Source organism: Balaenoptera physalus, assembly GCF_965194825.1.
Source record: "Balaenoptera physalus genome assembly, chromosome: 5".
Taxonomy (NCBI): domain Eukaryota; kingdom Metazoa; phylum Chordata; class Mammalia; order Artiodactyla; family Balaenopteridae; genus Balaenoptera; species Balaenoptera physalus.
The window spans coordinates 76,243,352-76,315,089 of NC_138884.1; the positions used below are offsets into that span (position 1 = coordinate 76,243,352).

Sequence of the window (71,738 nt, forward strand, 5' to 3'; positions counted from 1 at the left end):
AATCCAAGAACATGGTATAACTCTCCATCTCTCTGTATCATCTTTAATTTCTTTCATCAATGTCTTGTAGTTTTCAGCATACAGGTCTTTTGTCTCCTTAGGTAGGTTTATTCCTAGGTATTTTATTCTTTTTGTTGCAATGGTAAATGGGAGTGTTTCCTTAATTTCTCCTTCAGATTTTTCATCGTTAGTGTATAGGAATGCAAGAGATTTCTGTGCATTAATTTTGTATCCTGCTACTTTACCAAATTCATTGATTAGCTCTAGTAGTTTTCTGGTAGCATCTTTAGGATTCTCTATGTATAGTATCAGGTCATCTGCAAACAGTGACAGCTTTACTTCTTCTTTTCCGATTTGGATTCCTTTTATTTCTTTTTCTTCTCTGATTGCTGTGGCTAAAACTTCCAAAACTATGTTGAATAGTGGTGAGAGTGGGCAACCTTGTCTTGTTCCTGATCTTAGTGGAAATGGTTTCAGTTTTTCACCATTGAGGATGGTGTTGGCTGTGGGTTTCTCATATATGGCCTTTATTATGTTGAGGAAAGTTCCCTCTATGCCTACTTTCTGGAGGGTTTTTAGCATAAATGGGTGTTGAATTTTGTCAAAAGCTTTCTCTGTGTCTATTGAGATGATCATATGGTTTTTCTCCTTCAATTTGTTAATATGGTATATCACATTGATTGACTTGCGTATATTGAAGAATCCTTGCATTCCTGGGATAAACCCCACTTGTTCATGGTGTATGATCCTTTTAATGTGCTATTAGATTCTGTTTGCTAGTATTTTGTTGAGGATTTTTGCATCTGTGTTCATCAGTGATATTGGCCTGTGGTTTTCTTTCTTTGTGACATCTTTGTCTGGTTTTGGTATCAGGGTGATGGTGGCCTCGTAGAATGAGTTTGGGAGTGTTCCTCTGCTATATTTTGGAAGAGTTTGAGAAGGATAGGTGTTAGCTCTTCTCTAAATGTTTGATAGAATTCTCCTGGTCCTGGGCTTTTGTTTGTTGGAAGATTTTTAATCACAGTTTCAATTTCAGTGCTTGTGATTGCTCTGTTCATATTTTCTATTTCTTCCTGGTTCAGTCATGGAAGGTTGTGCATTTCTAAGAATGCGTCCATTTCTTCCAGGTTGTCCATTTTATTGGCATAGAGTTGCTTGTAGTAATCTCTCATGATCCTTTGTATTTCTGCAGTGTCAGTTGTTACTTCTTTTTCATTTCTGATTCTATTGATTTGAGTCTTCTCCTTTTTTTTCTTGATGAGTCTGGCTAATGGTTTATCAATTTTGTTTATCTTCTCAAACAACAAGCTCTTAGTTTTATTGATCTTTGCTATCGTTTCCTTCATTTCTTTTTCATTTATTTCTGATCTGATCTTTATGATTTCTTTCCTTCTGCTAACTTTGGGGGGTTTTTTGTTCTTCTTTCTCTAATTGCTTTAGGTGTAAGGTTAGTTTGTTTATTTGAGGTGTTTCTTGTTTCTTGAGGTAGGATTGTATTACTAAAAACTTCCCTCTTAGAACTGCTTTTGCTGCATCCCATAGGTTTGTGGTCGTCGTGTTTTCATTGTCATTTGTTTCTAGGTATTTTTTGATTTCCTCTTTGATTTCTTCAGTGATCTCTTGGTTATTAAGTAGTGTATTGTTTAGCCTCCATGTGTTTGTATTTTTTACAGATTTTTTCCTGTAATTGGTATCTAGTCTCATAGCGTTATGGTCAGAAAAGATACTTGATATGATTTCAATTTTCTTAAATTTTCCAAGGCTTGATTTGTGACCCAAGATATGATCTATCCTGGAGAATGTTCCATGAGCACTTGAGAAGAATGTGTATCCTGTTGTTTTTGGATGGAATGTCCTATAAATATCAATTAAGTCCATCTTGTTTAATGTGTCATTTAAAGCTTGTGTTTCCTTATTTATTTTCATTTTGGATGATCTGTCCATTGGTGAAAGTGGGGTGTTAAAGTCCCCTATTATGATTGTGTTACTGTCGATTTCCCCTTTTATGGCTGTTAGTATTTGCCTTATGTATTGAGGTGCTCTTATGTTGGGTGCATAAATATTTGCAATTGTTATATCTTCTTCTTGGATTGATCCCTTGATCATTATGTAGTGTCCGTCTTTGTCTCTTGTATTAGTCTTTGTTTTAAAGTCTATTTTATCTGATATGAGAATTGCTACTCCAGCTTTCTTTTGATTTCCATTTGCATGGAATATCTTTTTCCATCCCTTCACTTTCAGTTTGTATGTGTCCCTAGGTCTGAAGTGGGTCTCGTGGACAGCATATATATGGGTTTTGTTTTTGTATCCATTCAGCCAGTCTATGTCTCTTGGTTGGAGCATTAAATGCATTTACATTTAAGGTAATTATCGATATGTAAGTTCCTATTACCATTTTCTTAATTGTTTTGGGTTTGTTATTGTAGGTCTTTTTCTTCTCTTGTGTTTCCTGCCTAGAGAAGTTCCTTTAGCATTTGTTGTAAAGCTGGTTTGGTGGTGCTGAATTCTCTTCGCTTTTGCTTGTCTGTAAAGGTTTTAATTTCTCTGTCAAATCTGAATGAGATCCTTGCTGGGTAGAGTAATCTTGGTTGTAGGTTTTTCTCCTTCATCACTTTAAGTATATCCTGCCACTCCCTTCTGGCTTGCAGAGTTTCTGCTGAAAGATCAGCTGTTAACCTTATGGGGATTCCCTTGTGTGTTATTTGTTGTTTTTCCCTTGTATGTTATTTGCTGTTTTTCCCTTGTTGCTTGTAGTATTTTCGTGGAGCTGGGAGGTGTCTTGTGGACCAATGTCCTGAACTTGGCTCTCCCACCTCAGAGGCACAGGTCTGATGCCTGGCTGGAGCACCAAGGGCCTGTCATCCACATGGCTCAGAATAAAAGGGAGAAAAAAAAGAAGAAAAGGAAGAAGAAGATAAAATAAAATAAAATAAAGTTATTAAAATAAAAAATAATTATTAAAAAAAATTTTTTAAGTAATTATAAAAAAGAAAGAAAGAAGAGAGCAACCAAACCAAAAAACAAATCCACCCATGATAACAAGTGCTAAAAACTAGACTAAAACAAACAAACAAACAAAAAAAAACGGACAGACAGAACCTTAGGACAAATGGTAAAAGCAAAGCTATACAAAGTCACACACAGAAGCATACACATACACTCAAAAAAAGAGTAAAAGGGAAAAATATATATATATCGTTGCTCCCAAAGTCCACCTCCTCAATTTGGGATGATTTGTAGTCTATTCAGGTATTCAACAGATGCAGGCACATCAAGTTGTTTGTGGAGCTTTAATCCGCTGCTTCTGAGGCTGCTGGGAGAAATTTCCCTTTCTCTTCTTTGTTCGCACAGTTCCCGGGTTTCAGCTTTGGATTTGGACCCGCCTCTGCGTGTAGGTCGCCTGAGGGCGTCTGTTCTTCGCTCACACAGGACGGGCTTAAAGGAGCAGCTGCTTCGGGGGCTCTGGCTCACTCAGGCGGGGGGGAGGGAGGGGTACGGAGGAGGCGGGGTGAGCCTGCGGCGGCAGAGGCCGGCGTGACGTTGCACCAGCCCAAGGCGTGCCATGCGTTCTCCCGGGGAAGTTGTCCCTGGATCCCGGGACCCTGGCAGTGGCGGGCTGCACAGGCTCCCGGGAGGGGCGGTGTGGAGAGTGACCTGTGCTCGCACACAGGCTTCTTGGTGGCGGCAGCAGCAGCCTTAGCGTCTCACGCCCGTCTCTGGGGTCCGCGCTGATCGCCGCGGCTTGCGCCCATCTCTGGAGCTCGTTTAGGCGGCGCTCTGAATCCCCTCTCCTCGCGCACCGCGAAACAAAGAGGCAAGAAAAAGTCTCTCGCCTGTTCGGCAGCTCCAGACCTTTTCCCAGACTCCCTCCCAGCTAGCTGTGGTGTGCTAACCCTTTCAGGCTGTGTTCACGCCGCCAACCCCAGTCCTCTCCCTGCGATGCGACCAAAGCCCAAAGCCCGAGCCTCAGCTCCCAGCCCCCGCCCGCCCCGGCGGGTGAGCAGACAAGCCTCTCGGGCTGGTGAGCGCTGCTCGGCGCCGAGCCTCTGTGCGGGAATCTCTCCGCTTTGCCCTCCACACCCCTGTGGCTGCGCTCTCCTCCGTGGCTCCGAAGCTTCCCCCCTCCGCCACCCGCAGTCTCCGCCCGCGAAGGGGCTTCCTAGTGTGTGGAAACCTTTCCTCCTTCACAGCTCCCTCCCCCTGGTGCCGGTCCCGTCCCTATTCTTTTGTCTCTGTTTTTTCTTTTGCCCTACCCAGGTACGTGGGGAGTTTCTTGCCTTTTGGGAAGTCTGAGGTCTTCTGCCAGCATTCAGTAGGTGTTCTGTAAGAGTTGTTCCACATGTAGATGGATTTCTGATGTATTTGTGAGGAGGAAGATGATCTCCATGTCTTACTCCTCCGCCATCTTGAAGCTCCTCCCTCTATTTTATTTATTTTTGGCTGCGTTGGGCTTTTGTTGCTGTGCGCGGGCTTTCTCCAGTTGCAGTGAGCGGGGGCTACTCTTCGTTGTGGTGCACGGGGCTTCTCTTGTTGTGGAGCACAGGCTCTAGGCACGCAGGCTTCAGGAGTTGTGGCATACAGGCTCAGTAGCTGTGCTCACGGGCTCTAGAGCACAGGCTCAGTAGTTGTGGCTCATGGGTTTAGTTGCTCTGCGGCATGTGGGATCTTCCCAGACCAGGGCTCGAATCCGTGTCCCCTGCATTGGCAGGTGGATTCTTAACCACTGCGCCACCAGGGAAGTCCATGAAGTCATTTTAATAGCAAAGGATTGGAAACTATAAATCTATCTATAGGAATGAGATTGCATAAATTATGGTATATTTACACAATGGGATACTATGCAGCTGATAAAAAATGAGGAAGGTTTACCTATATATACTTGTGACAGAGATCTCTAAAATATAGCACTTAAAGAGAAAAAACACTGTGGACTCTGGTGATAATGATGTGTCAATGTAGATTCCTCAGTCTTAACAAAGGTACCACTCTGTGGGGGATGGTGATAATGGGAGAGGTGGTGCATGTATGGGGGCATATGAGGGAAATCTCTGTACCTTTGCTCGATTTTGCTATGAACTTAAAACTGCTTCAAAAAAATATTAAGTCTATTAAAAAGAAAGAACAAAGCACATTACAAAGCATTACATAAAGTACAATCCCATTTAGGTAAAATATAAAGCAAAGTAGAGATGTGTATATATGTATATAAGCAGATGAACAAAAAGGGGGCTGAAAGGATAAAAGAACACACAAAAAAGATGCAGTTCTTCCTCGGAAATGGGACAGGGACAGGGAAGAAGATATGGTGAAAAAAGACTTTAACCTTTTATTTTACGCACTTGAACAATGTTTGAACCGGGTCCAGAGTAAATGCAGTCTTGTATTCCTTGTGCAGGGGAAAATGCACAAAATGCTACTATAACAAACAATAGACAGGATTAAAGATGAGCTAGGTGCCAGTCATCTTTAAGTCAAATGCTGGTTCTGAGAACTAACGACCTCAAATAATGTTTGAAACTAGAATTTTCTATGGGTTTCATTAAAACCATAATACAGAGTCCTACTAGAATGTCACTAAAGTAAATTAAATAGGATTGGTTTAATTTATGGTTAAACTAAAGACAAAAATGCTAAAACCTTAGCATAATTTAAAATTATATATATATATCTCATTTATTGAAATATAAAGATCTTCATTTACACGTTTTAAAACAAAAACATGAATGGGGCAATTTGTAATACAATTGTATCGGTAGACTCTTCCTATCGAGTTAGTTCTCCAACATTCACCACACCACTGTTTTGGGAACATTTACGTATTTTTCTCTTTATTATTTCTAAAATATAAATTTTGGACATTCAAAAGTGCAACAGTTAATGTGCCTGTGGGGAATATCACAGTTAAAAAAATATAAACAAAGGCAGTGATACAGCTTGTCATAAATGTTTTGGCAGTATTCTCCAAGTCTATATAGAAATACATATATACATATTGATGTATAACATCATTTTATCTCACGTCCCTCTTCACAAAAATAGGACCATTTTGTACAGATTGGCAGACCACATTTTAAGGACAACATCAATCATTTAAAAAGTCACAAATTGTGTTTCTCAGGCCAACTTTGATTGTCTTCATAAAAATAGAAAGCAGGAAGAATTGACAAAATTTCATCTGGGGTCTTTGCAGGAGGCCAGAAAGGAAACAAATCTGTCATACACTGAAAACACTATTTAAGAGAGAGAAAAAAAAAAATGCAGCCACATACAAACTCAGGTGACAGCATTCGTCAGGACTAGATCCCGCTGGTCTGAGAATTTTCATCCAGCCTCATGATGTCATGCAAGACTCAAAGGGCATCAAAATGCAAAGCACCAACAAAAGGAGGCTGTACGAGGGACAGGGAGCGATAAACAGAGTGCTTGAGCTGTGATTCTAGAAACACAAATGTATTTCAAGTCTAATTGGCTCTACAGAACCTAGTCAGGTTTTCTTTTTTAATTGGCCAATCTGGCTCAGTCTTCACACTTACCATGAAAAAGGTGGGGCTTGCATTGAGATTACACCAGTAGGTAGTCAAGTACCTTGTTATTGCTTCTACATCTTCCAAAGCATCACCTGCCACGAGTACGCACAGTGATTGCAGTAATCACAGCCCATGTTTCATTCATATGGTGTCAGCAATTAAGTGGTATCGCACAGAATGCCAATGAACCCACAGCAACCGGTTTCACAATCTGGATGGATGTGACAATCTGTCCTCCCATCTAACCCCAAAATATCAGTAAAACTTAAAAATTTTTTTCATCAAAATAGTGACCTGGTCATACAGAGACTTGGTACACTGAATTGCATCATTTTTGTACATGCCTTTTGGCGGGAAACTGGTGGGGAGGGAGTTCAGTTCCCCATGCAGTGAGAAGATCTACCAAACCAAGATTTGGCTTGCTCAGTCTCAGCTAAGACTGTAAAATTAAATTAAGGGTAGCAATTGCCAGATATAAGGCATTAAATGTCACTGACCCAAAGCCAAAGATTTAAATAGCAGGCTTCCTACGTGGTTGATTTCTATTTCAAATTATTTTTTTCCCATGGCAACTTCCTGTCATCTACACCGGTGTTCCCCAAATCTGGCTGATCAGAACAGCCAGGATGTTTATAAAAATACAGGTCTCTGCTCCCCCAGACCTAATTAATTCAGACTCTCTCGGATGGGGACATAGAATCTCTTGATTCTGGTTGCCAGTTACATATGGGGACCAAGGATCCAGGCTAAGGCACACACAGCCTTCACTAAACAATGCCTTTATTGTCTCAGAGTTCCAAACTATTTCTCCTGGGGGTAAGAAATGAAGGAATGGGGCTCCTGTTCAGGGCATCCTTCTGACTTTTTCAGGGTTCGCAGAATTAAAAATATATATGTGTTGAGATCCACCAGAATTATCACCAGGCATGAAAAAAATCTCTGCAAATCCAGTCTTTTTGCTGACGATTACTTTTTCCATTGGGTAATAATATGAGAAGTCATGTTAGGCAGAGACTCATGCCTTAATATTGAGAACATTTAGGATTTAGGGGTTTTGTTTATTTATTCCAAATCGCATTACTTCAAAGGGCAGTTAATTGCTTTTAGTACGATGGATTAGGGAACTATTCAGTACATAGTTAAAAACTCTGACTTGCTGGAAGACACTACTCTTACTTTGTTCTCTATGTCCAACTAAATTTAATCCACTAAAGCTATAACCATATTTTATACAGAAACATGTTATTTAATATAAATGTCAAAACTGTCAAACTTGTCACCTACTTAGTAAGGATTTTTTTTAAATTGTGCTTTTTCTGTAGGGAAAACGTGTTACATATTACACATTTAGCATTACTGATAACAGTAGCATTATTATAAACGTAGATTACAATATGAAAATGAGTTGTTGGGCTTATAAATGACCCAAATCTAATAAACAAAGTTGGTTAATTATTATCTTTTATCTCCTCAACACTAAAAAAAAAAAAAAAGTAAAATGCTATAGTACCAGTACCTTTTAAGGTTCAAAAGTGGTTTTGCATGTACTTCATAAGAAAGTTCAACAGCAGCTGATACCAGGTTTCAAGCATGAAGTACATGGGTGGACTGAGTGGTCTCTCCAGAAGTCCAGGGAAGATAGTTAATACGAATCAAAACACATCCTTGGTTAGAGTTATTTACATAATTACAATGCTGGAGTTTTGTTGCAGTAAAAGTTGTGTACGTTGGAATCTCACCAATGCCCCTGAATCGCAAAGTTTGTTTTCTGTGGCCCGTTATTTCCTTGTCCATCTACCTCCAAACTTCACATGCCAATGAGATGCTACTGAAGCATTGCCAGAGGCCACAACAAAAAAGTTCATTTCAGAATATCCCATTCATTCGTATTTAGAAGGCTCCCTGAGGCCCTTGGCTGGGAACTTCTCTTTACACATCATCCAAGTTCTCCCCTCAAACTTTGCATTGCAGTAAAGTGGTTTTCTTAAAAGGATCCAAGTTGGTTCCAGGAGTGGAAGGTCCCCCCCGAATCTGCCAGTTACAGGAAGCTGTCTTCCACCAGGTCCGAGGAGTCTATGCCAATGTCGTCCATCATGTCGATGTCCTCGATGGTCTCATCCTCTCTCTTGATGAAGGTAGAACTGCTGGAACCTGTCTCAATGGCACTCTCTTCAGAGGTCTGCGAGCTGGAGAAGGGAAAGAAGAGGAAAGATCACAGTCAGACCAACTAGACCATGGGGGCATTTCCAAGGTGGCCCCCCAAAGGCAAAGGAGCTCTTCCTGCAACATCCTTTGGCATTCAAACCCAGGCTACCCAGCCGGGCAAGATTTTGCCACCAAGCCAGACGCAGCCTCCATCACACTGCAGTGGGCCACATGGAAAACCCAGATCCACAGGTCATCTCCACACTTCAGCTTCCCTTCTCTTCTGCCAGGTCTTCCACCAAAGTTGCTAACAAGCTGTGACAATTTCTATTTTCCCTACTCAACCCCAGTGAAAGAGAAAAGAAGCAATGTCCGATCAATAGGCCTGGGGAAGAAAAAGCAGAGGGATGAAACTGGGGCAAAGTGCAGCCGGGTCAGTCACTTGCTAGCCCTGAAAGCTCCTGAACGTCCAAACTGTGATCTCAGGATTTCACCCCACGCCCCAGGAATGCCCTCCTTCTCCTCCTCTTACATCCAATCCCCCCTTGAGTCCTAAAGGCCCAGGTGAAGGCTCTTTACTTAACTAGAGTAGCGTCTGAGAAGGGAGTTCTAGAGTCAAAAAGCCTTAGATCTGGAATGGTACACCACTTACCAGCTGTGGGACTTCACACAAGTCCCTTGACCTCCTGAACTTGTTCCCTTGCCTATAAAATGAGATGACAACAGTGCCTGACAATATTCCTGTTTGTTAGGGAGATTAAATACAGCAGTAAGGCAATAACCATACAGCACCGAGCAGAGTGCCTAGCACATAATAAGTGCTCGATAAATGTTATGATTATTGTTGCTGTTATCCAAGCTCTGAATTTGAATAGGGCCCAGATATTAGATGATATCAAGGAATAGTTGTCAATTTTCTCATGTGTGGTCATGTTATTATAGTTATATAGGAGAGTCTCCTTATTCTTAGGAGATGTGTGCTGGGATTTCAAATGATTTTTTTTCAAGTGACTTAGCAAGAAAAAAAAGTATGAGTGTATGTTTGTGATACACACAACACCTAACATATATATGTATATTATATATATATATAATATATAGGTAAAGCAAATGTGATACAGTGTTAACAACAGCTAAATCTAAGTGGTAGATATATTCTTACAATTTTTCTGGACCATATTTTTCTGGACCAAAAATTTTTCACAAAAATTTTTAGAAAATATTCTCTAGAGTCTCCAGACTGTCACTACTGCCTGTCTTCCCTTCTCTGAACTCTTACTGTCTTACTGTTATCCTGCCCTGTGTTGCTAAATTTTTATGTACCTCTTTTAGCTCCAAGCAGATTATCACCTGCTGATAGGCAGGACCATGGCTTCACCTCCTCGTGGCGAGGCTGCAGCACCGTGCTACACACACGGCATAGAAACCATACCATCAGCTGGGTGGCCACATGACGGAGTCTCACACGTGCATACCAAAAAAGAGGCTCTCAGCCCTTTCCTGCCTCTCTCCCCTCCTTTCCACATCAGTTTCCAAGCAGAGAACCAAGCCTGGCCAATAGAAGCCCACGGGAAGCAGTCTGCTACCCTCCACCGTGGGGCCCCTGTGGCCCAGAGAGCTCTTAGAACCTATGGGGCTACTGGACTGAGTTCCCCTTCATAACCCTCCAGATTGGGCCCTTCCTTAAGACTGAGCTTTTGCTCAGTTCCTAGTCTGTACCCCACCTTCCCTCCCCACTTATACCCTGGTCCTACAGCCTCCCTGTGAACCCTAGTCCACTTGGCTGGTCTTAATAACCATGTAGTCCTGGCAGCCTCTCACCCCAGGAGGCCAAACCCAGTTCCTGGGACCTTGGCCAATGGCTGGACTGTGGGCACAGAAGAAGCTAGCTTCCACCAAGACTCAGCACCACATCATCCTTGCTGCTCATCAGGCTTCACGGACGGTGGTTCCTAATGCCGATAACTGGGCTTATTTCTGGTTCCCAAGCCTCGGTGCTCATCCTGTAGCCCAGGACCCGACTCCTGATGGGCTCTGACCTAGCACCCCCAGGTCCTCTACAGCAAGGCCCTTTCTTCCTCAGGCCCACTCGCCTCCCAAGGCCAAGCATCCTGAGCCTGAGGAGGGTGTTCCACAAGACCACCATGCTCACTCCTGCCTGCCTATACCCAGAGCATCCCAGATCTGGGATACCCCATCTTTTATGGGCTGAATTGTATCCCACCAAATTCATATGTTGAAGCCCCAACCCCCAATGTGACAAATGTGGAGACAGGGCCTTTAAGGAGGTAATTAAGGTTAAATGAAGTCATAAGGATGGGGCCCTAGCCCAGTAGGATTGGTGTCCTTATAAGAAGAGACACCAGAGATGCACACACAGAAAAAGCCCATGTGAGGACACAGCAAGAAGGTGGCCATGTGCAAGCCAAGGAGAGAGGCCTCGGGAGAAACCAAACCTGCCAACACCTTGATCTTGAATTTCCAGCTTCCAGAACTGTGAGAAATTCCTGTTTTTCAAGCCCCTTAGTCTGTGGTACTGTGTTATGGCAGCACAAGCTAAGACACTCACCATCTCAGCCCACCTGTCAGGGCCACAGTCTCACTGACCTAGTGTAGTCATTTGGGACATACTTTGTGTGATTCAGAGAAGACCAAATGTTATCACCCTTACAGAAGTTCCAGTGTTCTAATACAACAACTACCTACCAACTAGAATTGCTCTCTCTGTGGAATACGTGTCAAATTCTGAAGTCCAGCCTTGTGTACCCCTAGAACAGTTCTTGGCACCTTTCTTATGTTATTTATCTGAAGTGATTTTCTAACTTTATTTAGAAGCAGAACCCTTTTTTACAGTTGAAATATTCAGGGCCCTCAAATACAAAGTAACCAAATGGATGACAGATCTGGGGTATAGCGCTCCAAGACCCACTGTTCAACCTTTTTCGCACCCCCAAGAAGTTCTACAAAAACTACCCAAAACTTGGAGAAACACTGTTTGCTAAAGGAACATAAACACATTTAAAAATTGTTCTGAGCAGAGGATAAACAGAAAGGTAAGTCAGACAGCCCACTTTTCCCCATCTCCAAATCTCATCACAAAAACAAACAAACAAAAACTATACTTTTAAAATTACCTGGTGCATACACATAAACAAGGGCTGTCTATATCTTATAACTAAATTGGTTGAGAGAGGTCACAGTTATAAGCCTCCAAAATAATAATGTCATGTGCTTCTGCCTAAATATTTATATGTATTCAACTGAATGAGAAAGAGACAGCAATATCCTGAATGAAGAGAGAGAGAGAGAAACTCATAAGCAACTTGGACCTTGAACCAGGGGCCACTATCACCACCTACCTTCTCCTGCCTCTGTCCAAGGGTTATGCAAAGAGAGCAAGGAAGTGGGGCATGGCCCCTCCACCTGGACCATACAAACCAATGGTTCTAGTTCTGGCTGTGCATTAGCATCACACTGGTAATAAATTAATGGGTCTAGGTATGACCACCAGTGGCTGCTATTGTCACAAAAAGAGACAACGGTACAGCATGTACCTCCTGTACACAGCATCATCTTTGAAGCACACTTACCAAAAATCTACTGAGTCAGATCAAGCCTCTAGACTAACTACCAATTTCCCACAAATATAGGAGACAGAAGCATATGATAAAACTCACAACAGTAATGCAAGCAGCAAAATTCCGAATGTGGGAACTCTACAGGCAAATGCTCTGGTTTTTACACAAACAATATGCAAGGGGGCTAAAAGAGGCAGAACGAACTTATAGAGCTCTATCAACCAAAGTCAATGTGTGACTCTTATTTGGGTCTTGAACAGAACAAACTAAATGTAAAATAATATTTATGAGAGAATCAAGGAAATTTGAACACTGACTGGATATCTGATGCTTTTAACTATTTATTGTCAATTTGGGGGGTGAAATAATGGTACCATAGTTATTTTTAATAACTATAGTTATTTTTTAAAATAGAGCCCTTATCTTTTTGAGATGTATGCTGAAATATTATGGATGAAATGATATGATGTCTAGGATCTGCTTCAAAATAATCCAGAGGGAAGTGGTAGAGGAGGAGTAGATATGGCTATGCAAGCAGACAGGTCATGGGTTCATCAACACTGAAGTTGAGTGGTGGGTACCTGACAGTTCACTATACTGTTTGAATTATGCACGTTAGAAACCTTCCATAATACAAAGTTAGAAAGAAAGAAAGAACAAATCAGCCGGAGAGTGCTTGAGTCTCACTCCCAGAGATTATCATTTGTTGGTCTGGGTGAGGCTTGTATAGCAGTAGTTACCAAATCTCCCCAGGTGGTTCCAACTTGCAGCTAGGGTTAAGAACCGCTGATGGGGACTTCCCTGGTGGTGCAGTGGTTAAGAATCCACCTGCCAATGCTGGGAACATGGGTTTGAGCCCTGGGCGGGGAAGATCCCACATGCCACGGAGCAACTAAGCCCGTGCGCCACAACTACTGAAGCCCGCATGCCTAGAGCCCGTGCTCCACAACAAGAGAAGCCACCGCAATGAGAAGCCCACGCACCACAATGAAGAGTAGCCCCTGCTCTCCACAATTAGAGAAATCCCAGGCGCAGCAACAAAGACCCAATGTAGCATGAATGAATGAATGAATGAATGAAACCGCTGATGTAGAGTCAAATAGCCCAGTACAGCCAGCCTCTCAACTTTCTCCTCGGTTTGAATTAAGAAACTAAATAAGAAAACAGCAAGAAGGATTTCTCTGGTAGTCCAGTGGTTAAGACTCCAAGCTTCCACTGCAGGGGATGTGGGTTAGATCCCTGGTCGGGGAACTAAGATCCCACAAGATCCCACCCACATGCTGCGGGGCCAAAAAAGAAAAGAAAACAGAAAAAAACCAGCAAGAGAGGCTTATATTATTTCAGTAACCATAGTTGCTGTATCAGTTTGATCAAATTACTTGAGGACTTTGGTCAAAGGTTCTCCATCAGGGACACATGTCCCTTCCTGCCCTAGACCTCCACCAGCTCCAGGGAGCAAATATAGGCAGTACACTCTTTGACATTGGTCTCACCAATATTTTTTTGGATCTGTCTCCTCAGCCAAGAGCAACAACAACAAAAATAAACAAATGGGACCTGATCAAGCCTTTTGCACAGCAAAGGAAACCAATAACAAAATGAAAAGGGAACCTACTGAATGAGAGAAGATATTTGCAAACAATATGTCTGATAAGGGATTAATAACCAAAATACATAAAGAACTCATACAACTCAATATCAAAAAACCCCAAACAATCCAATTAAAAATTGGGCAGAGGACCTGAACAGGCATTTTTCCAAAGAAGGCATACAGATGGTCAACAGGCACATGAAAAGACGCTCAACATCACTAATCATCAGGGAAATGCAAATCAAAACCACAATGAGATATCATCTCATGCCTGTCAGAATGGCTATCATCAAAAAGACAAGAAATAACAAGTGGTGGTGAGGATGTGGAAAAAAGAAAACCCTAGTACATTGTTAGTGGGAATGTAAATTGGTGCAACCACTATGGAAAACAATATGGAGGTTCCTCAAAAACTTAAAAATAGAACTACCATACGATGCAGCAATTCCACTTCTCGGTATTTATCCAAAGAAGATGAAAACACTAATTCGGAAAGATACATGCACCCCAGTGTTCTTAACAGCATTATTTACAATAGCCATGATACGGAAGCAACCTAAGTGCCCATCAACCGACGAATGGATAAGGAACCTAAGTGCCCATCAACCGACGAATGGACAATGAAATACTCAGCCATAAAAAAGAACGAAATCTTGCCATTTGCGACAACGTGAATGGACCTGGAGGGTCTTATACTTAGTGAAATGAGTCAGAGACAAATACTGTATGTTTTCACGTATATGTGGAATCTAAAAAAACAAAACAAATTAACAAACAAAACAGAAACAGACTCACAAGATACAGAGAACAAACTAGTGGTTACCAGAGGGGAGAGGGGCAAAGTAGGTGAATGGGATTAAAAGGTACAAACTACCAGTTATAAAATAAATAAATCACAAGGATGTAATATACAGCACATATAGGGAAATAATCTATAATTTATCATAACTTTATATGGTGTATAATCTATAAAAATATCAAATCACTATGTTGTACACTTGACACTAATATAATATTGTAAGCCAACTATATTTGAGTAAACTAAAAAAAAAAAAAAAAATTTAAAGAATCATCTGGGAAGCATTTTCAAAACTAAACAGACCCCTGGGGGTTCTGCCACTGGCTCCCCCAGGACAGATTCAGCACCAGGAGGGCCTCACAATGGGGCAATGTCTCCTCCCCTTCAGCTGCGCTGGGGGAGGGGAGGGGAGAGAGCTCGGCGGGAAGCTGAGGTCTCGTGTCTACCTGTGTCTGTTCCTTTTGCCCAGGTCTTCCTCCTCAGGAACAGGGTCGATGTCAGGCAGAGGGATGATGTAGCCACTGTCCGCGCTCAGCCTCTGCTCATCGAGGCCACCCTCCCAGTCCTTCAGCTTGTCCTCCTCGTTCTTGTAGGTGACGCCAATGTAGGCGTTGTCGGAGTCGACACGCATACGTGCCACGGCGGGATGGTCACTCTTCAGGAAGTCCAGGTGGATCTTTTCATAACTCTGCAAATGTTCATTTCACATAGTTATTCAAGGGTTACTGACAGAACTGCAAAAAAGGACACAGATGCTCAGAACTTACTATTTTTTAACTGTTGACAACTGAAGGAGAGTCAGGTGTTAACTGTTCCCCAGAGATGTGTAACATGAAGAGAGGGCCACCAGTGGCAGAGATCTCCTGCTGGTAGGTCTTGAGATACCAAGAACCCCTTCTCAGTCAGTAGCTACAACTGTGCCCCCATACGCACACACTCCCTTCTCTGGGACTAGCATGGACCCTTCTGGTCCCCATCACATAGTCTCTCCAGGGCTTGGATGGGTCCCAATAAGAGGTGAACAGGGATTCCACTGGGAGCACCATACCAGAAGTCTTCCTGATCCCCAAACACTGGAGAAATTTAATTCAAAACTTAGGGACCATTGATCTAAAAAAGACCCCATTTTCAACAATAGTTCCAGTCTGTTCCCATCAACACAATTTCACCAACCAGAGTGTCTCTGACTTTCCTATCATTAATTTCCTTCCTTCCTTCTGCCTCACTTATGGAAGTTGTAATGGGCAGTGAGATAATCGATAAACAAAAGTATTTAACTTCCAGTTCAGCTAACAACTGCTCTTCCTTGAGAAGAAGGAAGAGAAGCAATAAGTATGGAAAACCTACATGGTGACTGAATCTAGGAAACTGAGTTTATTATACCAGTGTGTCTGGGTTTCCTTCTCAGCATCTCAGCAAAAATTTGTTTCATTCATTACCGTATCCTGCTTGGTTCCATGAAATTACATTTGTTCCTCTGAACAATGCTTCCCATTCCACAAAAAACCAGCTGGAGCCACAGATAACAGCTGAGGTTGTTCCTTCCAGTCAGCTGGTAAAAGCCAATTTCGCACGGATTTAAGTGCATTCAAATTAGCGATTTAATGGCTGTGGATGCTCTGAGACTTCTAAGTGCACAGTGGCTTCAGATACTCAAACATCTGGAGAATGAAGTGCTTACAGGTGTTGCACACTTAGGATGAAAGGGAGCCGTGCAGGAAGAGGAGGGTTTCTACTCATCATTGCTACCAAGGGCCCGGGGAGCATTCCCTGAAGCCCCGGCCACTGGATCACACAATCTTTTTCCTCCTTTGAAAATATGCTCCTTTAAAATAGTGTTGAACAGTACTGCTCTCCTGTGTAATGACCAGCTGTTGTCTCCTCCCTTTGCCCATTCCTTTCCACTCACCCATCTTAAGAGGCTCAGACAAACCTTTTTATATTGTCCAGGCAGCAGATTCTCCACAATCTCACTCAGGTGGTAAAAGGAGGGTCTCTTCTCTGGCTCACTGTTCCAGCACTTCACCATGATCTCGTAGCTGGAGAAGCACAGGACTCACAGTGGGCACAGGGAGGAACGTCACGGCACCCCCTACCCCCATAGACCCACTACTGGGCATGAACACAGGCCCACGGGATAGCGAGGGGGCTCACACTTCACTGGTGGCGTGGTCAGGCTTGGCCATCCGGTACCCACTCTTGATCTTATTGTAGAAAGTAGAATCCACCATCATGCCAGGGTAGGGTGTGCCACCTGAGAACCCAAGAAGAAAATGACCAGGATTGACGAGTGTGTGGTACACTTTTGAAACACTTGGCACCTTTAGAAAATGTTTGGGGATCCCCGCCTTGAAGTATCGGTTCTTCCAAAGAAATTAAGTGTTATCATCTGCTTGATTTCACAGCCTTGCCCGAACCTTAAATTTAACCAGGACTTCTAGGTTGATCAAGTCCAGACACCCTAGGCAAAAATTCTCCATGTCTAGAAAAAGCGCAAAAGTGTTTTTCAATGTTTCTGACTACTGGATCTATGAATACAAAGCAAAATAGAAAAGCCAGAGAAATTCTGAATCACTGAGGCCAAAAAAGTCATTTTCATCAGAAATGTTCAAATAATTAAGGCAGAAGTCTTGAAATGTCTAGCTAATTCTCTGTTTGTAACCGAATACGAGACTCAGTTAAGCCACCCACTTGGATGATCCACAGTGACATCTATGGAGGGATGAACTAGGATCGAAAAAGGAGAACAGGCAGGGAAAGCCCTTTACTGTCACATCAGGACAATAGTGGATTCATGAAACATCTCACATTTTTGTGGCCAAGGCCAGGTCAAGTTTAGTTTCCTTCCAAAACTACTCCAGGACTCCTCTGTTCTCTGGGTTTCCATTACAAGTTTAAATCAGGACCACACAGCTTATCATTAAATGTGTAAGTTTTATCTCCCCAGGTGAACTGTCTGGAAGTCAGGGTCGTGAATCACCCCCTCGCAAGGCCCTCACCTGGTAGCTCGGGGCACCTGTGTTCTTCAGTAACCGGTGCCTGACTTACTGAATGACTAGAAGTTCTCTCTCCTCCAGAATGATGACCAGGAAGGGAGTCACTGTTCCCCTTCCCTCACTGCACTACTTTCACACTGAGTGTCCATCACCATGAGGTGAGGGAGGGCAAATCCCCACTGGTGAACCCACTTAACCCAAAGTCCAAGGTGAAGAAGCAGCGGGTGAGTGGATGTCGTCAGGAGCATTTCCAGTAGGAGACAGTCCCTCTGATGTAGCTCAAAGGAGAAGGGGGGCAAAGGCCAGGGGTGAGGGCACAGTTCCCCAGGACCCCTTCTCGGTCTGCTCGGACACACACTAGCCATCATAAGTGCACAACATGTGAATCGGCTGCAGTGCACTTGACCCACACTAGGTATCTTAACATTGTTTACATCCTGGAGCTTGGAAAACACAGCATCTCCCTTTCAGTGTTGTTCCAGAACAACCCCAAACAAGCAGAGATGTCAGGCCCATACCGAGGGAAAAGATCTCCCAGAGCAGAATGCCGTAAGACCAGACGTCGCTCAGTGTGGTGTAGAGGTTGTCGAAGATGCTCTCGGGAGCCATCCACTTCACCGGGAGAAAGGTCTGCAGGGAAGCGGGGAGGACGTTAAACCCAGCATATGCAGCTATGATCTACAGCAGCAGGAATAGAAAGGGGTTCTCTCTGGGCTAATAGCTTGCACTGGCACCGTGCACAGGAGTGTCTCTTTAGTTCACTTCTGTACTCTCGGCACTCAGAAGAGTGCCTGGCACCTAGTGGGTGCTCAATACGTATTTAATGAAAGACGGGTGGTCACTGCTGCCTCTTACACCCTTCCAAGGAAGAACATGCCAAGATATTTAATCCTGAATTTTTACCCCAAAAGCGTGAGCCCTGAATGGACCTGTCCTCTATTTTCAGGTCTTCCTAGGAACAAAATTAAGAACAGACCTAGTGACCTGAGAGCCAATTACATTTTTGAACTATAAGAAATAGTGGGGAGAAGGTTCAAGTGTAGGACAGAATGACTATCTTTAAGGAAACTGTGCCTCTAAGATGTATTAACTCAAATGGTTTTAACATTTTAGGGGTCATAGACACCATTTGAAAATTTGATAAAAGAGGTGCTCTCCTTGGAAATAAATGCACAACTTACGTATTATTAACTAACACTTACGGGCTGCTTTGTATGTGCCAGGCACCGTCCTAAGCATTTTACATGAATCCAGTGATCTAATACTCTGCGGCAACTCAGGAGATAGGTACTAATTTCACTTCCCTGATACAGATAGGGAAACCGAGGTACGGAATGGCCAAGGCCCCACACTAGTAGGTGCTGGAGATGGTGCTCACACCCAGGCAGTCTGTCTGTAGAGCCTGTGCTTTTCATACTGACCCCTGGAGCCCATTGATGAACGTCATGGACTCTGTGTTAAAAATCTGGGCACTGAATGGCTGGAAGCAACACCCGCTTTCAGAGATGCAAGTGAGGGAGGGCGAGCACGCCAAACAAGGTGAGAGCACGTACGCTGCCTTTTGACACGTAGTTCGAATCATGCATGATGTCTCTGGCCAGGCCAAAGTCACAGATCTTCACGATTTTCCCTTGCGCCAGGAGGACGTTGCGAGCGGCCAGGTCCCGGTGGACACACTGCGCAGAAAGGGAAGAAATGACGGGGGGTGTCAATCCACCTGCGCTAGACAGCATCACCCCTGCAAGACTGGCCACTTCATGGGGGCGCTTGGAGCTGCCTGGCACACAGCCTCAGGGAGGCTGTCCTGGCATAAAGAGCTCCCCTCTCGCAGGCTCTCATCCCAGTCCCTCCCGAGAGGGACAAAGCTCTGCAGAAAAGTAGACACCTGATCCTGCTGGATGCCCCGCTCTGCTTTGGGGATGAGGAAGAGAGAAGCAGCCGTTGCTACAGGCTTCTCCACGATCTCCCTTCCACGCTCACCTTGCTCAGATCTGTGGCCTGGGTCTAAAGAAGTCTCTGTCCCCTGAATACACTTACATTTTTCGAAGCCAAAAACTCCATTCCTCGGGCAACTTGATACGTAAAGCTCAACAAATCCAACAAAGTAAGGCCTTCTGAGTTATCATCTGAAAGGAGGTTTTTGACTTCTGAGTCTGCAGGAAAGGAATTAAGTGTGTTGGTGCTGGCGGACAGCATGAAACATTACCCACCTTGACACTCCCGCAGGGCTGGGCCACTCGGCAGACTGCGGAGGCTTGTCCAAAGAACACACTTAAGATCATTTTGTTATAGTTTCTGAACCTCACAGGTGGGTGTGTAAAATATGCAAACGTGCTCTCTTTAAAAAGAAATACATCTGTAGAAACATATACCTGGTTTAAATATATATATACGTATATATGATTCCATAAGGACCAGTATCATGCGTTCTCACACATATTTTGTTGTTTGCCTCCCAAATTTCTTTTTTCAATCTTCATTAGCAAATCACCTCAGCCACTTTAAACACACACACACACATACACACACAAATCTTCCGTGATGAATGTACATGAGGGCTCTTTGAAAAAGCAGCTTCTAGGAATTGCTTTTTTTTTTCTTTTTAAAGCCACCTTCATAGTACTTGGCTTACTTTGTGAATAAAATTAGCCACCAGTCCAACTAGAGGTAGCGATCTTAAAGGTCAGTGCCAAAGACTTTGCGCGTAGTTCCCTTTCTTTGTAATTTGTCCACTTTCCCCAGTTGGTCCCCTCTGGAAGGGTCCCAGGGTTTTCGAGGAAGGAGGCAATCTAGGCCAGCAGTTCTCAGCACTTTTTGAAAAAGTTCAGGCATGTGAAGAGTAGCTGCAGCCCTTCACATTTTTCCAGCCAGAAAGCAATGGTCTGCCTGCCAACTGGGCCTGGGTTGAGCATGAATCAGGTTCCCCTGACATCCAGAGCCACGTCCAGCCTGGGAAGCAACGTAAACTATTTTTAACAATACAGGAGGGAAGAGGAAGGACTGGTTCCGACAAGTCTCATTGGCTAATCTTTTAAAAGGTCTTGGAAGTTTACCCAGTTGGCAATGAGATGTGAATGGACCTTGGAGCTGCAGGAGTGGAAAATATTATTCTGTACTGCGCTTTGCAAAACAAGCACATTCTTTTTTTTAATGACTGTACCTTTCACTTAAGAACCCTGAAAGCATCCAGAGTACATTAATGATTTTCAAAACAATTTCCATGACAGCTCAACACCTTTTTGCAGGGACCAACGGGAGGTCTCAGACCCAATGATACAAGATTATGGAACAAGGCATCGTCAGATCTATCTAGCAGCCTCCTCCCCACTCCAAGCCTGTGATGAGAGTAGAAGCCTGGAAGGACCACCCCCCAGCAGATGTGGGGTGGTCCATCTGCTATGGGCATCAGCTAGGCTCCCTGGAGTTTACAGATCAATTCAACCCTGCCACATGCTCATCTGCTTTGAAAACAAACAGATCTTCCTTCAAACAACATTCAGTAGAAGCACCCAACACCCTTGTCAGAAAATATAACCTCAAATTGTCCACTTTCCAGTTTCTATCACAAACTGGATATTAGCAAAGCTAAAAACAAGGGCTATTGAACTCACAGATATTAGAGGTTTATATAATTAAATTAAAAAAAATAATATTAGGAACCAATGTAAGATTGCCAGCTTGTAATTTTTCCAAGTAAGGGTACTGAGAAGAAACATCAACTGCCACCATACTTTCATTTAAAGAAGAAAAAAAAAAGAAAGTCATGTTAACACCAAAAAATGAATACCATTATGAACAATTCTTTAAAATGACTACATTTTAAAATGTACATTACAGGGATATAATGTACAACATGATCAATATAATTAACACTGCTATATATTATATATGAAAGTTAAGTAAGTAAATACTAAGAATTCTCATCACAAGGAAAACAATTTTTTTCTTTTTCTTTTATTTTGCATCTGTGTGAGATAATGGGTGTTCACTACACTTACTGTGGTGATCATTTCATGATGTTTCAAATCATTACGCTGTGCAACTTAAACTTACACAGTCCTGTATATCAATTATATCTCAATAAAACTGGACAAAAAAATAAAATTAAACTAAATTAATAAAATAAAATAATTACATTTAAAGTCTGAAAAATTTATTACATTAGGTCTATCTTTATTCTTTTTCTTTTTTCAATTCACAGACCACAGACCTTCAAAAACACGTCATAGACTCAGTTGTGCAGATCTGCAGTTAGGGACCATGTGGCCCGGCGGTCCTACTTACCAGGCCTGCTCACCATCTTCTGAGTATTTTAGGTATCATATTAAACCACTGGAAGATCACAACACCCAAAGCATAAGCAAAGACACCTTTACCTAACATGGATTTCTTCTTATATGAGGCTGGGCGATCGTACAGCGCTCTCTGGATGTCTGAGTACTTAGAAACCTCTTTCCTTTCCAGCATGGGGACATACTGTGTAGTGTCAGCTTGCTTCATGTCCATGTAGTCACCGTTATTTTCAAAAGATAAAATAACGTAACTGTAAAAACAGAAAAAGAAACCTTAACCAGGGTGTCCTCTGGAGAGATCGTCCGACATTCAGTAGATGACAACTAGGTACCCACCACATGCGAGGCAGTGGTGGGCATGGGGGCGGCACGGGGAACAAAGGCGTAACCACCCATACCCTTCACCAGGGTGGTCTAGTCGGTCTAGTCGGGGAGATGAGCATCAGTCAATGATCACACAAACACATGGACCATCTCAACTCAGCTGTGTCCGTCTTTATTCTGTTTTCCAGTTCACGGGCCACAAACCTGTACCACGTGACCAAGTGGCTTGGGCAGACAAATCCTGCTACTCAATAAATTTAGCACCAATTTGGTGTCCGTTGAGTAAATTAATATGAAGTGAACTCACGTCCTTTCTGATCTTACAGAACTTCGTATCTACAGAGATCTTTTTAGCCACTTTAGACTTCTACAGTGGGGATCATCACTTCACTGGCTTGACTGATAGGCACAGGTTCAGCAAGGACCGGTATCTCAAACTTAGAAATCAGATAGTTTCTCACAAGATATGAGCACTGGGGCATCCCTGGCCAGAGATGCATTTAGAGGTCTTAAGTAGAACATACATAAACAGCAAACATAAACAGCAAACTGGTTCCCAGAACTATTCCAACTCTCACTCTCATTCAAACCTATCAGCAAACCTATCCCCAACATGATATCTTGGTTCAAAACACCTGCAGACATCAGGTATCTCTCAGCACCATGTTACAGGATGATGGAGCAGGGTAGTTGACTCTAAGTCTTGCTACCTCCTGGCACTGAATCTGCAGACATGGCCTCTATCAGGACATGGGTTCTCTCCACTGGTGAAGCTCATAAGACAACGATTCACAACGGCGTCTCTCTTTGCACCTACCTTCGTGTGCTTTCGTCAGCCGGGTTCAATCCAAAAATGTCCAGCTCTTTCTTTGGCTTCTCTGGGTGGCGGCTCAAGAAGCTGTCCCTATTCTTATGCAAATAGTTGACCAAATCCCCATAGAAGCAGTACTCAGTGATGATGTAAATGGGGCCTGTGGGGTCCAAAACCAGTTGGAGATAAGCATGAAAATGAAGAACAGAAGAGCCATGAATTACTGTGTCTACACTGGTAAGAGATGCTGCTCGAGAACAGTGAGCTTCCCTCAGTAGAATCCAGTCAACAACTCCATTCAAGGGACTTATATTTGCTGGCATGTTTGGGAATTAAAAAGCCTAGACAGTCTTCACAACCATAGTGTTCTATGAAAATCTTCACTCTCAGGTGAGCAAGCCTACCTGACTTGGTGCAGGCTCCCAGCAAGTTCACAATGTTTAAATGTGGCCCCAGGTGGGTCATTATCTTCAGTTCAGACATGAGAGCTTGTTTTTCACTGGATCTGGCTGTGGCTATTGAAGAAATAAATCACGTATCGGTTCAACTAAACTATTTACTACCCAGAAAAAGCCAAAAACATGGCTAATCCTATGATTGGACATCATTTTATTTAACAACAGTCTAAAAGAGAAACAGTGACTCAGTCTAGATGCTAATAACTAATCCCTAGTCTTCAGGGTAAAAAGAAGCCACTAAAAATAACTCTTGATTTTCCAACATATAGGCAACAAGAACAATCTAAATAAACCTAACTGACAGAAGAGTCGAAATACAAATAAAACCTAGAGTCAAAAGAACCAAGATCTAGTCCTAAATTTGGCATTTACTGGCTGTGTGATTTTGAGCAATTTACTTAATATCTCCATGTTCAAAAAAATCCCCAGAAAGGGGCACTTACGTTTTAGCATCTTCACTGCTACTTTCATGACAGGTTGGGACCGACTTAATCCATAGGCAGTTCCTTCAACCACTTTCCCAAATGCGCCAGAGCCCAGGATACGACCTGTGGGCAACCAGCACCATCAACACATGCAGAATCAGGCATCTCATCAGCTTCATTTACCACGGCCAGCGCTCATGGGTACACAGCTGGGTGGTGTTTCTCCCATATGGAGGAAGCATAATGATTCCTCCAAGTCATCACGTCAAAACCAGAAATGAGCCCACAGGGCAGGAAATTAGTATCACTGCTTTTGTCAAATAACATTTGCAAAGGAAAGGAAAGCACAGGCGGGAAGAAGGAGGGTGTAGCCCTCCCTGGTGTGAGTACTCTTGTCTACCAGCTGGAGAACCGGGCCAAATCGTGGGCTCTGCGGCACTTGCTTTCTGTGGCTCTGGCCCAAACCTCCTGGTTCTCTACCCTTCTGTTTTCCACACACAAACAGGGCCATCTTTTGCATCAATAAGCCTTTATCCACTGGAAATACTTCAGTATTCAAGACATCACGGATTCTAAGCAGTGATGAAGACAACTTCGGGCTGGCTCCCTTGCTGCCTGTTTGTTAGGAAGACTAGGAAGAGCAAAGGCTAAACATGCCCTAGGAGCACAACACTTTGCCACACGCTGGGAGATACAAAATGAAATGGAAGCTCTGGTCCCCACTCTTAAAGAGCTCAGTCTAAAACAGATGTTTCTGCCAAGCCAGGGAAAGACTCGGCTCATGAAAGGGCACTAACAGCCAGCACTGCCTGTGACTGCGTGTTTGCATGGCTGGAAACTGTTCCTGGAAAGGTACTGCTTCCCTAGCAACTTGACAATACACAGAAGCAGAGAGACACAGGGATGCTTCTTGGTACGTTAGGGATGTTGCCCTTTTTCTCCATATTTTATTACTTTTTAACTTCCTTAAGCTCCTCATCCATTTTTGTAAAACAAGGGAGAAAATATAATAAAGAAAGCTTAGTTCCCAGGTATAGGTCTGTGAATAGGGTGTCTTGTTTGATTTCAGTTTAAGTAACTCTCTAAGAAGACCTAACTTGGCTGTATTTTGGAATGAGACAAGTGGATAATTTTAAAATGCCTTTGGCATCCTCTGAAGTACATACTGTTAGAATAGTCATGATGACACAACCTCTAGCTCTAACTTTCATTTGTCTTTGTCCTGTTTTCGTTCATTCAGAATGTGATTTTAAAAAAACAAACAAAAAAATCCCTTGGACTAAAGCTTCATGTTCTTGGTCTCAGCCCAAGATTGAAATATTTGAAAAGTTTGTGAGAAGCTGGCTTGATGATTTTTTTCATGTTCGTTTTAAAAGCAACCTATATTTTTATATTCTATATTTTAAAGAAGTATCTAATAATCCTCAGAATGTACTGAGTCAAAATATATTTTCCGATTGTCCTCATTCATTTCTCATCTGTTCCTTTTTAGTCGTAGAAATTCGTCTCATTTTCAATTGGTGTCATTTCCAAAGCAAAGCCACTTTGATGGGTATCTTTGGCAGGCCTCCTCATATTCTCTTCTCCCTTTGTAAAATTTTCTTTAACTGTAATTTGCTAGGGAAGGAGGTAAAAACAAATCATTGCCGTGATTCAATTAACTCATTTTCAAGAGAGAAAAATATTTCTGAAAGCCAATTTCTAATGCTTAGCTTTTACTAAGCACAAGCTCAGATCCTTGATTCCTCCACAGGCCTGTAAAGAGTAAAGTTGCGTACAAATCAAAGGGAGTCTTGGGAGATCACCCCAGTAGGAGCTTACCAAGCACTAGTCCATCTCTTGGAAACTCCCATCTCGAGTCATAAGGCAGTTGCATCGGGTCCACATAAATATATTCATGTCCATCGGGGCTGATTGATTCAATGACCCTCCAACGAATTTCATACCTTGGTTTCTATAAATGACCAGGACAGGTAACTGGTGAATTACCAACGTCCGAATGTACCAAAGCTTAACCGCAGCAGCAAAATGACTGGACACAGTAGGATTCAACAACGTTCACTCATCATGTTGTTACTGAGCTCCTTCTTTGTGCCAAGCCCTGAATTAGGTTGCTCTTCTTCTTGTTCTTATTGGTTTCAAATATTTTTAGTTCTTTAAAAGAAATATCTACCTGTTTCCAAATGACAACCAGGACAATGAGTGAGATGATCACGATCACCAGCAACACCAAGACTGCGGCCGCCACCGTGAGTTCAGAACGCAGAGCTAGAGGACGAGAGAGAGAGACAGAGAGAGAGAGGCACGGTGGAGAATTTGCACAAACACACAGGAGGGCAGGAAGGCAGGGTGGCTGTTTCTGGGCCAGAAATCTTTCACTACTGGTGGAGAAGCATGAGAGCTGCCAGTCTTATCTGGGGGATGGGCAAGACCATCTCTCAGTTATCTACATGCATGAAACTACTCCAGCTCTTCCGTTAGAAGGGAAAGGGACAAAATTCAGCTGGGAACAAAATACTTTCTCCAAAGGTGCTCCAACATTAACCTTCTGGACAAAATATGAATTGGCATATAAATATTAATAAGTGAGATTGAGAGCTACCATTAGTAGCATAAGTTTAGAACATAAGTTCAGAAAATTAAGTTCAGTTATTTTGAAAGGTTGCAGTTTACTTATATTGCTTTTGGCTTCATTGATTTTTCTTTTTAAAGAATTCAACCTGTCTCAACTGTTACAAAGAGCAACAAGGCGGAAGATCCTTCTTCCCCATCCTCCATCCCCACACGCTCAGACCAAAGAGACTGGGTAGCGATACGGTTAGACAAGCAAAATGCCGAGGGGCCTCTGCACAATGCGGTTTGGGATTTGAATCTGAAAGAAAGGGCTCCCACACAGATGCCCAGAGAAGGCCCGTTAACAGCATCCAGAGCTGCATTTCCACCGAGGGACCTGCATTCCTACAGGACCCCATCTGGGATTCAAAGTTCTGCTTGAGAGAGGAAGGGCTCGGCTGCTGACTCAGCGTTGTCCTGAGCCACGAGCTACTCACTGGGAGCCACCAACTTCAGCTCTCGGCTCTCCACCCCGAGGAGATTCTTAGCCAGGCATCGGACTGCAATGGTCTCCTCCACTTTGGCGAATGTCACTTGGCCCTCCACCATGCTCCTGTCTCGGGGGTGGACCTCCGTGATGATGTTTGAGACATTGTTGGCCAAAATCGTCCATGAAGTTTCGTTATTACATCTGGAGACGGAGAAAAAGGGTATAGGTATAGAGCCAATTACGGGGAGTCGTGGGGGTGGGTGGAGCAGTGAGAATCATCTAAGACGGCAAGCAGCCCTGACTTTGTCTGCATTTGGGGGGGCTACAGGTCGATTTTCTTATTTTATGTGCAGATTGACATTCAACACCTTGCTCTCCAAGAGAGAATAAGCTACATGTGGGTATTTAAAAGTTAACTGGTTATGAAGACAAGGCAGAGATAAACAAGTTCAATCCAATAGAACTACCCATCCCAAGCCTTGAACCCATGAGCAACCTGGACTTCAAGAATGTTTAACTATCCCAACGTCCCACCCCTCCGAAGAGGCCTGCTGCCCTCCCTTCTCTCCACCCACACCGTGAGGACCCCCTCAGGTGTCACTAGGGTTAGACCTCGATTCCAGCTCCAGTCCGGATCCAAGTCTGCTGCCTTGTGGCCTGGGTGGGGGGGGTAGGGGGGGCGTGGGTCTAGGAGTCTCCGTCTCCAGGAGAAGCAATGAGGCTTCTGAGCACAGCAGTCACTACAGGTGGGAGTGCAAATGTGCTGCTCACGTGCCCGCCGGGGAAGGGTGAGGGATGGGGGCTGAAGGAGGGACGGGTACCTTAACTCCCGCCACACAGCAGGGAGTGAGAAGACACCTGGGCAGTACCTTCATTTATTTTCACATGCCAGTCTAGCCACCAAATAACATTCACCACAGATGAAACGTGAGGTGAAACTGTGGGCCAGGGTAGTAAAAATCCTCTTACAGCAGTTCTTTAGATTCATGCTCTCTTCAGATTAGAGACCCTTTGAGAATCTGCTGAAAGATGTCGACCTTCTTATAGCTACTCAGGAACACAGAAGTGCACCTGGGCGCCTGCACACACACACACGAGGTCCATGTTCGGAACCCTATCTTGTAGTTCATGAGACTTAGGCCAAATAAGAATCACAAACACAAAACAAAGGGCCAGCGAAAGAAGTAAAATGCACTTGAATGTCCTTTGTCCCGAGGAAGAAACATTTTGACCACAAATGGAAAAGGAATGTGTGATTTCCATACTTCTTAATATCTTTGCAAATCATCCACTCAATATCAGGAAGAGGGGTTCCTTCAGCTGTGCATCTCACTGTCTGGCCCCCATTAGAGCCATGGTGGTCGTCGACCAAGTCCAGAATGGATGACGGAACTGCAAGAGGTGAAAAGAAATCAGAATTGAATGGTTCGTGTCCCAGAAGTTCTGGGAATTACGAAGTGGAATTCCACGAGTTCAGAACTTGTCCGCGTGACATTCAAACCTACAAATCAAGCAGCCACTGAGTCATGCGCACAGTAACACTCCAGTTTGGACAGACCCACTTGGGTAAGAGCATGGTCACATTTTCAGTGATTTGGCATTTGTGCCCTGTGGTGTTTTAAATCTGCAGTGAAGAAAGCAAAAAGCCCCTGTGGTTATTTGGCTTGAAAGGCAAGAAGGCTCTTAAAATTATATTATAGCTTGGGAATCATCTAATGGATTCATCTAAATGGTATAATCTAAAGCAGCATTTACCAAAGTGCATCTATGGGATATTATTAGGTTTTAAAGATTTTTTTTTAACCTGGGATCAAATAATTTAGAAATATGCTGATACTTGTATCACCGATTGACTTTGAGGGTCAAATGAGCCCACCTAAGACAGTATGTGGCCCAAGGTAGGTGAGTATGCTCTGAACCAGAATGTAAAGACTTGGGCACTCCTTTCTGGGAAGGGCCACTGTACAAGGTCTACAAGTAAAGCAAAGCAAAAAGGCCAAACACTCTGGAACAATCTAAGGTCATCCAGACCAAAAAGCATCATGTCACTCTTCCCAGACCACATTGAGAAGCAGATGGTGAGGAAGCTAGTGGAGCCTAGGAATTCCCAAAGTATTCCAGACTAGCCTGGAACCTCCCAGAATTATGTGGATTTATAAGTCCAGCAAAGCTATCCCTGACATGTGACATCTACAGTCCCTGCTTCTCCCCCAAAAGGACTGCTTTTCCCTCCACGACCTGGGGGAGAAGCGCCAGGCTCTCCTCGGGAGACTCTCAGTCACGCATCCACTGAGCTGGCATTATCTTTATACAGCCCTTACATACCTTGAGTTAAGAGTTCAAAAGTATAGCTCTTCACATCGTCTTCATTTTGAACTACAATAGTATAATGGCCGCTGTCTTCTTCCTTAGCTCGGATCAGCTTTAATTTGCTTCGATACCTTAAAAGAAAAGGACTTTGTTTCAGCAAGTTGTAGCCAAATAAATTCTAATCGTTAAGTAATAACCATATTCAATTCGAATTTTGTTTTTTGTAAAAAAGTAAAAACACCTTGTTTTCTTGTCCATATCATCGCTCTCTGGGATTTTTGATACACTTTCTACGCACTGAAGGTCTGAGTCATAGACGCTTAATTCTTAAACATAAGACGGGAAAACCTGAGATGAGCAATGGCTTATGTGGCTACAAGAGCAGTCAGCTCTGCTAAGGCCAGACTTCTGAATGGGAATAAACCCACCAACTTTCCTTTTTTTTTTTTAACCCTTGATTTTTACCTTTTAAAAAAATACTTGCTTCCCCTAAATATTCACCGTTTGAGTGATTAGCCAAACAATGGAACATCCTTGGAAGAAAGAAGGAGGACACTGTCTCTGTATCGATCCGAAGAGGTCACTAGGGTATAAAATTCCTGCTTGCTTGTATTTGCTTTAAGAAACTCTGGAAGGTTTCATAAGAACCTAACATAACTAACAAAAGTATTCCCCTGGGGGTGGAGAGGAGGGGGTACCGAGGAACACGAGGACAGGAATGGAATAAGGTTTCTTACAATGCACTGTCTTTAGGCTTGAATGATTTTAAAACACAGGATTCATCTTAAAAACTAAATAAATTAGAGAAACATAGTCCTTCATACTTCATTAATGGGAAGCTTCTCCAAAAGGTTTCTTACACATATAATAAATGACATTTGGCCATGAGTATGTGTGTGTGCGCACGTGTGTGTGTGCATCTATAAAGTAATTGCCCATTTGACTGTCATTAACAAAACAGTACAGTGTGATAGGCTTCCCTGGTGGCACAATGGTTAAGAATCTGCCTGCCAAGGCAGGGGACATGGGTTTGAGCCCTGGTCCGGGAAGATCCCACATGCCACAGAGCAACTAAGCCTGTGTGCCACAACTACTAAGTCTGCGCTCTAGAGCCCACGAGCCACAACTACTGAGCCCTCGCGCCTAGAGCCCATGCTCCGCAACGAAGAGTAGCCCCCGCTCACCACAACTAGAGAAAGCCCATGCACAGCAACAAAGACCCAACACAGCCAAAAATAAAAATAAATAAATAAACAAATTTATAATTTAAAAAAAAAACAGGGGCTTCCCTGGTGGCGCAGTGGTTGAGAATCCGCCTGCTAATGCAGGTGACACGGGTTCGAGCCCTGGTCTGGGAGGACCCCACATGCCGCGGAGCAACTAGGCCCGTGAGCCACAATTGCTGAGCCTGCGCATCTGGAGCCTGTGCTCCGCAACAAAAGAGGCCGCGATAGTGAGAGGCCAGCGCACCGCGATGAAGAGTGGCCCCTGCTTGCCACAACTAGAGAAAGCCCTCGCACAGGAATGAAGACCCAACACAGCCAAAAATAAATTAATTAATTAATTAAAAATAAATAAATAAATAAATAAAAATTAAAAAATAAAAAAAAATTTAAAAAAAACAGTACAGTGTGGAACTGTGAGTGAAAAGAAGGTGGAGTGAGAGGAAGAGCACTGGTCATGAAGGGAGGAGACCTGGGGCATGACTGAACCTCTCCATGCCTCAGGTTCCTTATGTGTAGCATTGGAAAGCTGTATGCAAGTGTCATTTTGAGAATTAATTACATGAAATCATCTATAGGAAAGCATTTCAGAGGCTCCAAAATACCCTGCTAATGTAGAGTCTTCTAGCCCAAGACGCCAGGTGCTGGGACCTGTGACGAGAGCATGCTGGGCTGGCTTTCCCTCTGCCACACCACACTGGACACACTCTGGAATAGACTTCTTTAGAGTTCCCTTAGCACCCCTGGCTGCCAATGACCAGACAGTCTTTTGTCGTTCATTTCCTGCACTTGTTCAGCCAAGGAAGCTGGTGGATCCACTAGTTTTTGGGTTTTTTTTAAATTTATTTATTTTATTTATTTATTTTTGGCTCTGTTGGGTTTCCGTTGCTACGCGTGGGCTTTCTCTAGTTGCGGTGAGCGGGGGCTACTCTTCGTTGCGGTGCGCAGGCTTCTCATTGTGGTGGCTTCTCTTGTTGCAGAGCACGGGCTCTAGGCACACGGGTTCAGTAGTTGTGGCTTGCGGGCTCTAGAGCGCAGGCTCAGTAGTTGTGGCGCGCGGGCTTAGTTGCTCCGCAGCATGTGGGATCTTCCCGGACCAGGGCTTGAACCCGTATCCCTGCATTGGCAGGCGGATTCTTAACCACTGTGCCACCAGGGAAGCCCGGATTCACTAGTTTTAAGTTAAGCCAGACACCCCTCCATCATATGCATCCTATGTTCCCCTGCCCATCATGGGGACCAGATGTGCTGCAGGAACTCTCGAAGCACCTGAACAGGCCACTCTCCTGGACCACTAAGCTGACGACCGCTGTCTGGCCATCGCTATTTACTGTAGCTTGCAGACAGCCCTCAGACGGGTGTCTCAAGTGTTGGCTGTGCCAGGATCACCCTATTCCTCTCTGGCCTCACAGCCTAGTGGAAAGTTGGGCACTGCCCACCTCTTTGTGCACCTCCATTTCGTGTCATCAGAAAGCCTTCCAGATTCAGTATCCCACTTCTTTTTCCATCACTGTTCCACAGAGGTTTCCACGACCATTTTCCCAGATGTCACTTCTCAATTACACATGGAATTTAGTTCAGAAAGAAGAAAGCGAATCCTGAGGTTAAGCAAACTGATGAGAGAGGGGTTCTGTCTTCTCTTCTTCCCTGAAGGCTTGAAATAGAGGACTGTGTCTCCCTGGGATGGTTTCTGACAAAGGTGCAGGGCTGGATTAGCTGAGCCCTTCAAGAGGTACCTTCTACTCCTAAATTCTAATCAGAGCTTAAAACTGCAAGAGACCTCAAAATATCATCTGGTCCAGTTCCTCGCCTTGAAGGACACAAGGTATTATTAACCCTACATTATAGATGGGAAAACTGAGGCTGAAGGGTGACTTACCCAAAACTCCACCACTGGTTAAGAGATGACAGCAGTCTCCCGACTCCTCAGAGGGCAGGGATACAAACTATTCACTGTATGTCTTCTCCTAACCACATTTAACCAGACACTACTCTTATTTCCCATGGAGGCCTCACTGGGGCAAATGCGTTTCAAATGAAGCCAGCAATGTTTTGTTTCATGTAGGTTTATGTGCTAATTGCCCTGGAACTGTAATCACCATACAAGTGGGTCCAATTTTACTTTCTTTCCTCCATCCCTTGCTGAATCCAGGAACGTATCTTTCATTGGGAGCAGAGATTTTCAGTTCTTCTTTTTCTCGTTTGATCATAAACTTACCAACATACTGTTACTGCATTGCAATGTTATCGGGAAAGGTACTTGATTTCCACTATCTCCTATTTCTGACTGCTAAATTTTCTATATGGACTCTTGGTTTGGGTTGTAAGACACGCACAAACCTCAGTCTATCTAGGAATACACAATAAAAAGAAAAGGCATACTCAGGAAGGGTGTTTCTTTACCTTATTTCCTGAATCTTTTCTATGTCAGTGGTGATCTCCGTGAGATTCTCAATCAGAGTCAGGTTGTCCTTCAGCCAGGCTATCCTGGGAGGGGGGTAGGCCTGCACGTCCACCACAAAATGTTTGACTTCATGCAGGTTGACAGCTTCCAACGGGCTGAAGTTGGGTTTGATTTCAATAAACCCTTTCTCTGTACGGGGAAAAGTTTCCAATTAAACAATGATTACCGCATAGTGGATCCCCGAGCAGCACAGCCGATGGACATTTTAGAAAGCAGAACGTACCATGCACAGAAATGGTGACTTTCTTCATTTCTTTGACCTCCTTGGTGGCCTGGCGGGCAGCACATTCGTAATCTCCGCTATCTTTCACCGTGGCCTCGGGGACCATCAGAGTGTACACCAATTTGATGGACGGGACCTTGGTTTCCTCCAGCATTGTGATGCCTTTGCCTTTCTACAGAAAAAGGGGAGGAAAACCGACTTTAACAAGCTAGCTCCTAAGAGTGAACCCTCACGTAAGCTACGGACTCTGGGTGATAATGATACACTGATATGGGTTCGCGGATTGTAACAAGTGTACCGCCCTGTGGGGATGTGATGGGGGAGGTTGCTCTCGTGTGAGCCCAGGAGCTATGCAAGAAATCTCAGTACTTTCGCCTCAATTTTGCTGTGAACTTAAAACTGCCCTAAAAAATAAAGTCTAATTAAAAAAAGGGTTTTTTTTAAGCTCACTCCTTTGAAAATCCTGTTTTAAAAAGATATTTAATGACATAGAAAGGTGTTTGTGCTATACTGCCACAGGAAAAATATGTAACAAAGTACTATTTAAAGTATAGTAGCTATTAATTATTACATTTATAAAGTATTTAAAGGATTTATCTCCCTAAAATTTTAATGGGGGTGTTCTGGGAAGTGACTTTTCCTGTTTCTCTAAATTTTATGAAGTTACAACAATAAGCCTACATTATTTTTAATATCAAACAAAAATATGATTTATAAACCAATACTTTGATTATATATTTTGGGGCCAAACAGCACATAGTTTGGTTTCAAGGGGAAAAAAAATTTATCTCCAATAAATGAAATGTTTCTGTTTTAAGGGTTAAAGGCAATCAGGTATGAACAGAAAAATCAGATAGCTTTACATTTCAGCGAAGATATATATATATATATATATATATATATATAGGTCTGTGAATGTCTCTTCAATACATGAGGTTTATAAGGCAATATGTAAAAATGCCCAACTTCCAATCAGATGCCCTGGAGAGAAAGGAAAGGGGCAGCAAAAGCATGGGGGAGAGAAATGGATAAAAGAAGAGATACTAGGGACTTCCCTGGTGGCGCAGTGGTTAAGAGTCCGCCTGTCAATGCAGGGGACACGGGTTCGAGCCCTGGTCTGGGAAGATCCCACATGCCGTGGAGCAACTAGGCCTGTGCAGCACAACTACTGAGCCTGCGCTCTAGAGCCCGTGAGCCACAACTGCTGAGGCCCGTGCGCCTGGAGCCCGTGCTCCTCAGCGGGGGAGGTCACCACAAGGAGAAACCTGCGCACCGCAACAAAGAGTAGACTGCATTCGCCACAACCAGAGAAAGCCCGTGCGCAGCAACGAAGACCCAACGTAGACAAAAATAAAAATAAATAAATTTATTAAAAAAAAGAAGAGATACTATAAAATGCCAAAAAAAGAGCAAGGAGCCGAAATTTGCAAACTAGGAGTGAAAGGGGAAAAAAAGCATGTATATACCTATATGTTTTTTGTTCTCCATGAGGCCCCTGCATTAAACACTGTTAATTGTTTCTGCGTGGGACCATCACAGCCTTTCACAATGGTTCATATACATTTACCACAATGCATTAGAACGAATGAGACCCAGGATTAACATATACGCACCACTATATATAAAACAGGAAAACAACAAGGACCTACTGTATAGCACAGGGAACTATACTCAAAATCTTATAATAACCTATAATGGAAAAGAATCTGAAAAAGAATATATGTATGTATAACTGAATCCGTTTACTGTACACAAAACTAACACCACACTGTAAATTAACTATACTTCAATTAAAAAAAAAAAAACAGAATGAATGAGACCCTATGTGTAAATCTCCAGGGATCAGAGATGGCACGGTGGCTCCCCTTCCCCACTTCTATCTCCACTCCTCCCTCCTTCTCCCTCTTTCTGTACATGGGCCAGCTTTTAACAGAGTGCTTGGGATTTGGCAAACATCATTAAATCTTTGTTGAATGACTCATGTTATGCCTGTTCACTGAAGAAAACCATGCAAAGAAAGACCAGGCAGGCAGGAGGCAGAAGTGTCATGGGTGTCCATAAAGCAGAAATAGAAGGGGGCAGGCAATCAACATTATCAAATGCCTCAAAACCCAAAGGCATGAGAGCCAAGAAAAGGAGAATTCATGACTCTCTCAGCAATCAGCAGATTTTAAAATCCATTCGTTTTTTAATTTTTTTGGTTGTTATCTTGTAGCCATAGAACTTTCCGGTTTCTTTCATACTTATGAGAAAAAGGGCTCAGTGTGAAATATCTATGCATTCTGTCCAGCTGTCATCATCTCAGACTCTCCCATTGCTCCAAGAGCCACGAAGTCATCTGGTCAGTGAGCAGCTTAGAGATGGGAAGCTGAGGTCTAGAGGAGGTCAGTGCCATGCCCCATCAGCGATGGGTCTTTGGACCCCTCCTGTACTCCATTCCATGCCACCAGGGGCCGTGAGGGTACCTACCACTTGTCCAGGGTAAGTCCACTGAAGGTCCACAACCTCATTGTTAAAGACGGCGCAGGTGACCACAATCGATTCCCCTGCCTTATATACAGTTTTAAGAGCTTCCATTTCCAGATCAAGTTCTGATGTTGCTATTTCAAAAAAGAACAAACACAAGGACCTAAATATCCACAGTATAGTTAGGATCTTATAAGGTTTGGGCTTTTTTAAGATGACCCTGAAAAATAATTTGCAAACCACCTTGATCAAGACAAAATATTGAAAATCTCAGAAGCCTTGATTTGCGTTGACATACATAATTTGGCACAAAATAAGACACACACACACATACACACGCAGAACAATAACATAGTAAAAATAAACTCCAATTAAACAGAAGACCACATTTGAACCGGCAAGCATTTGGGTTAATTACAGCTGCAGCCACCTTTATTGATGGATGTACTCAGCCTTTACTGACCTGCACTCCCCTATAGGCACTAGTTCCCACCCCATCGCTTATTCTCCTCTTCTCTCCCACTCTGCTCCCCAGGTATTCTCAGCACTTCGAGAACCTAGCACAGAGCCAGGCATAAAATAAGCCCTTCACAAAAGTTAAATGGCACGTTCTCGCTAACGCCACACCTACACGTAAGTGTTCGATAAATCTGTTGCCCCAAGCATGGTTTATACTTTCCCATTTGCATTAACCACTCGCATCAAAGGGATGAAGTCGACAACCACCAGCTTTTCTCAAAATCAAAATCACTTTTCTTAAGTTACTAAAATTAACCTAGGGGTCCAACCCCCACAGGTGTGTGTTTGTTGTTAGGGCCTTTGTAGTCAGGAATGTGACTAAACAGTAAGAGGCTTATGCAAGAAAAGAATTCCTTAGAGTATTTTGAAGTCAACTGATGAAACACAAAATCTTACAGGGGTAGGAAAGCTTTTGCCTTTGGTATTGCTAAGCTTCGTACTGTTACAGCCACAGAAGTCAGCTTAACATTGTACGGTAAGGGTGGGATCCTAAGTTCCCATATCAGAATTTGGGGTCTCCCATCACCAGGGACTAAGATTAAAAAAAAAAAAAAAAAAACCTACATGCATCTGACTGTTTTGCCTGTAACTCTTACTTTAAGAAGGAGGGAGAGGGCACAAGTACCTTTTAAAGCATAAACATTGAATGGGATGGTCTGGAACTTCTTCCCCCTGACGGTGGCCTCGCAGATATAGGGTCCGACAGTGAAGGTTCCATTAAAGCCTTGTCTGCTGTCATAGGAGGCGTGCACCACCCCGTCACTGCTGAGTAAGATCACTGGTGTCTCAGGATCAGTCGTTCGACAAGGAATGATGGCAGAATCATCGTCCTCCACGATGACCAAGTAATCTGTCATTCCTAGAGGTACGAAGGCGACATCTGGGTCTGAGGTTTGAAAAAGAAAGAAAAACATGTTAGGGATTAATTTCATCTTTACACATACATGCAGAAAAATTATTCCTTTGCCATTAATCAAATTCAAAGGTATGAATTTTACCTTCACACATATATATAGGAGTGTCACCCCACTGACATTAATCATCATAAAAGCTAGAAGGTTCATACTTTTTAAAGTATGAACAATACCAAATTGCCTATACCCTCATAAAAAATACTGATGATAAATATAAATATTAGTCAGGAATTGAGGTAAAAATGTAAACAACTACTAAAAACAACAAAAAATGGACAACAAAATAATCAGGTCTGTTCAAAACATGAGAAAATACTTATAATTTTTAAATTATGCAATGCTTTTGACAATGCTTATGGCCTATAGTCAGTATTACTGAAAAGGAGTACAGAAACCTACCTATTAAAAAAAATGACTCTCAAATAATAAATAAAATGTATAATCCCATAGCTTGAGAATTTCCTTTTCAAAAGAAAACCAGCTACTTAAGCTACTATGGTAAGAAGTACTGAGTGTCTCAAGCATCAGTTTCGCAAAGGATGTGCAACTCTTCATAATTGCAAACAAGATCTCTGACAATGCAGGGCCCAGCCAGATGATGTCTGTGCTGGGGCAAGGGAGGAACAAGAAGAACCTCTGGACTGGTTATTCCCCAGCAGTCCAGTGGTTAGAACTCCTCACTCTCACTGCCAAGGGCCCAGGGTTCGATCCCTGGTCGGGGAACTAAAATCCCGCAAGCTGCACAGCACAGCCAAAAAAAAAAAAAGAAGAATCTTTGGGCAATCTTAGGCAGATCAGAACTCCAAGACCCAGGGACCTTTAACAAACCCGCCTTCCTACCATTGTCTTCACAACGGGAGAGGGGGGCGGTATTTATGGTGGGAATGACGGGTGACATTCTAAATACCTACCCTTTTGGAAACATTTTTTTTTTTTTGATTGCTAGGAGGGAAGGCTGATATAGATAAGAGTGTCAGAACAGAAGTGAAGAGGGTCTAGATCCATGAAGCACCCACTGTTACAGAAGGCAGGAAGAGGAGCCAATTTTAAAAACTTGAAAAGACAGAAAGGTATGAAGATACGCTTCGGAAACCCCCTTACTCTACCTCTGCTAAAATGACACGGATGGCAAGAGCTGTAAATGGTTTATATGTTGGTTTATTTGAAACCAAGTACTCTTTAATTCACCCATCCATATATTAAAATTGCCATGACTTGAATTTGTGTTTAGAGTTCCAAATTCTTGAACTCTGTCAGCAAAGATTCCAGCAAACAAAGCTGCAAGTTAATTTCAGGTTAAAATATACAGTTTGATATCCATTACACATCAGCCAGAGCTTCCTTTAAAATGCAAGTCTCCGCTACCATCGTGTGTTACCTATGCAATGTTTAAATAACATGGTGGTCCTTCTTTTAACAACTGTCCTTGGAAGAAACCAATATATACAGATACAGGTACAGATATAGATACAGGTACAGATATAGACATAGATCATTACAAAGGAGTACCCAGGCAATGCTAGGAGGGTGGTAGACCAAATGCATCTCAAGCTCACGGCTAAGGCTAGTTAATTAGGGTGCTGTGGGAAAGCACCACACCTTCCTTCAGCAACGGGGCCTGGCTCTGAAATCCATCACAACCCTAGGCCATGCCCTCCAGAGATGCTTCCAGACAATGAGTGTGTGGAACAGGGGTTCCTTAGCCCGGAGGACTCCCCAGCTTTCTTTGCCCAGAGGTCTAGTACTCATCTACCCCACCTTCCTTCCCACTCTCCTTCATTCAGGGTCACACTTACAATGCAGGCAGACAGTTCTCCCAGCCTCTGCTGGATCCCTCCCCATTTTCTCTCATAAGCCTCTCTCCTAGTAAAACCCTTACATACTTAATCCCACCTTACTCCTATCCTGGCATGTGCTTCGTGGAGGACAAGAGACAACATCAACCTGAATGTTTATTAAAAAGAAAAAAATCTATTCCAACTCATCAAGAGTAAATACAGGCGCACCTCGGTGTATTGCACTTTGCTTTATTGCACTTCGCAGATACTGAATTTTTTTACAAATTGAAGGTTTGTGGCAACACTGCATCAAGAAAATCTCTCAGTGCCATTTTTTCCAACAGCATTCACTCAGTCTGTGTCTCTGTGTCACATATTAGTAATTCTTGCAGTATTTCAAACTTTTTCATTGTTATTATCTTTGTTACAGTGATCTGTGATCAGCGATATTTGATGTTACTATTGCAAAAAGATTACAACTCACTGAAGGCTCAGATGATGGTATTTCTAGCAATAAAATATTTTAAACTTATGGTATGTACATTGTTTTTTTAAGACATAATGCTATTGCACACCTAATAGGCTACAGTATAATTCAAACGTAACTTTTATATCCACTGGAAAACCAAAAAAGATTTGTGTGACTCGCTTTATTGTGATATTGGCTTTAATGTGGGGGTCAGGAACCAAACCTGTAACATCTCCAAGGTATGCCTGTATATGTTTTATTGAATTTAAGAAATAGCATGGTTATTTGGAAACTATTATAATGATCTATGAGCAAGTCCAACGTAAGGCCTACCTAATTACTTTGTGGCCCCAGTACTTAGCAGTGCCTGTCACACAAAGCATACACAGTAAATATTTGTTGAATTTGATCAAACTGAATAGAAATGAGTACATTTCATATATCTCAGAAATAACTAAATTTCCTTGTCAATTGCATTATTATGAACTTTCATCAAATCTTTAACCGTGGTCATTTTTAAGTCTTTTGTCATTTACAGACAGTTCTGGGTGTACTCTAATGCTTTCGCAAAAGTGTTCCTATAAAAGGGTTTCATCTTCAAGGAATTCATGGAAAAGACTCTGACAAGTACAGGTTTCTGGTAACTGACTATACTGCTGAACTGAATGAATAAGCATTTTCAGAACTCTAATGGAAAACTGATGAATTCATAAAAGTGCTAACAAAAGATCAAGATGAAAAAAAAAATTAATTACATGGGACTGAGTGAACTGATGAGGATGATTATAATTTTTGTGACTTTCTGTTTGAATAAAAAAAAAAAATCCCACAAGGACTCAGAGGCAAAAAATATACAAATCAATTATCACGGCAAAGTAAAGGAGCTGTTAGAGTGGAGGATTACTGGACTGAATGTCAATATTATGACATAGTATGAGTGTGTTTCGTGTTTGGTAATTGCAATCATTGTTGCTTTTGTTGTGGTCGTCCATTTACAATGCTTGGTGCCAGTTTATTTATCTCTTGTAAAAATAAAATACAGTGTGTGTGGAAAAAAAAAATACTGAACGTAGCAAAACATATGTAGTCAGTTATTAATGAGTTGATCTCATTCAGGCAGGTAAGGAAAAAAAAAAAAAGAAATGAGTGCATTTCAGACATTCTGCACAATGCCAATAAAAGATGCCACAATGACAATGATTTTCAAAACTTAATACAGTTCCAAAATATTAACAGTGAATATTTCTAGATGACAGCATGACAAATGATCTTGATTTAAGTTTGTGTGTTTGCCTATAGTTTTCAAATTTTCTCCAATGAAAATTTATTATTTTTATACTTTTTAAAACTCTCACACAATTAACAGGAGAGACGGGACGACGATAAGCTTGGTCCAGGGGACCCAGGCAACTCACCTGGCACATAGATGTAAATGCGTCTGCCCTCAATCTCGCTTTCTTCCAACTGCGTGTGGTTGTAATAGCAAGTGTACAGCCCTGTGTGGGCCGCCGAGGCACTGACCACTTCCAGCACCGTCACAAAAAGGCCACTGTTGTTCTCCTCGTTTCTGATTTCCACATTGGGGTTCTCTTCTTCAGACATGGGGTACTGCCAGCTCACTTCACTCTCCCCAAAGCATCTCAGAGAAAAGGATGAATTCAGCTGCACAACCCTCTCGTTTTCATTGGGCAGGATGGAGGGTAATGAAAGCTGGCAGAGGATGAGGCTCGGCCCTGTAAAAGGAAACATGCTCTGAATAGGATGCAGTCCAAAAGGACGGTCTCACCCAGAGCAGCTTCTATGAACAATGACCATTTCTACGCAAAAATCCGTTAGCCTGGATGCCCGTGAAAGGCCCCCCATTATAACAGCACCGCATCTGCTGAGAGCAGCAAATGCTCCTAAGGCCTCAATAGCCCCTGGATTCACCCCTCCAAACACTCCAATGGATAGAGGACGTCTGACTCCAACTCCATATTTTAGACTCTTATGTGTGACCATGAAATATCCCAAGATAGCATAAGCTCAAGCACACGTGCGTTCTTTACTGTGGACAGGGAACGCAGACAGTAGTAAAGACACAAGGCAGATTCGTGCTCAAGAAGTATGCATCTTCCGTTCCTCTCAAACCTCTGGCGTGCCTCCTCTCTAATGACTTCCAGAAACCAAAGCAGGAGGATGTGGATTTCAATTCAAAAAGAATAGTCAAGCCCAAGAGCAAAAACTCTTAAGTTCATCTTAGAACCTAAAATGTCAGTTTAGCTTCCTCTGTCTATAAAACTGGTAGAAGAGATATTATGACTTAATTAATTATTCATTAATGTTCTCTAACCTCCCTCTGAGCCTGGTGTGGGAATCCCACCCAACTTCGGTATGTGTCCACTGTGATTGATCAGCTTTGTTAACAGGGAAGTGGTAAGTACACCTGGGTCACTACCCTGCAGATGGGGAATACTGAGTGGACTTCAGAACTCCTAAATCACTGATAATGCTCAGTTCTACCATACCCATCTAGGTAAGACCTAAAGAGACTAATAGGCTTAAGTTAACTCCTCAGACTAGAAAAACACTGGCGTCGTGGTGAACATCTGCAATTTATAAATATCTGGATGAAAACTAAGAAAGTCCAATAAATATTTCAACAAATGGCCCCAATGGCATCCTCCTGTTGGAAAAGAGTTAGTAAGCTTCCCCAAGAGTCAAATAGTCTATTAATTCGATTTCAAGGCCAAAGGTGATTCTAAGATTTTGTAGCAATTAAAGCATCTTCCACTTAAGACAGGTATAACTTTAGACAGGCATGATTTTCTAGATGAGAATTTTCCATTATTTGTTTCCTTTGAGCGTTCTTGAATTTCCCTGATCCACCTCTACTGGAAACCCATGTCCCAGGAAACGGAAGAGGGCGGTGGGCAAATTTAGACTATTCTTCCTAACAATATTTCAACGCCATGATTACACATATAAAGAACACTCTTTTTGAATTGGAATTAGTGCAATACAGCAGAGGGAACTGAAGGTTTGTGGTCATTCTAGATAACGTCCCATAGGTTTCTACTTCTCTTTACTCTTTTGGACTGTTTGCAGTATGCACAGTATAGGTCATATACCCACAGAGCACAGAACTTAGGGAAAAAAAAGATTTCCCCTAGGACAATGAGCTCAGATAGGCCTGGGATCCATACCTGTGAGGAGACAGCCTAAGACCAGGAGTGCCCAATGGGAAGTCCCCATAGTTCTGGAAAACTGAAAAAGTCAAAAGTCAAACAGAAACAATATTAGTCAATAAAACAATCCGTGAGCCTAGTTCTCTTTGCGCTTCGCACTATGGAAAATGTTTCTTTTTTCTTTTTTTAGTTATTAAATTGCCTTTTTATTTATTTTTTTTTGAATTTTATTTTATTTATTTTTTTATACAGCAGGTTCTTATTAGTCATCAATTTTATGTTAACAGCATCATTTTAGTCAACAACATCCTGGTTTAAGATTCACAGTTAAAACAGTAAGATGCCTAAGAAGCAGAAATCAGATGGCCTTGTGCGGCCCCAAGATCATGACAGGAGCCATCTGAAGCCAAAACCCTTTTTGATTGCCTGCAGCTTTCAAATTCCAAAACGTCTCACTTTATTGTCTTGGAATATGTCCAAACGTACAGAAGAACGGTTCCTCTTAAACCATTTAAATAAAGATTGCGAAAAACAAATAAACACATGTATTTACTCAACTTCTAAACTTGAGCTGTTTTCACTCAAAATGCGTTGTCATTTGCTTCGTGTTTCGCTAACAGAAAATACTTGCTCACATCCTCGGTAACTTTTGTAAAAGATGCTTGGGCTGCCAACAAATATCTTAATACTTAAAAGCCATTCTGGTATAGACGTTTTACAAGTTGCACTAACCCAATGTCACTTAAAGGATGTCATAGGCAGGCCTGTACCAGGTTCAGGCCTGGGCCCCCAGCCCAAGTTCTCCCAGGACCTGTTACATTCACAGTCAAGCTAAACAAGGCACAGAAAAGCCGAGGGCACAGGCATGGAAGGAGGATCAGTAAAGGAAGTGAAAAAGGGAGAGGAAGTGTGAGAGAAAAGTGTGGCTAAATTCTTGTGTTTCAGGGATGCAGTAAACCACAGGGTAAAATTCAATGGATGATTCGTTTTCACACAGGTACCTGTACCTGCAAAAGCAAAGTTCTCCACCCTGATTTCCTGCAACAAATTCTAGGGAATGGAAGAGAAGTAGAGAGAGAGAGACACTGAAACTGAATGTCCCTAAGACAAAACAGGGAAAAGCAGTGGGCAAGAAAGGGGGGATAAGGAAAATTAACGGAGGGAAAAATGAAAAGAAGGACCCAAATTGCCCTGCAGTAAAACCACTGAAAAATCCATTCTGGTCCACCCTCTGAAAAGGCCCCTCTCCTTTATCCTTTTCTTTCCATGCACACGCCACAAATTTTATTATCTCCCCCTTCACTTCCCACATGAAGTCACTGAGAAAGTGATCTTCCTGAAGTCGACCACGATGGGCTTGCAGGTATTGGGGCTGCTGAGCACCCAAGTTTCAATTAAAGAGGCTCCACTGAGGGGCCTGGGCAGGGGCGCAAGCTTTAAGATGACCTATAAAAGTCACCTAAGCCTTGGCCTGGGAGGTACTGGGTCTCTGAGTTGCACAAAACCCCAACTCATGCAATGGAAATGAGTTCATGGGACTTAATTTGTTCCATCACTGACTTTGATGTGTGTACATGATTCCTGAGTACGCTGTCTAAAAAAACAAAACAAGAGAAGAAATTCATGTATGCCCGTGTTTAGCCCTTGTTTTCTTCTTCTTTCTTCTTTTTTTTTTGGTTGCAGAGGATCCAGTTGATAACAGCTTTGGTGGAGCCTGAGAGCTTCATCGCGTGTTCTTGCTTGGAAGTGGCAACTGGCCTACCTGCAGACATCAGATTTCTGCCCTATTCAGTTCTACCAGTTAAATGGAGGAGGAAGAAAGACAGAGTGCAAGATGGAATGCTGGTAACAGTGAGTGGGCTGGACAGGAAAAAAATGATAATTCTGTCTTCTCCAAAGCAGGAACGAGAAACCAATATTTATTAAGCCAAAGTTGTCATGTGTATGCCATGTTTGTTAATAATAACCCTGTGAAATATCTGATTTTAAAAAGTGCCGCTTGAGGCTCAGAGAGGTTTAGCAAATGACCCCAAATCACACCGTTGGTGGTAAAGCCAGGATTCTAACACCACGTCTGTGTAATGCAAAAAAACATGCTCTCTGCAATCCACCATATGTTCTCTCTCAAGGGAAGGTCAGTGTTTCAACCCTCTGTGCTCCCTCCACCCCCAACTATTTCCTAATGCAAACTGGGGCCCTGCTTTCCTCCTCTGCTCACTGCCGCAGTGAGAGCAGCACAATGTGCTGTGACCCCAAATGCAATTTGCACAGTGCTAGCTGGCTGATGGCTTCCAAGGATCCTGGCGTGTGCCCAGGGATGCAGGGTCTCCTCACTGCTGCGGTGACGGGCACAGCGGGCCCCAGAGCCAGGCTGGCCAGATTGATTTACCACAATTAGCAGTAACGGCCTGTGTGTTTGTACATATAAATATCAGCCTCCCACTGATAATCCACTTAGCAAACTTCAAAGGAGCCCTCCAGAGCCAGCTTGATGTCTTGGGTTTTATCACATTTATATCCTGCATTCCTTTAGCTGGGCTTGCCAATGATGCATCTTTAAAGCATTCCCGAGCTTAAGAGAGGGGCTCACTGCTTTTACAGCGCAGGCTCTGAGGATCGTTTTGCCCTGGCCAGGCCCCACCATGCTTCCTTCTGTGCATCCAGATATGGGGGACCCGATGCCAGGGGGGATTACTTACTGACATACAAAGTGGGCAATGAAAACAGGGCCTCAGAGCAAGCGATAATGATACAAATACTGAAAATCAACATGTGTTTACTTATGATTTCAACCTCCCTTCTCTGATAAGAGTGGTCCCCTGGCTAGAAATCTAGGCATATTTGTGAAGTTTCGTGTCATTACTCGTCTGTAACTCAGACAATTTACTCGTGAATAATTGCAGACTGTTAGCCCTACAGGGAGGTAATGGAAAACAACTGGAAAGAACGGAGGCTTCCCTTCCTATTGGCCCTGGAGTGAGAATCTCTAGGAGTCATGTTGCTATTTCCAGGGCTTTTCTACCCTGGGAGTCAATGTTCATCCTTAATCGGTAACCCCTATCCTAGAGCTCATCCAAAAGTCGGACATGCAAATATAAGTAACTGAGGTTACAGATTCAGAGAGACACAGCATGTTATGAGTCAGCAAGAATAAATCACTTTGCAAGGAGGAAGAATGGATTTCATCCAAAAAACATTTTTTTTAATCATAATCATTTCTCTCATGCCAGCCGTGTGCTGGACTTCAGTCTCAGTCCTCTATACTCACAACTCGTTGCCACAGGTTAGAGAAACGACTGGAGAAAAGAGATCTCTTCCGTGTTCACTCTCAGACAAATGAGTGTGGTCTCTCCTCCCACCCCCCATTCTCTGGTCCTTCATTCCTTCTCTCAGAAGATACGATAGAAATGGCATTAAAGCAGGCTCTGATCCCACATCTGACACCTAGGCCACCTCTCTGAATCTCAGTCTCTTCTGTAAACCAGGACTAAGAACACCTGACTTGCTGGCTTGCCTTACTGCATTATTATAAAGACTAAATTCTATAGTTTAATTGAAAGGGCTTCAGAAACTGCAGCTGTTAGTTTTCATACTGCCTCTTTTTCTGCAGGCTCCAAAAATGTTTTAGATGAGAGGGACATCAGAGGGGCTACTGCAGCTTCTACTTACTGAGACAGTCAGGCCCCAGAGGCCACTTGACTGGCCCTGTACCACCTGCGCAGTGGAGAATCGGATCTGAACTCGCATGTGGTGAAGCCTGGTGTAGTTATCAAGACTGTTTCAAGTTGAACCAACAAATACAGTCATGTAAACAGAGAAACAAATCTGTTTGCAGCCACTATTCTTTCTCTTTAACAGGTTGTCATCTCTGTCCCTGCAAACAGAAGCAAAGAGCCATTAACTATGACTCTACAGTCAAAAACAACATGCTAAGCTAGAGAGTAAACAGAGGGCAAGCAATGCAAGGGCACTATTTCCAGAAGAGAGAGCATGGCATTCTTCTCACAAAGCCAGAGAGCTGGCTTCCGGATCACCAGCTGCTCAATGCATCCCGCTGCAGAGCCACTGAATACTGAATTTCACCCCACCCTGGCATGATTAGAGGCCACAGAAGACTTTCTCACAGTCCCAAAAGCCACTGATGACTTCAAGATTCAGATTTCCGAGGTTCAGTTAATTTCAGCTCTCTTCAGTTAATTCTAACTGTGAAAATTACATGTGCTGCTTTTTCCCTGCGACAAATGTTCTTGTAACCTCAGCCCAGGCAATCCAAATGCTGGTCTACCCTGGTGGCAACTTCAGCGAGGGTGTATTTACTGGGATCTGCACCTCACCAGAGCCTGTTTTACTGTTTTTATCTCCTTGAGTTCCATTAGACATTCCAGTGATGGGCGGGGGCTGGAGTATTTTTACATGGGAACATTTTATGGGACCATCTGAGCTCATAAACTTTTCTGCTCTCCTGCACCAGATATTTAACCACGGGAGACTACAATGTCACTTCCTTTTGATTGTCACCAAACTGGTGTGACACCTAATGGGACAACCTTAGGTGTAGCAGCTTGTAGTATACTTGATCTCACCAAGTCTCCAACACTAGGGCTTCACTGTAAAAGGAAATGCAAATAACCCACCTATCTTCTTCACAGGTCTGCTCTGATAATCAGATGTGGTAGGTCAGCACTTTGCTCATTAGGTAAATACAAAGGATTAACAACTAAGGCGAAAGACTTCCCAGAAGTCCATAAAATAAATGTTGTCAGCCCAATGATTCTTGCAACTTCACAGAAAAAGAAAACTTGGTCCTACCGGGTGGAAAATGCATCTTCCTGGTGCCACGACTCGCTTAGAATATCCGCGAAGCCCATTCTCGCAAAGGGTCGTTGGAGTTCTCAAGTAAAACCAGCAGGTGGCAGTATTGGTCCAACGGACAGGCAGTCCGGCTTTCGCCAGGACTCAGATGCTGCTACAAGTTCTGTGCCAAAATGTCCCAAATCTTAACTTCCAATCTCTTATTTTATTGGGTTGTACATTTAGGTTTCGTGGTGACCTCAGCTCAAAGCCCGCAGAATAGAAACAGGAATAGGGTAACTGTCTGCGAAATGGCTTAACGTTCCGCGGGGCCCCAGGAGAATTCGCTGAAGACCAGACATCACCACCACCACCATCACCATCACCCCTGCCAGAGGGTCGGCCGAGGAGGCTGAGCTTCGGGAGCCAGGAAAATGGCGCTGCCATCCCAGGTCGCAAAGGTTTAGAAAGTTCAGCAGGAAAAGCCACTCGGGAGGAGGTCGGGCGGTTCAGGGTTTTGTTTCGCCAACGCTCTCCCCACCTTGCAGTTTCCGCCCGCTCAGGGAAGGGAGACCACCTGGGCAGCGCTAGGTGGGGATCCCGACGCCGTGGCCGGGCCCGCGCTGCCCAATCTGTTCGCATGCCACTGTCACCCCTCGTAAACCCCCCGGCGGGGGCCGCGACGGCCGCGCAGCCCGGGAACTGCGGGCTGATTGGAAACGACTGTTCCCATTGCACAATAACGCAGGGTCGTAAAACAAACAGCAAGAGGCCGCCTGCGCGGCAGGAGAACTTTCGAGGGGCTTGACACCGCCCCCGCAAGAGCGCCCAGGACTTTACATCCTCCGCTTCTCCCACATTTAATGACTATGACGTTCCTACCCTTATACCCAAACCCGTAGACCTCTGCCTCTCTCGCCCACCCAGCGCCATTCGGGCACACAAAGTGCCTGCGAGGCGTCAATCTGAGGCCTCCAGGAGGGGGCAAGGTGACCGAGGTTAGTCTTCCCTGGGTCTCAGCGCTGCGCTCCGACCCGGCGGCTGCGCGGACCGCCGGAGGCTGGCGGAGAGCCGGCCTGCGAGCCGGACGCCCGCTAGAGGGCGCGGTAGCCCCGAGAATCTTACCCGGCTAGCTCCTCGCTCCCGCCGGCCGCTCTGGCTCCGGGTCCCCGACAGCGCAGCGGGGACCGCTGCTCGCCCACCTTCGCCGGGGTGGTTCCGCGCTGGCACCGTCCGGCCTCCGGCCCCGCCACGCCCACACGAACACCGAGAGGGCCGCTCCCCCTCCCGCTGGTCCACGTCCTCGGCAGCTCAGTCACCCCGGCGCTGGGGGCAACGACCGCTCGCTCCCAGGTTTAGCGCCCGCGTCCGCCGCTGCGCCCCAGGCACGACGCTAGGCGTTCGCATTGTTTTCGGCTGAGACCTGAGAGGGGGCTGGACGGGGTGGAGGGAGAAGGACCGGGTGGGTTTAGGGTTACAGTCGCGCGCTAGCGCCTCCTATGGGCCGGAAAGCGCCACGGCCGCGGACAGCTGCTCGCAGAGAAGGCCGCCGTGGCTGCGCCTCCTGCGCTTTTAAGAACCCAGCCTTTCCCCAGTGTCCCCCTTGCCCGACGCTTGCTCAGCCGAGGCTGCCCTGAGCACACAAGCGCCGCCTGCGCCTCTCGCTCCCCTTTCGCGGGGAAGGGGAAGACTGCAATAGGCGGGGAAGGAAGCACCCTGATTCCGAGGTCGTCCATCCCCTACAATCTACTTTTCCAACGGATCCCTGCCTCACTGTTCAGTTTAAAACAAAAGGAAATGCCACCGAACCACTACAGAAAAAGACAAGCACCGGCAGAGCCTGGACTAGAGTGTTGTGGGGAAAAGCAATTTGCCCCGACTCTGCCTCCCGCGCTCGAGGCAAGACCACAAACCTTACCCCCCCGCCTCGCGTACCCCGCTGGCTGATGCTCCGCGCGGACCCCGTAAGACCAGACGCAAGGGGGGCTGAGAGCCGTACCTTTCGGCGACCGGGTAAGCTTTTAGCTTTCCCCCTCTGAATTGCCACTTTTCCATCAACAACATGTAACCCTATCGCAGCTCCCCGGAGGCCAGAGGGAGTCCCACCCACCGGGGTCTGCAGGAAGGCGCCGGTCACCACGTCCCCAGGATGCGTCCCGGCACTGAGCGCCGCCCACGGCCGGTCCCCAGGAGGCACAAAACGGGCCCGCCTCGGCGCCAGACGCGTTTGCAGCTGGAAAGCCCGGCCCGAGGCCCCTCCCCCTACACCCCTCCCCAGTCCGTGTCCCCGGAGGAAAGCGGACCTGGGCCCGGGAGCCAGGGCTCCGTTTCGAGTCCCTCTCGGTCTAAAGGCTGGTGCAAGAGCCGAGGGGCAGCTGAGGGCTCCTTCCTGGTGCCTTCTCCCACCTCGTCTATCTCCCACTCGCTCTTGGGACTCCAATCCTGGAGTCCAGCTACACTTGGATCAAACCAAAAGCAAGACTGTCCAAGAGCCCGAAGCAGGGACTCACTAGGGTGTCAGTGAGGCTGGTCGGGCCCTCGCCTGTCGGGGAGTGGAGGAAGGGCCCCCTTTACCGTAAGGACTGTGGAGAGGAGAAAGGCAAGAGAGAAGGAAAAGAGGGGAGCAAAGCAGCAGCACCAGGGCCTGGGTCGGTCAGATGGAGGTGGAGATTGGGGATGGGAGGGAATGTGAAAACCAGAGCCAGAGCGGCAACAAATGAGGTGCTGACATCCCGGGGGCCCCTTTCTCCCCTCCAGCGGCCCCGGGGCTCGCCGGTCTCTGGGGTGTTAGTCCGGTGAGCTGTGCGGCTGGTTGTCGTGCCCCGTTTGCCCCGGATGTCTCTCCCTGCTCTAAAAAGCTGCCTAGTTCTGTTCGAGAGCGACCGCGGCGAGGCGAGGCGGTCCAAAACGTTGAGCAATTCGGTTGCGGAGCCAAAAAGCCATTTCCCACACAGCGAAGCCAGGGGCTTTTCCAGGCGGCCGGGCCGGGCGCGGGGCAGTCCGGACCTGATAAGGGTCATTCACGCTCCCTCTCCAGCCCCAGTTTGCCTCTCACCCTTGGAGATGGATTTAAGTGGCAAGTTCTTCCAGGCACTCTTTCTATACATCCTGGGGTCCTAGCAGGGCTGGGGGAGCAAAGTGCGGGGGAGGCGCTCTGGCGGCGGGAGAGACAGCGAACCGACAGCCCCTCGCTTCCTCCACGGCTGAGACGCTTGGCCAGGCTACTGGCAGCTCCTTCACACCTGGCCAGGCGGCCGGGGTTCCTGGCCCCCTCAGACAGCGGTACTCCGGTCAAGCCACATTCCCTCTCACTCTGAGCTGGCCGAGACCCTTTCCGACCTGAACCGCTGATCCCAGTTGTTTCCGAGCCAAGTGGACGCCGCCCGCTCCCCTGGAGCTGCCTGGAGAAGTTAATCTCACGTATAAAAGCCGATTTCCATGGGGATAGACGGTAGAAGAAGGAGGGGCGCGAGGAGAGAGCTCCGAGGCGGGCAGAGACTCTGGCCGGCGCAGGGAGTGGAATAGAAACAGGGACACTGGAGAGGGTGAACCACGGGCGGCGAGTGCCACGCATCCCCGCGCGGAAAGGGGCATGCGAGGGGGGTGCAGGGTCCGGGTGCCCCGAGGGAGGTAGTTCGCCTCCCATCTTCTTGTCTTACCTGGGAACCAAGTCTCTCCGTTACGAGTTGTCCCTAACTTCCCCCACAAGAAGTTCTCCACTTTCTTGGCGACCTTCCTTCTTTCCTTCCTGCGGCCGGGACTGGGCAGGAGCAGAGCCCCGGGCTTTGCATAAACGGTTCGACCGAGGAAGGGGGCGCGCAGAGATTGGTGGGGGTGGGGACCACCGCGCACAATGAGGGCCCCTTGGAGCGCAGTTCGAAATTCCTCAAATCCCAGTTGCTGGAATGCGAGGCGACGATGACTTCTTCACTCGGGGCCAAATGTGTTTGTCATTACTCCAGACCGCCTGCCTGCCTGCCCTGGCCGCCGTCGCCCCCGCGCTAGAGCGCGCAACCAGAGCGCACTGCGGGGCTGGCGCCCGCTCTCCCTCGCACTTCACTGATCCCACAAACCTCCTAGGAGCTCCCCAAACCCTCGCCCAAATCCGCGCCTCCTCTGCTTGTCTCGCAGCCGCCAAGGCTGTGCTGAGTCTGGCCCCGGCTCGCACCGGGCGCAGCGCCGTCCAGTAATTACGCGCCCTGGGTCAGCGCCATGTGCACCCGGCGGGCACCCAAGGTCCGGCCCTCTCCAGCCGAGCCTTTCACGCCTCCCCTCCCCTCAACCCCTTCCGCGCACCACTCCGCGCTCTTCTCTCCCCACCTCCCTCGGTCCACCGGCCGCGCTCCACACCACCCGCTACAGCGCTGTCGCGCCAAACCGCGGGCGAGGAATGAAAACACTCGTTAAAAACCTGTCGCCTTCCAGGACCCAATGCCAGGAAGAGGGCAAACACCTCTGCCCCAACTCCCAGCATTACTAGGTGCTAGTCCCAGTATACAGGAATACCACCCCCAATCCCAAAAGAAACCTCAAAAATGTAACCCTAAACAATTTCTTTGGGAGGCCATAGAGTTGTTAGAAAAACACTGCTTTTAAAAATAGGTCTGGAAAATGTGTTTTTTTTTTTAATGCCTAGACTTTCGAACTCTATAGTTATCTTTCCTCCAAGTGAAGCTTATTCAAAATAAATTACTCTCTGGACACACAACTAGAACTCAACTCCAATTTTTTTTTTTCTGATCGCCCAAACTTTAAGTGAAGTTACTTCACTTCTTGTAGCCCAAAGGGCCTGATTTAGGGACTTTTCTTAGAAACAAAAATCCTTTTTCTCCTCCCTTACCTTCTCCTCCTATGTCAATTCGCAATGAAAATCCTACATATGGAGCAAAAAATGTGTCCACGGCCTTCAGTCCTCTCCTGTAGTCCCCTCCTCTGTTTCTCTCACTCTAGGTCCAACCGTAATGGGCTCAAAAACCGCGTTTTGTAATTGATTCAATGTTATAGTCCATCCTTCTAAAACTAATCATTTGCTCTAAGTAAATAGCTGTCAGGAAATGAAGGCCCCCCCCTCCCCTTGGCCTCTTCAAAATAAGAGTTTCCCTCGAACTCCGTGCGCTCTGAATCTTCCAGCCTCCAGATTGCGCCTTCGCTTTTCGCTCTTACGCAATCAGGGGGTCCAGCCCCAACCTCCAGACTTCGACAACAACTGGGGGGCGGGGAGAAGCAGACCAGATGGGGTGGGGGGTGGGGGGTGGGGGGGGGTGGAAGGGGGAGGTGTGGATGCTCTGCCGGGAAAGAGGTTCGCGAAAATACAAACGGCCCATCATTTCCAGAATGAGTTTGCCTCCTGATCTGGGGGACATTTTCCTATGCCAGCTATGTTGCTTTGTATTTTCTTTGAAAGGAAGAAAAAGAACACGTTAAATTGCAGTTAATGCCCAGAGAGAATATAAATCTGGAATCGAGAAGTGTCCCTTCTGTAGGAATTCCTAGCCCGACTATAATTGGGGCCGTCGGGAGAGGTCTCCGAGCGGTTGCGTCGTTTTGAACCTGGGGTCTTTTAGGGAAAGTGCCGTGCAGTTGCTAATCCTTTAATGGGATTAGGCAAACTGTTGAGTCTAATAAGAAGATGATGGGTGTTTTTTGGTTTGCTTTGGTTTTGTTTGGTTTTGTTTGAAAACGGGTTTGAAGGAGGGTACAAAGAGTCGAGGGTCTGCATAGGTTTGGAACGTTCATCGACAGAACGACCTTTACTCCCTTGGAGCACTTATCTTGTCATGTCTTTGTTTTCATGGTTATCTGGGCGAGGTTGTCCTGGCTTCTATCACGCACACAAAAAGGCTCAGGCTTGAGCGTCTGGGGAATCCTCTACAACCAGCCTGTCACCTCCGTGCTCGGGGGGGAGGTGTGTGGGTGTGTGGGGGTGTGTGCAATTTGACTCTCCCTGCGCTCCCTCCCGCCGCCTAGGTCGGACCCTACCTGTGCCCGGGGGGTTGAGAACGGAGCCCCAAACCCTTTGCGGGGGGCGCGAGGCAAGAGACAGCGCCGGGAGAAAGCGATCCTGCTCGCGAAGGAAAGGGGGCGCTGACGCTCCAGGAACCAGACCTGGGCGGAGTGGGGCTGCCGAGCGAGGGCGGGGGAAGGGAGCGCGTTCACCTTCCCCGCCTTCTCTAATTTTGAATTCTCTTGCTGGGTGGAGGGGCTCATCCCTCCCCCACCCTCACTCCCCACACACAACACACACACTCCTGAGAACCGCCAGCGCGGCCTGGTTTAGGCTGGAACGTGGGACAGACATCACCTTTCCCCTCATCCAGAGGATGGACGCGGGACAGCCTGCAGGGGATGGTCACAGAGAAGTACTCCAAGCGGTGCTGTATTGAACTGGGACCGGTTCCTGGGATGTCAGGCAGGGGAAGACGCCTGAGGCTGGGCTAGGGGCCCTATACCCCCAGCCCTTCTGCTCAACCGCCTCTCGTGCATCTTCAGTTCGGGTGACTGCCCTGCTCACTATTACTTCCACATGTTCCTTCAGGAAATCATTGAAGGCGAATATATGAACAGCCCCTTGTTCGCAATGCTAACAGGATACCGTAATGTTTGTAGATAATGAACGGGGACTAAAGGCACCCCCCCAAAAAAATCGGAGTGCGGAATACTAGAGGGAAAGCGGGTGCTGGCTTTCATGCAATTAAAAAAGTCAAGCTGAGATCTAAGTTTTAATACCAGGTACCCAAGAGGGTAGGAAGCGAGGCAGGGAGCAGGGCCTACCCAGGAAGGCCTGCTTTGCTGCTAAGAAATTGCCAGACCGGTCACGCCGGGATCTCCCGAACGCAGGGCCCCAGCACTCCCCGCCCACAAATGGTAACTTCACAGTTCATTTCAGAGAAGCTTAAAGGGGCCCGAAAAACGGACGGGGCGGAGGGTGTCTTCGGGCCATAACTCCTCGCGAGTTTAAAGCAGAGAGAATGGATGAGCAAGTAAGCACTCAGTTGTCCTTCTGGTAGTAATTACCTGCCTAATTTGAATGATGCCTTTGTTATGATCATTAACAAACATTTGCTAAAGGTTTCCATGTGTGACATTCCAGACGGTTTAAAGGCCTGGGGAGCAGACTCCCGGCATAGAACACCGGTGGGGGGTGGCGCAGAGAAGCAAATGGTTGGGAGAAGTTTTCGCCGAGTCTGGGCCGAGCAAAGATGGAGAGAGGGCAACATCTGCCTCTCCAGCAAAAGCAAAATAAACCCAGTGGTCAGGAGCAACCTCGGGGCTGGAGGTCCTCGGAAAGAGGCGGTTCGTTCCTTAAGACGAGTCCTGCCCAGCTGCCCCTCCCACTGCTCATAGGCGGGTTTGAATCTTGCTGTCCGCCCCCCGCCGCGGGCCAGAGGCTTGGAGAGGTCGGGGCTGCGCCCGTCAGTCAGCCTGGGCGTCGCTGGGAGGTGGGGCGAGCCGAGTTTCGCTCTCCCCGTGTTGTTCTAAGATCCTCCAGATTGCTCCCCCGATGCCCGGTGTCCTGGGTGGTCCTGGAGCTGCAGCGGGCAAGAAGCGCCTCCTGGCCGAGGCGGACTGAGGGGTCTCTTCTCGTCGGCTTCTGCCTGGGGCATCGCGGGTGACCAGGCCACCCTGTGCGCCCCGAGGAGTGACCCTCGCCGGCTTGGGCAGCTGAGCGAAGGTCTCAGCCTGCACCCGGATTTTGATTTTCAACCTCTTGTGCTTTTCCCTTGAGGGATCATCATGGGGTTAAGAATGAGGGTTTCTCCCCAAACCCGGAGTCTGGGCAGCTGCGACCCTCTGGGAAGGAGGCCCAACTCGGGAGTTGAGCCATGTGGGAAGTTTGGGCAGTGCGGTGTTTCTGGCGTGACCTTGCGCATCTAGGCGCTCAATCGACTAGGAAAGTGGAGGCAAAAGATGTAGCAGAGCCAGCCATCAAAAAGAGGACTCCACAAAGTTTTTCCAACCAAATAGCAATGGTTCCTGAGAAGAAAAACAAAATCTCCCCCTGCCCTGCTTCCCGGGCTCGCGCTTTCCGTCCCCACCCCACCCCTGGGGGACCGCTGCCGCAGCTCAGGGCGTCACACCTTCGGCTTTCGTGGGCGTTTCCCGCTGAGTTGGCTTTTTGTTTCTCCTTTACTCCTCCCCTCCTCTCCAGCTCCACCCCCCAATTCTACTTTCCTCGGAGAATTTAGAAGGTCCTTCGGCTTTAGGAGACCTTTGGTTGCAGCAGTTATCAAAGCCGTTAGTTAACGAAAATCACATTTACACCAACCTGCAACTGGTTTTTCAAATGAAATTGATGGAGGGGGGCACATTTTTAGCTTTCTGAATTGAAAATGAAGGGCCGCTTGATGGTTGGGAGGGAAAAAAGGCTCTAACTGTCCCTTTTCCCACCCCCTTCAATTCTTGATTGGGCCTGGAAGAGACGCCTCCGTGGGCCCACCGAAGGGACCTTCGTCGGGAAGGCTCGGAGGAGGCCTGTGGACGTGGTGCACAGATGTGTGGAGTCCCCGCAGAGCGCCGGGGACCCCGCCCTTGCCTCGGGTCTGCCCCGGCTGAGGCTTGGAAGCTTGCTGCGAGCCTCTGCACGCTCAGAACACAGAGAGGCCCAAGTCTTAGAAAAGGAGGAGAAAAGAGGGTCCAGACTGGCCTGTGTAACTTGGGGTGACAGTTCTCTCTGGGGCCCCTGGCACACCTCCTCTTCTTCCCAGTGGCTGGCTAAGGGCGCAGCGTCTCTTCTGGGTTCCTTGTTGCTCTCTCTCCAGAGATTTGTCTCCAGAGAGACGTAGAAAGCAGTTCCCCGTGGCTGGAGACCACAGGCACCCTCTGCTAGGGTCCCTAACACTTCAGCCTGCTTACTGACCTGAGGACCAGAGACTGTGGAGTTGGGAAAGATGTGGTAGGACTAGATCCCTCTGGATCTGGATTTTTGGATACGCTTTTCCTAGGGAGAGAGCCCCACTTCCTCAACCTAGGGATGTTTCTGTACCCCTACTCCCCTCTCCTTCTCTTAGGCCTTAGCTTTTAGTTACTTTTAATTTGAAAACCGTGTGAGGGGAGAGGGAAGGAACGAGGAGATTGGGAGGTCTGCTCTTTATTAGGGGCTTCGGCATCCAGCTTTCCAACACACAGCTGTGGCTTGGGAGGGGAAGGAGGGCTGGCTCTGTTTAGGTCAGCTTGACTGAAGAAAGGGCCTTGTCCTCTGGAAGTCCCAGGAGTACAGCAAGGCCCAGTGATGTTATTTTAAAAAAAAAGCAAAGCAAAGCAAAAGGCTTCCAGCTGAAACGTTGTTCAGGGGAAGGCCAGTGGAAACTGGGTTCCACAACTACATTAATTATAGTACATAAGTTTGAATATGAGCCACATTAATTTAATCAGGGTTATTATTTAATCCCCGAGACAACCCTGTGGGTTGTGCATGATTACACCCGTTTAACAGAGGAGCAAACGAAGTCAGAGGGGTTAAGCAATCTGTATACAGCAGTGCCAGGATCTGCCTAACAGATTCCAGTTACAGTGTGATCTGGTGAAGACAGGTCACGTCTCTGAGCCTCAGTCTCCTCATCTGTATGAATGGACATAATGTCTGCATTACACCCCCAGATTGTTGTGAAGGTTAAATGAAATGAGGTAGAAGAAGCCCAGGAAGGCACTAGATAAATTTTCTCTTTCTCGTCTTTCTTCAGGCTTTTCCACAGGCACAGTCACTGTCACAGTCATCTCCAGTTCTCTGCTTCCCCTGGATTGGCCTCCAGAACTGGGTGAAGGCCAGTCTAGTTTTCTAGTTCATATTCTCAATTAAGGGTGGGTCAGGGGCATCTTGGTTCCCAACTATTAACCCCCAATGTTTCAGGCCCTCTCAAAATATGGGGCCTAGGCAGGAAGGCAGGGGGGAGCCAGGAAGGAGTAGAAAAAGCAACTGAAATGAGAAGACAGGCCTGGCATCACCAACAAGAGGGTCTGTAAGAAAGTCAGGAAAAAGAGAAGTTGAGGCCTTAGCCTCGGGGTGAGGACCTGTGAGGGAGCCTCTGGGGTGTCTTGTGCACCAGATGCCCGGACTTTGAGAGGATGCACTTGGTTGGGCAAGGTGTCCCATGCATGCATCTCCCAGACAGCACCCTCCCCCACCAGACTTCCCCCAACCTTGATTTTGGAAGTTTCTTTTCCCATTTTTCAGTTCATCAAAAACTTATGGCACACCTGAAACTAACACAACATTGTAAATGAACTATACTCTAATAAAAATTAAATTTTTTTAAAAAGTGAGTTTTAAAAAAAACTTATAACATGTGCCAATCAGAGGTTCCTCTCAGCTAGAGAGAATTGATTCAGGGAATTCCTTGGTGGTCCAGTGGTTAGGACTCAGCACTTTCACTGCCGTGGGCCCAGGTTCAATCCCTGCTCGGGGAACTAAAATCCAAGCCATGCAGCCAAAAAAAAAAAAGAGAGAGAGAGAGAGTTGATTGAGTCAAGAAACATTTATTGAGCATATGCCTTGTGTCTGGCTCTATATTAGGCATTAGGATTATAGTAGTAAACAGAATGGATATGGTCCTTGCCTTGAGGGACTTGCTACAACTTTCTTGTCTAGCCACCAGTGCCCCTCCCCATTGCAGACTCACTGCTGCAATGAGAGAGCCCCCATTAGAATAACATTCATTTTTTCATGAGACTGTAATGAAGAAGATGGCTAGAGAAGGCAGACCTCTTGAATCATGGGCCACAGAACGCACACACACACCCCTCCTCCGAACTGTCCAGAATGTGTACAACTGGGATCTCCAGCCTGGCTGGAGAGGAGCTTATCTTTATCCAGTTCAATACAATAAATACTTACAGAGCCAGAAATGCCTAAGACTCCATGTCAAGTGTTGAGGATACAGCCCTGCCTGCATAGAGTTAGTTGAGCAAACAATCGATAAAACATAAAGTTGGAATATAGTGCTGTAAGCGAATGTTAGGGTGTACAGTGATGTCAGAGCACATAGGAGGAGCCTAACCCCAATTTGGAGGTTGGAGAAGACTTCTTAGAGGGAAGGGACATCTTCTCTGTGAACCTAAAAGGAATAAGAATCTAGTTCAGGAAGACTCTTGTGAGTCTCCAGGCATGGGCTTGGAGATGCGAGACAGCAGGAGGCCATCAGCAGTGAAAGAAGTTTGGAATGACTGGAACTTGTAAAGGTTCAGATGGGGAGGAGCAAGAAAGAAGTCAGATCCTGGAGGCCTTCCAGGCCATGTTAAGAATCTGGACTGAATTCTATGGAGATACTAGAATTGATTTAAGGAGGGGCAGGACGGGAACAGAGTTGAATCTTAAGCAAGATTAGCCTGGAAGATGCCAAGAGGCAGGGAGCCTACCACTGTAATCTAGCAGGAGCGGGTGCTTCCCTGGCCTGGGGCTGAGGGCAGGGAATTTGGAGAAAGTGAATGGGAGAGAGGGAAGTTGAATGTGAGCTGTGAGAGAGAGTGGAGTCCTTACCTTAGGCCATAGCTGGTGCTGTTGACACAGTTGGGGGACAAAAGGAACACAAATTTGGGAAGGAAAATGGAGTCCACTCTTCAACCTGATACATTTGAAAAAACTCAGGCAGGGAAGGATTAAAATGAGGAAAAAATCCAGAACAGAATCTTGAGTAACTCTAGCATTTTCCAGTGTGCAAAGAAGATGCTGAGAAACAGCTAGGAAACTTTATCTCCCGAATATTCAGCTCTTGTCTCTGAATCCATATGATGGGCTTCGGTGGAATTTAAAGAGCTATCTATGCTTAGCATCTAAGTTCAACATTATAAAATGTGGCCAGACATATCAGGTGATTTTATATTTGTGAGTGATTATAAACATTCTATGAAAACATGAGAGCTTTAATTGTTATATGAGTGGCAATACTAGATTATTTTTTCCCTCACTCATACTTTTTTTTTTTTTTAGACAGGTATGAGAATTTATTTGCAATTGAAATTTTTGGAATACAAATCAATAATAATCATTATTTTACAAGGTTTTCTAACATGAATATATAGGCAGAACATTTTAATAGTAATAAACAGAATTATGTAAATTAACTGCAAAAACTACCCCCAAACTGAAGGGATGCTTTTCCATTTAGGCAATAACTAACCTTTGTTTTCTTCATACTCTTAAATATTTGTATCCATATTTGTATCCACATTTGGATTTCAGATCACGGAGTGAGGTTGAAGCCAGATTCTTTTCCTAAGGATACTCAGTGCTAGCTCTGTACCCCCCACTTGCAGTCTTTGGCAGGCACTGGGGAACTTAAGGCAGAGCTCACTTTCAGAGACAAAAGAAATATGTATGATTCCAGTGACCAAGATTGCATATTTTCCTCCAGTAATCATTCTCCCCTCCTACTCAGTAATTGAGTCTCTGGGTCGCTGTTGTTGTTATTTTGGTTTTTTTGTTTTTTGTTTTGTTTTGCTTCTTGGGACAAAATCTTCCTTTCACAGTCTCTCTTGCAGCTAGATGTTGTCATGAAGAAAAGTTCTGGCCAATAAGATGTAAGCAGAAGTTGTGGGTGCAACTGTCAAGAAGTGTCCTTAATAATAAAGGGCATATCATTTTCAATCTGATCTTTTTGCTGGATGGAAAACAGGTGATGACTGGAGCTTCAGCAGCCATTTTAGACTATGAAGCAACCTTGAAAATGGAAACTACACCCTGTAATGCAGTAAAATGGAAGGTTCCTGACCCAAGAAGCTCCAAACAACCCCTTATAAACTACTTATTGTCTTCTGGAAAATGTAGGAGAAATACAATTCTATCTTGTTAAGTCTCTTATTTTGAATTTTTCTGTGACTTGCAGCCAAGCTTGATCCTAACTAATGAAGTCCGAAAGGGTTTGCTCGTTCTAACTACAAATAAAACTACGCTCACTCAAAAATGAAAGCTGTCTGGGGCGAGAAGGGCTGAAAACACACACACAGCTGCATGACATCCCCATTAAGCCTACCAAGACTGGATGTCTCCCTGCGACGTGCTCACATTTACGATGTTCCTGTGGAATTCTAAGTGTATGTGTGTGTGTGTGTGTGTGTTTTAAAACACTCATTCAGAAGCGCTGCTTGTTCAACTTAATTTGTCTTTGGATAGTTAGTGACACAAAAGGAAACGCAAAGAAGACAAAAGGAAGGACACATTAGCTCTCTTTCCATCTTCTTTCTCCTGGCCTCGTAGTTTCATTTTTCGTGATATCCTTGTTCTTACCTTGCATATATTCTTACAGTCTGCACATTTCTGGCCTCCTCTCTTTGCCACTTTCAGATCCTCAACATATTTACATCCTCGTTTGATTTTTCGTGCTTTAAAAATATGCCTTCAGGGTAAACATCATGCCCACATTTCGAGGTCATAAAACGATCCTGTAGGTAAACCATCCACAGAGTTTAGGCCAACTTCCACCAGGCTCTTGGCAGAGAAATGCAGCCCCACGAGGCAAGGAGATGACGATTCCTGACTGACTCAGGAACTGAATGAGAGAAGCCTGATTTTCTCCTCTTCCTGCCCTAACACAGCTACAGATGTACATCGACCTCTGGGTGCTAACTCAAGCCTCCAATACAGCTATCACTGAGTCTTGAATCATATACTTTTTCTGCTCAAAATTTGAGGGAAGGGAGCCCCTCATAGCCTTAAAATAAGAATCAAAATCAGCTTTCCTCTGTGGCCTGTCTCCTCAGCATTTACCCCACTGGATTGTATCAGTCAGCTGACAAATGTTCATTCAGCACCACCTGTGCCAGGCACTGTGCTAGACTCTGGGGGACCGTGGTAGAGAAACAAACAAGACCTCTGCACTGCGGGGCTTAGCTTTTGTTGGGGGGAGACAGACCAAAACCAACCCAGGCCCTGATTAAAGTGCTCTGCCGTCATCTGGGGCTGCGTGAGGCTATCCTAGGAAGCCTCAGCTGGTCCAGTGCCTCAAAGGATCTTCCCTGAGAAGGTGCTATTTAAAGCTGCATGCCATATGTGTGGAACTTAGAAAAATGGTACAGATGAACCGGTTTGCAGGGCAGAAATAGAGACACAGATGTAGAGAACAAACGAATGGACACCAAGGGGGGAAAGCGGGGGTGGGTGGTGGTGGTGGGATGAATTGGGAGATTGGGATTGACACATATACACTAATATGTATAAAATAGATAACTAATAAGAACCTGCTGTATAAATAAATAAAACAAAATTCAAAAATTCAAAAACAAAACCAAAAAACTTCATGCAAGGGCTTCCCTGGTGGCGCAGTGGTTAAGAATCCACGTGCCAATGCAGGGGACACGGGTTCGAGCCCTGGTCCGGGAAGATCCCACATGCCTCGGAGCAACTAAGCCCGTGTGCCACAACTACTGAGCCTGCGCTCTAGAGCCTGCAAGCCACAACTACTGAAGCCTGTGACCTAGAGCCCATGCTCTGCAACAAGAGAAGCCCCAGCAATGAGAAGCCCGTGCACCGCAAGGAACAGTAGCCGCCGCTCGCCACAACTAGAGAAAGCCTGCATGCAGCAACGAAGACCCAACGCAGCCTAAAATAAAATAAATAAAGCTGCGAGCAATTCTGAAGAAAATAGCTATATTCTGCTATTATTTTTAAGTCATTCAGAAAGTTAGGTCCCACAAGAAGTGTATGTTTGGGGCAGTTACGAAGACAGCAAAGCACACTCTCCTGTTTCTAGAAATGAGTTTTGAGTGCCCCCAAAGGAACTGTAATATTCTGAGATTGAATCACAAAATGATTGAACACACGCAACTGAGGAACTGTCCTTGTTCAACAGAGACAATTTGGAGAATTCCCTGGCGGTTCGGTGGTTAGGGCTCCGAGCTTCCACTGCGGGGGGCATGGGTTCCATCCCTGGCCTGGGAACTAAGATCCCGCAAGCCGTACCGTGCAGCCAGAGAGAGAGAGAGAAAGAGAGAATTTGTTTCCCCTGGGATTGGTTATCATGATATTTGAATGTAATCGAGACCCTCGTGATCTCATGACAGCCCCAAAACTGGTTCTTCGGTCATCCTGGGGGTGGAGTTGTCTTAGGGAGATGAGACACATATACTGTCATCCAGCCCCCTTAGCTAATGTTTCACAGGCTGACAATGACAGAGTGATTGCCTTTGATTAAGGCACATTTTCGATTATCCCCTGGGTGCGTACAGCCTGTTAGAGTCTGTGCTACAAAATAAAAAACCCAAGGCCCTCCAAGGATCCCACAAGAGGTCCCAAATTCCTGATCGTGTGTGCATTTGGTTAATTATTTTATTGCTCTCTAAGCGTATTTATGAAATGACTTCACTGCGTGGTAGATGTCTGAGTGGTTAATGATGATTCCTCCTTGGAGAAAACCCAACCAGTTGGTTGAGTTCTAGCTCTGCTCAGCTGTGATTTGATACCACCAGAGGGCGCAAGAGGCCAGCTCAGAACCTCAGTCCACTCGGTGAGTTCATAATTAGTGCCTGAAACCAAGCCAAGTGTTCCCAAATGTTCTGAAGAGAAACCAGGTCAGGGCCTCTCCCTTCCCCAAGACTCCCCAGTCACCCCTAGAAAACGCTTCAGTTCCAGTCCAGCCCTCAACAAGCTAAGGTTCCACCGGAAGGACTGACCCTGTCTGGAGTCATCCCTAGAACACTAAGGTTTGTGTGTCAGTACAAGGGGGAGGGGAAGATGATGCAATTAAAACTACAGCCAGTTTCCATCCCCAACCAAGTGTGAGGCTCTGTGCTACGTAGAAAGGTAATTTCTATAAAAAGGTCAGCGATAACATAGAGGTACAACTATAAAGCCATGAAAGCACAGAATCGGGGCGCTTTACCAAACCAGAGGATAGGGAAGACTTCCCCTGGCTGTGTCTGAGCTAAGTCTTTTTTTTTTTTTTTTTATCCTGAGCTAAGTCTTGAAGAGTAAGTAGAAATAACCCGGGAAGAAAGGCGGGAGATGTGTTTTTTGCAGAGGGAATGGCTTAAGCACAGGCATAGAGGCTGGGGAGAAGGGAGGCCATGTACCCCATCAGAGGCAGGGACGGGCACCCCTTGCCTTTGTGAGCAACTCTAGCAGATTTGAAATCTGACAGCCCCCAGGGACTTCAAAGAGACAACTCAGGACCTGAACTTAAGTTCAACTCAAATTAAAATGTCCCAAATGGGCTCCTGTAACAAATATCACTGCCTCGTAATGTTGAGTCTGCATCGATTGCTAGAATTCTCATCTGCATCGATTGCTAGAATTCTCAAACACTGAAACAAAAACCTTAGCTGCTGGCAAGGAATGTCATAGTAAGTTCTGCATTTATCACCACAAAAACAGTACAGTATTTTGACAGACCGTCCTGCATCGTGGAGCTACAAGATTTAACTTTCTGAGGCTCTCCCATGGACATAGTACTCTAAAATCAGCAGGCAACATGGGAAATATTCCTTATCAAATAATTTTTCATGGCAGCCTTGTGAAAAACCTGATGTTATTACTGTAGTTTAGCCCCATTTTGTAACTTGGGAGCATTAAGGTCAATTGAACCACAGTGATATATCCAGCTAAGAGACTCATGTTTTTATGTTGTCATGTTACCACAGACACAAATAACACTTGACTGACACATGCACACATCTTTAAGAAGAATCTTGATAATTCAGATCCAATACCTATTTCCATTCTAGTCAAATTCAGGCATGGTTGTGATGACTTCCAATCTTTCTTTTTTTTTGAATTTTATTTTATTTTATTTTTTTATACAGCAGGTTCTTATTAGTTACCTATTTTATACATACTAGTGTATACATGTCAATCCTAATCTCCCAATTCATCCCACCCCACCACCACCACTCCCCACACCCGACTTCCAATCTTTGAATTTAATTCTCTACCACTAACCCATCTTCTACTAAATAAGGGTGCAATGACATGATTTTATTTGTAAAAACACATGAAAGTAAGTTTGTTTTAAGACGTATTTCAACACTCCTTGAAATAATTAGAGACACACAAGACTATCACATACACACACAAAAAAGGAATGGCTAATATAAATTTCATCGAAGTTTCCTGTGGGTCACCTAAATTTGCCAGTGACAGAATCTGGATTAGGCTGACAACTCTAGCACTTGTAGCTGCTGTTTCTATAGGTCTAAAAATGGTTGGACATCAGCAATTAACATGGTTTAACCTAATACCTAGCGTACTAAACTAGTCTATTATCGCAGGTAGAAATGTATATCAAACATTTATTCTGCACACTTAATGAAGGAATTGTCTATAGCTAGATGCTTGAGTATTTAAGTTTTACCCTGGCCTTCAAATGAGATTGAATGTATTTCCAAATAAAAGACAATTTAAAACTGCAGGCTTACACTTCAAATAGTGGTTATCTTATCTGCATGAGTACTGTTTGCTTTCCCCTAAGCCACCAATAAAACTTGAGAAAGTAGAATTGGCCACTCAAGAATTCCCTGCCCCTACCATACCTGGAAGACAGAGAAAGAGCTTGTCTGATTGGGTGCTGCGTAATCCTTGGTCTTTGAGCACAGTGACCTGCCAAGGTGACTGGTTAAAATGCACAGCCTTCTCCGTGACCATACAAGTCTCATTCTAAAGCTCAAACTTATTACAATCACACATACCAATCAGAGGATAAATGCCCCAAGTCTACATAATACCTGAAGGTTGGATGAAAAATAAATATTTCAGTTATCCTAAACTTTCAAAATCCTGACAAACCACTGGAAATATGGGTCACTTTTCTTTAATTTCAGTTTTTCGGTTCCATTTTTTTTAAGTTTTTTTTTTTTTGATGTGGACCTTTTTTTTTTTTTTCATATTTATTTTTGGCTGTGTTGGGGCTTCGTTTCTGTGCGAGGGCTTTCTCTAGCTGCGGAAAGCGGGGGCCACTCTTCATCGCGGTGCGCGGGCCTCTCACTGTCGCGGCCTCTCCTGTTGCGGAGCACAGGCTCCAGACGCGCAGGCTCAGTAGTTGTAGCTCACGGGCCCAGTTGCTCTGCGGCATGTGGGATCTTCCCAGACCAGGGCTCGAACCCGTGTCCCCTGCATTGGCAGGCAGATTCTCAACCACTGCGCTACCAGGGAAACCTGATATGGACCATTTTTAAAGTCTTTATTGAATTTGTTACAATATTGCTTCTGTTTTATGTTCTTTTGGCCGCGAGGCATGTGGGATCTTAGCTTCCTGACCAGGGATCGAACCCACACCCCCTGCATTGGAAAGCAAAGTCTCAACCACTGGACCACCAGGGAACTCTCTCTATTCCATTTTAAATGCCATTTTACATCTTCCAAAAGTGTTTCTGAATATGCTAGCTTATTTGATGCCCTTCACAACCACTTACAATGCAAATCTGACTGTACCCCCCGCAAAGCTTTTCAATAGTCCTCCAATACTATAAGATCCAGTTCCAGAATCCTTGGCACTGACTACGAAGCCCACCATAGAGCCCCTGATCACATTCCCAGCCCTGCCCTGAACACCCCTGCCTGCACCCAGCTGCTTTCAACATCCTGTTGTTTGGGTCAAACCTGGACAACTCAGAAAACACTCTTTTACTTTTTCTTCCCTCTTGTGTTGTCTGGTTGGTATTTGGGTTCCTTTCCCTTTTTTCCAACTAAAAGTTTTTTCTTTGATTTCAACTATCTATGACCTAAGGGGAAGAGATGGAAATTTTCTACTTTCCGGCCAAGAGAGAATAATGTTAAGGATATCCTTGCGGCCTTCCTGGTGGCAGGAGCTTGCTTGTTGATCCAGATCTAGGGGGGTGGGAAGAAATTGGAGAGGCTATGGACTCCTAGGAAGAGAGTATCTCATTCTGAATGGGAATGTTCCTCCTTTTTCTTTCCCGAGAGTTCAGGACTGGCAAGGGTGTAGGTGTTCTGAGTCATTTTGACCTCCTCCATTTCCCTGGGGATCAGCCTCACACCAACAGAGGTGGTGGGAAGTCCTGATTCACAAACTATAGATTTTCACCCAAACTTGATTCTCCCCTAGTCTTTCCCATCTCAGGTAATGACACCACCAGCCATTCAGTTGCCCAAGTCCCAAATCTAGGCGTTTACTTTGTTCTTTCTTCTCCCTTATCCCCCATATTCAGGCCATTAGCAGGTTTTATTGATTTTTCCTTCCAGGAGTGTCTCAAACCTGTTCATTCCTCTCTATCTCCACCGTATCCATCTAGTCCCATGAGATTCTTCCCACCAGTAATCACCTTCCAATTGCTTCTCTACACCTACTCTTGCCTACTGTCAATTCATTCCCCACATAGCAGTCAGGGTGTTCCTTTTGAAATGTAAATTCTTTTTTATGCAAATGAAAAATACATTGTTGAAATATACATACAAAAAGAACACAAACCATACTGTATAACTCAGTGATTCTACATAAAATGTGTGACAGTGATTTTACATAAAACAAACACATTTACGATCAGTATCTCAGAAATCCCTTCACACACTTTCCATGCTACCCGCCTTCCAAATGTACCCATGTCCTAGCTGCCAACATCATAGATTGGTTCTGCCTGCTTTAAAACTTTATATAAATAGAATCATACAGTGTGTTCTCTTCCGTGTCTGGCTTCTTTCACTCAACATTTTGTTAATGAAATTCATCCATGTTGTTGCTTGCAGTCGTAGTTTGTTTATTCTCATTTCTGGGAAGTATTCCATTTTATGAATTCACCACGATTTATTTACCCGTTCTACTGTTGATGGATACTTGAGTAGTTTCCAGTTTTTAGCTATCAAGAATAAAACTGCTACAAACATTCTCATGCCTGATTCTTGGTGAGCCTATGTATGCATTTCTGTCAGGAATATACCTAGAAGTGGAATTCCTGGGTGGTGGGGTTCGAGCCGTTTAGTAGATGCTGCCGATTTTCCAAGTAGTTGTATCAGTTTATGCTCTCACTAGCCAGATGTGAGCATTCCATTTGCCTTGTATCCTTGCCAACTCCTGATGTTTACCTGTCTTTTTAATTTTAGCCATGGGCAGTGTGCCCTTTCATAAATCTGACCAGTGTCACTTCCTACTTAATGGCCTTCCATGGCTTCTCATTGAATTTTCTTTTTCTTTTTTTTTTTGGCTGTGCCACACGGCATGTGGGATCTTAGTTCCCCAACCAGGGATCGAACCTGTGCCCCCTGCAGTGGAAACGTGGAGTCCTAACCACTAGACCACCAGGGAAGTCCCTGGCTTCTCACTGAATTTAAAACAAAACCCAGACTCGTAAATATGGCCCTGTGTACCCCGCCAATGTCACTGCATGTCGCTCTCTTTCTCTCTTTTTACACTAGTCTTTTCCTTCTTAAAATCTATTAAGCTGCTTCCCACTCTAGACCTGCATACAGCTCCCTCAGCCTTCAGAATTTCACTCCATCCTGCGCTCTTCACAAGCCTTCCTTCCAACCCTTCATATCTCAGATTTAAAGTCTGTCCTTAGGAGGTCCCCGACCCCTCCCTCCTGTTCTTCCCTTCACAGAACTAATCGCATAGTGCTTAAAGCCGTTTGTAGTTACATATTTATCTCTCCCCCACCCCCTTTTTCTTGTCTCTCCCATTAGATTGTAAAGTCCATGAAGACTGTGAGTCTGTCTGCTTCATAAACCACTCTAGCCCCTATGCCTGGCAGACCGGGCACTCATCAAATGTTAACTGAAAAAAACGAGTGAATGACTCCAGTCTATTTTAGACTATAAGTAAAATAATGTTTAATATCGTCTTTGGGTGTGGAGTTTTGACATCCACTAAAGGAAGGAATATTTTCCTGGGTGCATGGCAAAAACATGGCCAGATGTGGATAGGGAGAGGGTTTGAGGGATGAACCAACAACACTTAGACAAGCAGCCCAGAGCTTGTCCACGAGTGAGGAGTCTACAGAAAAAGACAGAGTTTACCTAAAGGAGGGTAAAAGACTTAGTCCTTGGGGGAAGGTGTGGGTATTCCAGTAAGTGAAATTTTTTTTGTAATGAATTTATTTATTTATTTTTGGCTGCGTTGGGTCTTCGTTGCTGCGCGCAGGCTTCCTCTAGTTGCAGCGAGCGGGGCTACTCTTCGTTGTGGTGCGCGGGCTTCTCATTGCGGTGGCTTCTCTTGTTGTGTAGCACGGGCTCTAAGCGCGTGGCCTTCAGTAGTTGTGGCTCGCAGGCTCCAGAGCGCAGGCCCAGTAGTTGTGGCACACGGGCTTAGTTGCTCCGCGGCATGTGGGATCTTCCCGGACCAGGGCTCGAGCCCGTGTCCCCTGCATTGGCAGGTGGATTCTTAACCACTGCGCCACCAGGGAAGTCCCCCAGTAAGTGAAATTTTTAAAAGAATCAAATAGTCCTCCCTATCCCCAGGAAGCATCTTAATGTCTTCCAAGAGGGAATGCCCTTTTCTTAAGGGCTTCGGTTATTCCTAGCGAGTGGTGCAAGCATTAGGGATCAGCTGGCTCAGATCCTAAAGCCAGTAACTTTAGTGTAAGAAAGAATATCCTCCAAATATTTCAATAACATTTTAATAACGATGGGGACAGAATTTGGTATTGTGAAAAATAGTATTCCTGGCAAGAATTTTGAGAATACGTTAATTACTATAAGTTGGTAATTTTGTGCATTTCTTAAGTATGTTCGGTCTCTCTTGTGCTAACCTGATTTCCCTCTATTGTCTATTCCATCAAATAACACCCATCTGACAACCACTACTATAGATTTCCTACTGGACGGGAGAGGCTAAGCACCCTCCAGATATGAGTAGAATAGAAAGTACAGAGTATTCAAATGAGAACAAGTGAAGGATTTATTGTCAGTTTCATTTAAAATTAACTTGCCAGGTAATTGGAAGGCATTCATCCTCCATGGCATGTACATTTAAAAGGTTTACTTTGGCTCCAGTAATCCTACTGATTTACCCACAAAAGTATGTTTCAAATAATGAGCTGCTGTTCAACATATCTTAGCACTGTGTAAACAGGCATTTCTGTAGGGCATATGGTATTTTAAATTAAATGTAGTCATTTTGTTGTGTAAAATATCTAATTTCAGGGGGAAAAAAAACTTGGTGGGAGATCATATCAGTAAAACCTGAGGGTCTCCAAGGTGCTCAGGATAAAAAGATGTCCAGACAGGTCTCTGTCCTCAAAGAGCTTATATTTAACAAGGGAGAAGACAGCTAAACAGGCTATTGCAATAAAAGGTACTAAGGGTTACAACAGTTTACCCCAGAATGGGGGTCGCTGTCAAAGTCTCTAGGAAGCTGTTCTCTCTTTTGACATTCCTTTCCCCCAGTCTTCCAAAATTCAGCTCAAATGCCAGTCCTTGGAGAAACATTCCCAATCTCTTGGCTGGAATTTTCCCACAGTGGGTTTTCTTACCCCTCCCTAAAAGTTATACTTGTATTACTGCTATTTGCATGCCCTTAGAGGGGGCAATTTAGTGTAGGGTCAGGAGAGCAGACTCTGGGGTCAGACGTCTTAGAATGGAATCAGCTGCTGCTTGCTATCTGTGACACCTTACTTAATTTTCCTGTGCCTCAGTTTCCTCTTCTGTGTGAAGATTAAATGGAATAGTATGAGCAGAGCATCTAGAACAGTGCCCGGCATGTAGTAAGGGCTCAGTAAGAGTTCTATTATTATTCCATGAGTGTCTTGTCTCTTTCATTTCATTGTATGTTCCTCAGAAGCAAATACTCTACTGTTCATCTTTGTATCCTACCCATGGGTCCCAACCATACTCTACCCCCTCCAGTGTCTAAGATGGTCCTTTGTGCATTTCAAATGCAAAAAATAATATTGCTGCAATTGATAAAGTTCTCCCAGGTGCTATGTGGATAAAACCTGAGTTCTTTGTGTAGGTCATTTTAAAAATGCATACAGGACTTCCCTGGTGGTCTAGTGGTTAGGACTCCGTGCTTTGACTGCAGTGGGGGCATGGGTTCGATCCCTGGTCAGGGAACTAAGATCCTGCATGCTGTGTGGCATGGCCAAAAAAAAAAACTGCATACAGCTCAGCATTTACATAGAATGCTTACTTAGATGTATGCTTTTGCCAAGTGGATACCTAATACTGAGCACTTACTACATGCCAGGCACTTGGCTAAGCATGGTACACAAATTATGTTGCTTAAATCACACTTAAATCTACAAGGCACTTTCCTACTCTTATAGGGAGGCTGAAAAATCACCATTACTAATTTTTCCTGGCATCAAAAATAAAATACTGTCAATAACATTAAATTTTATATTATCTAAATACAACACAAATTATATACTATTTCAAAGCCATTTCTTTCTGCAAACTTGCTATAATTACAGTGGTATTGTACATCTCCATGTTATAATTCTAAAATTACCATGCGCATAGAGGGGAGATTCCTTTGTACTTTCATAATAGGAGATTTTTCCACCACTCTCAAGAGTGCACATACACAAATGCACAGTCAGCTATGTTGTTAGAATATATTGTACAGGTCAAACCATAATTAAAATAATTATTATTTACGTAGCACCATAAACATATCCACTACTTGAGTCATAATCACAGTAGTTAGAGACAGAAAATGGCAATTACATAATCCAGTCAACCCCAGCAAATGTATGTCAGCCGGGATCACAGCAGAGAAGATCTGAGAATTAATTTCAAGCAAAAATAACACACACGGAATCACACCCCACTCTCAGATTTCCATTCTCTTCACTTTACTGTGGTTTTCATTCATTCATTCATTCACTCACTCATGCATTCATTCATTCACTCACTCATGCATTCATTCATTCACTCATTCACTCAAAAACATTGTTTCTACATTGTTTACCATGTACCAGGCCCTTTGCTAAGGAACAGATATCTACAAGAATAAGAAAAGGTCCCTGCTTTCAAGGAGCTCTTAGTTCCTAAAAAAAAGACAAAGATAAATACACTCAGAGTCTGCCCCCAAGGGACTTATAATCAAATGGGAGTGACTTGCTTATATGCAAACTACTCTACTAGAAGTATCATGTGAAACAATAAAAACCTGGCAATTACGGAACTCTTACTACATGTTAGTCACTATGCTAGATGCTTTACACATGTTATTTTATTTAAACCCCCCCAACAGTTTTTTTTTTTAATTTTTAAAATTAATTAATTTATTTATTTATTTATTTTTGGCTACATTGGGTCTTCATTGCTGCATGCGAGCTTTCTCTAGTTGCAGCGAGCGGGGGCTACTCTTCGTTGCGGTGCGTGGGCTTCTCATTGCGGTGGCTTCTCTTGTTGCGGAGCACGGGCTCTAGGCGTGTGGGCTTCAGTAGTTGTGGCACACCGGCTCAGTAGTTGTGGCTCGTGGGCTCTAGAGCGCAGGCTCAGTAGCTGTGGTGCACGGGCTTAGTTGCTCCGCGGCATGTGGGATCTTCCCGGACCAGGGCTCGAACCCGTGCCGCCTGCATTGGCAAGCGGATTCTTAACCACTGCG

The 71,738-nt window shown here is 44.9% G+C and overlaps 1 protein-coding gene across 7 annotated transcripts; it reads right to left on the reverse strand.

Moving 5' to 3' along the window:
* Nucleotides 1-5,644: 5,644 nt before the first annotated feature.
* PDGFRA (platelet derived growth factor receptor alpha) lies at nucleotides 5,645-52,515 on the reverse strand. Of its 7 annotated transcripts, XM_082462231.1 has the most exons (25): nucleotides 49,313-49,443; nucleotides 48,439-48,747; nucleotides 47,332-47,497; nucleotides 42,541-42,601; nucleotides 40,771-41,088; nucleotides 36,820-37,080; nucleotides 35,679-35,809; nucleotides 33,210-33,381; nucleotides 32,926-33,115; nucleotides 29,315-29,430; nucleotides 28,255-28,381; nucleotides 26,997-27,190; nucleotides 26,120-26,214; nucleotides 25,768-25,900; nucleotides 23,965-24,069; nucleotides 23,468-23,578; nucleotides 23,070-23,223; nucleotides 22,013-22,179; nucleotides 19,674-19,789; nucleotides 19,190-19,312; nucleotides 18,155-18,266; nucleotides 16,795-16,894; nucleotides 16,574-16,679; nucleotides 15,087-15,328; nucleotides 5,645-8,713 (listed from the first exon to the last, which is right to left on the reverse strand). In XM_082462231.1, exons 4-25 carry the CDS (start codon nucleotides 42,587-42,589, stop codon nucleotides 8,566-8,568), a joined length of 3,270 nt encoding a protein of 1,089 aa, XP_082318357.1. In that variant the 5' UTR covers nucleotides 42,590-42,601; nucleotides 47,332-47,497; nucleotides 48,439-48,747; nucleotides 49,313-49,443; the 3' UTR covers nucleotides 5,645-8,565. The 7 variants fall into 7 exon arrangements, with proteins under 7 accessions (XP_082318357.1, XP_082318356.1, XP_082318355.1 ...); XM_082462230.1 differs by lacking the exon at nucleotides 47,332-47,497; XM_082462229.1 differs by lacking the exons at nucleotides 47,332-47,497; nucleotides 48,439-48,747; nucleotides 49,313-49,443 and adding an exon at nucleotides 52,154-52,515.
* Between the last annotated feature and the right edge of the window lie 19,223 nt (nucleotides 52,516-71,738).

Bases quoted from the DNA above. Each gene is read 5' to 3' on its own strand.
- PDGFRA (XM_082462228.1), bottom strand. From the start codon at position 46,269: ATGCGAGTTCAGATCCGATTCTCCACTGCGCAGGTGGTACAGGGCCAG. The intron at 33,382-35,678 runs GTAGGTACCCTC...CTTTTTCTGTAG, and splicing joins GGACTTACCCTGGACAAGTG to AAAGGCAAAGGCATCACAAT. The intron at 16,895-18,154 runs GTATGGGCCTGA...TTGGGTTCTCAG, and splicing joins CTGGGAGATCTTTTCCCTCG to GTGGCACACCCTACCCTGGC.